General features: G+C 38.7%; 4 protein-coding genes across 4 annotated transcripts; all 4 read left to right on the top strand.

Annotated features, from left to right (window-relative positions):
• The first annotated feature begins 21,392 nt into the window (after positions 1-21,392).
• Positions 21,393-23,320, top strand: LOC104427247 (protein ACCELERATED CELL DEATH 6). The gene is made up of 3 exons (XM_039305076.1): positions 21,393-22,023; positions 22,246-22,793; positions 22,886-23,320. Exons 1-3 carry the CDS (start codon positions 21,393-21,395, stop codon positions 23,318-23,320), a joined length of 1,614 nt encoding a protein of 537 aa, XP_039161010.1.
• Positions 23,321-35,162: 11,842 nt separating this feature from the next.
• Positions 35,163-52,612, top strand: LOC120289739 (protein ACCELERATED CELL DEATH 6-like). The gene is made up of 3 exons (XM_039305075.1): positions 35,163-35,174; positions 35,252-35,383; positions 51,896-52,612. Exons 1-3 carry the CDS (start codon positions 35,163-35,165, stop codon positions 52,610-52,612), a joined length of 861 nt encoding a protein of 286 aa, XP_039161009.1.
• A 4,153-nt stretch (positions 52,613-56,765) lies between these two features.
• LOC120289738 (protein MAK16 homolog) lies at positions 56,766-57,811 on the top strand. The gene is made up of 4 exons (XM_039305074.1): positions 56,766-56,951; positions 57,038-57,111; positions 57,303-57,433; positions 57,588-57,811. Exons 1-4 carry the CDS (start codon positions 56,766-56,768, stop codon positions 57,809-57,811), a joined length of 615 nt encoding a protein of 204 aa, XP_039161008.1.
• Positions 57,812-69,187: 11,376 nt separating this feature from the next.
• Positions 69,188-70,852, top strand: LOC120289737 (ankyrin repeat-containing protein ITN1-like). Its single transcript, XM_039305073.1, has 5 exons — positions 69,188-69,269; positions 69,409-69,744; positions 69,847-69,878; positions 70,029-70,478; positions 70,568-70,852. Exons 1-5 carry the CDS (start codon positions 69,188-69,190, stop codon positions 70,850-70,852), a joined length of 1,185 nt encoding a protein of 394 aa, XP_039161007.1.
• Positions 70,853-72,089: the final 1,237 nt, after the last annotated feature.

Here is a 72,089-nt window from a genome sequence, read left to right as displayed (position 1 = left end):
GCTTGACCTCGCCCGAGGCGCAGGCACAATCGTCCAAAACAACGGCAAACCTACGCTCGCACTGGAAGAAGGTACATGCATACCGAATAGAGAAGCAGTAGAGCTCCCCGAAGAGGCAAACAACAGTGAAGGGGAACTCGACGCGAACGGTGGACAAAAGCTTGCGGCAGGCTGAACCATTCTGAAGGGTGATGATTCTCCTTACGCGGCTGATGACAGCGTGCGGAAGAGCGTCGGCGACTCCCCATGAGGTAACTCTATGATTTTCCACGGTAAAAGGACTCCTGACCAATTTGAAACATGGAGCCGAATCCATAGGAGAATGAAGGAGCAGAGGACGCCAACGAAGAGGAAGAGGTGGGAGCGAAGCCGACGGGAGCCAGGGAAGAGCCAGGGTTGGAGGCAGTGGCGAAAGCGGAGGGAGAAGCAGAGGAGGAGGGGACAACGAAGGAAAGGGGAGAAGGAGGAGCTAGGGCTTGCGCTGGAGGAAGAAGGGAAAAGACAAAAGAAAAAAATAATAGAAAAGGAAAAATAAAATATTAAAAATTTTAGAGGAGCAATTTTAAAAAGTGTTTACACATTCTTAGATTTAGGAATTCACTTTCTTAATTTTATTCATGAATATTTTCCTTAATTGGAAAGTATTTTCGATTGATTAATCATTTTTCCAAACCAAACGGGTGAAAGTCTAAAAACTAATTCAAAAAAAAAACACTTTCCTCATATGAGTGCACCCTAAATTAATTAAGAGTGGAGGTGACCAATAGATTTATTTAAGAGATCACATGAAGTGCGAGATCATCAAGGATGAGCAATATTAATTATAAAAAGCAATCCTCCAGTTTTCCGGGTTTTATAATTATTCTGATTTCTTTTTTGTTCAATGGCTTAATTCTTCTCAACCCGTGGATTCCTAATTTAGTGAGAAAGTTTCTTTCTATGATTGGCTCGACGTTATTTGAGATTAGTTAATGACTTTTTGAATTGATCAATAACGGAATGGAGAAAATCAATCTTAGGGTGGAAATTGTATTGAAATTTGTGTGCTTTGAACAGTGCGGTCTCACTATTTTTTGATCCGCGATTGACATTAAATAAAGTCTGCATAATTCAGTTTTGGGCCGATCCCCCTTGGACAATGTCTGATTTTAGACTTGACCATCAATTAGCAGCGAGACATCAACTGTTGATTTGACGTGACACCGGGATCTTTATGGGAGTCAATGCTCTCTATCCTCTTGCATTCTTTTTAATTGACTATTAAAGGAAGTCCACGCAACTTCTGGGGCTGATCACTAATTGATTGTTTCTATCGTAGGATGTGTTTTTATGATAATCTTCTGTGCGGCTAATTGAATTGGTGATATGGTGATTATAGTTGTGTCATTTAGAATTTGTTGTTGCTCAACTTTTAACTCTTAATGTTGTTGTGCAGATGTGAACAAAAAAGTGCTATTTATTCAAGTAAATGTTTTCGTGTCAGATTTGGCGATGTGACGAATCTCTTGTCCAACAATATTATCTTTGGCATCAAATATTTCTAGGTTCTCTATTACTAAAGTTTCTCCACAGCTCTCTTATGTCGATTCAGTTTTCTCCAGAATTTCTGTAATTTTATGTGTTGCCTTATGCTTATATCATGATTGTAATATCACAATTCACAAGGTCGTTGCATTTGGATTTGTGAAACCCCCTTGTTCAAGAACATGCAGTGGATATTGCTCTTACTGGTGTTTGGACTGGTCCTTTGGGGCATCTCCTCTGTTTCAGCTTTATGCTTCAACGTGCCTTTCTGTCCTAATAGGGAAAAGATTATGACGACACCGGAGAAAGAAAAGAAGAGAGAGGCTAGGCTAGAAGGGAGGAAAAAGCAGAAAATGCGACAGTTTGGAAAAGGTTGGCTGGGTTCACCTTTATAACCACGGATTGCTTCACCCATTATGTCCCCCGAGATTTGTAATTGTTGTTGGCTTTGCTGCAGAGTATTGAGAAAGAGCTATTAGAACGCCTGAGGAAAGGAGTGTATGGTGATATCTACAATTACCCTGTCGGAGAGTACGAAAGAGTCCTTGAGATGGATTCATTGCAGGCCGCCAATGAAGATGAAGCAGAGGTATACTTTCCTTTTTTTTCTGAACACATGCTACTTTTGTTGTTTAAGAAGGTACTCATGGCTCCTTTAAAACAGTATTTCTGTCTGAAATGTGCAGAAGTTTTGCGTCTTACATGAGTTTATGTCATTTAACGATCATGCACTCGATATTTCTGGAATGAGCAGGAACCTGAGATAGAGTATGTGGAAGGTTACAATGAACTTGAGGAAGAACTAGAAGATGATGTTGAAGATTTTGGTGGTCTTGCTATGAAGAGAGTTCGTGCAATTGGTGACAATGGCGAAGGTTCTTTCTATACCTAAATAAAATGCATTCACTTAGTGTTTCAATATTCATGTGATCATTTTTTTCAGGAGCTGTTTTCTTTTTTCCCGTCCTTTATGGTTTCTTGCTGCATTTTGCTTTACTTTATTCCCTTAAAAATCATGTGAGATGAGAAGTTCCTAGAGGACTTATCCTGGATCCAAGTAGTGGAGCTAATTATATTTTTGGTTCAGATGAAGACGATGACGAAGATGAAGATGATGATGCAGAAGCTGATCAGAAGAGGGGAAGAAAAGAATCCTCCTTGGCTTTAAGAAAGGTCGAGAAAGGTGATGGCGGTTGTAAGCCCAAGAAAAGCGCTAAGGTTCTTGTTGAGGTGAGAGCATCATTTTGAATTGTCAAATCTGCTGTCAATAAACCTTTGTTCATAATAAGCATGTTTTTCGTATTAGCAGTGACTTTCTGTTAGTAGTGACAAATTTGTAGTTCAGCTTTCTTGAATACATGGAAATCACTTTGTGCAGAAGTGTAAGCTAGTCTCCAATGCTTCTGAGTGGCAGCGTGCCATGACCAGCCTAAATCGTCTTCCAATATTTTCTCATCAAAGTCCTATACATCATGATTGCGGTTGAGTGTTTGTTCTTTTCTTGGGGGTTATTATCATGTTTAGCAGAAATGAAAGCTTTTTAAGTTAAGATTCCAGGTATTCTGATGACTTCCTCTTTCCTGAGGAGAAAAGTAGGAAACTCAATTCAACCTACTCCTTGGAGGTTGTCTTGATAGGATCATGCCATAAGCATGTGAATGGATAAGTAACTTTTTCTCCATGCTGATGTCCAGTTGTTCTGTCCAAAAGTTGCTTTAATAGTTTATGGTGCATGTCGCGACCAATTTTTCGAGTGTGAACCACCTAGGGTTTGGCTAATGGATTGTTAAGCCTAACTTAACTCAGGCTCTCCCAAGCCCATACCAATTCGCGACTTTCGGTTTAAGTTTTTAACATACAAATTTTTTAATTAGAAGTCGCCACTAATTTATTTTTGGTGAGTCGATTAGAAACCCAAGTAAAGTAAGAGAAGATTCACTTTACTCCTACGAACCAGATATTTATGAGTTCGGGGACTTGATTATGCTAGATTTCGCTAACGCCCTTTCGGTACCTTTCTTTTTATTTTGAAAAATATTTGGCAAGCAGTTTGGATTGATTTTAAATTTGTTTCCCTAACATGTGAGGTGTTCATGCAGGTGCGCAAATCACTAATTTAACAATCAAGTAAAGCCGAAAATAAATTGCAGGAATTACCTCAAATCAACGAAAGCATCTGCAATGTTAAATTAAAATCCACATCAACAACCCTAGATATGGCTTCTAATCAACACGCAATTTTTTTTTTTTTTGCTTAATTAATGAAAATCAAGCAATATGCAATGCATGCCACTAATTTAACATGAAATGATATGACATGGCAACATGACTTAGCTATATGACCTAAGTAATATGACATAAATAAGCATGTAATCTATCCTGAAGCATGAGATGGATTTATTCTAAAAATAATTTTTTGTATTTTCCATGAGATTCGAAATTAAAGAAATGCAACACTTAAATATGCAATCTAAATTAATCTAATGACCCAATTCTAATGACTGGCAATTTCTAATTAAATGCATATAACAAAAATCACTAAATGACGTGCATTGTATGAAACTAATTCTATATGACGTGCACATGATTTTTATTTTCCTAATAAGCATGCAATCTATTTAGGAGAAATTATCTAAACCTATAATATGCAATCTTAACATGCAATGACGTGCAAAGAATGCCCTAATTCTACATGACATATGCATAATGACTTTTTTTGTATTTTTCCTTTTTCCCTTTTTTTTAAATTTCGAAATTAATAATTGCCATATAATTAAACATGCAATCCAAGTTTTAAAAAAAAAAAAAAAACTAGCAACCTAAATTAATTGATTTGATTTTTTTTTTTTGAAAATTCGAAATAAAATACCTATTATGAACATGCAAACCCTAAAACTACATTTTTTTGATATTTTTTTTAAAGAAAGCTAATTTAAGTAACGATACAGCAAATCAAGCCATATTGATACTCAAATCGATGAACCATATCTCGAGCATGAGATCGGGTTGGCCAATTTCACATAAATCACGAATCGATCTCGAGCGGGAGATCGGATTAGCAATTTTTTTTAAGTAATTGCGAGTCGGATTTCGAGCTCGAAAATCGGACTGACAATCACTAATTTCAAGGCAATTTCATATCATGGAATTTCAATTTCACATTAAAGGGATAATTACACTAAAATGCAAATAATATGAAATATCAACAATAATAAAAAGAACTTTACCAAAAAAAACAATAATAAAAAAGAAAAGAAAAACAAAATTTACCTAAATTAATTTTTTGGGCTTTTTCTTTTTTCTAAAAAAAAAAAAAAGGAAGGAGGGGCTGGTGGCCGGTCCGGTGAGGAGGAATGTTGCCGGCGAGGATCCCGGCGGGGGCTCCGGCGAGGGCACGACGAGCAGCACGTCCGACGCGGGGCAGCGAGGGTTGACGGAGCCGGAGCGCGGATCGTGGATCACGGGTCGTCGGGTCACAGGCTTCGAACGGTGGGGCGGCGCAGGGACGGCAAGAGGCCTTGGGCAGCTGGTGCGGCGGCGTCGGGCTCGCGGGTCGCGGCGGCAATGGTGAACAGTGAGAGCTCGGTTGCTGCGGAACGGTAGTGGAGAGGAGCAGGCCTCGGGCTTCGAGGTGCGGCGTCGGGTGCGCAGGCGCGGCGTCCGGTGAGCGGAGACGGGCGGCGAAGGCACCGGGTGCTGGGCTGAGGCGAGCGGCGTAGTGGCGCGGCGAGGTCGGGAACGGCAGGACGAGCAGCGGTAGCGTGGGCGCGAGGCTGGCTGTCGGGCGTCCGGCGGAGGCGAGCAGCGACGGTGTGGGCTCCGGCGGCGTCGGGTCACGGCAGGGACAGCGGTGCAGCGGCGGCTGAGCGTCGGGTGGAGGCGAGCAGGGGTGGTGTGGTCTCCGATGGCGTCGGGCGAAGGAGAGCAGGAGCACCGAGACTTCTGCTGCTGCAGATCGGCGACGGCAGAGGTGGAGCTGGGGCGCTCGGGTTGGCGACGGACGGAAGCGCGGCGGCACAGGGATCAGCAGAGGTGGTCAGCAGTAACGTCGGTAGCTCTTCGAGGAAGATGAACAGCAACCTCTTTCTTTTTTTCGTTTCTTTTTTTTTTTTTTTTTTTTACCCTTCTCTCACGTCTCTTCCTACGTCTCCTCTCTCTGTCTCTTGTGTACTTTCTGCCCCTTTCAGCCAAAAGCAAAAACTTTTTTTTTTTTTTCTGACTTTGAAAAGACCAAAGGAAGAAAGAAAACTCTCTCCACAGCTTTCCTTTGCACGAACTTTCTCTCGCAGTTCTTTTTTCTAAATTTTCGAATTCGCTCCCTATCTCTTTCGCTTGAATTTTCTCACGAAAAGTTCTCTCTCAATTTTGCTCTCAATTTTTTCGACAAAAGCCCCCCTACGTACGGCCGTGCGTATCCATATGTGTGGCCTCCCCTTAAACCCTACATATGTTTACTTATTTATAGGGCACGGATTAGGGTTTTTAAATTTTCCAAATCCATATCCACGATGATTTCTTTTCGAAATACAATATTTATTTTTTCCAAACGTAATATTTACTTTTGAATTGAAATCTCACAAAGATAAATCCTTAAAATATCTCGAGGATACGGGCTTGGACCGATTTACTTTCTTCGTGGACTTAGCCTTACTTATCAACTTAAAGTTTCCGAACCATCAATTCGAATCCATCCGTCACTAGCCCAATGTAAATGCAAATAAAAAATAAATGCACCTAAAACTATATGCTATGTGATTAACTATTTTTTTAGGGGTAAAATTAACCCATAATTTTTTAATGCAATAAATGACTAAGTGGGTCGTCAAAATTTAGGTGTCAACAGTGCAGTAGCAAATTTACTGTTTGTGGTAACTTTCGTTAGACTGTAGTTACTTTCCTAGGCTATCAAGAGGTGCATGGTTCTATGTTCGATGCTGGGGTCTCCTTCGAGCTCACCTAGTGTTGGCACAATTCACACACCTTAGGGTCTTCCTGTTCTGTGGACCCTCGCGGATGCAGCTCTCCATTTGGAGTTTTGACGGGGAAGGGGAAAGAGGGGGGAAGAGGGTCTTCATTAGAGCTGAGGATGGGTTTAGTTACAGGATTAGTCAGACGTTGAGGACATGCCACGTAGTCAGGATAGTGAAATGAATAAAAGTATGTTTTTGGGTCGAGGGAAAATTCTATCTATGGCTTTTCTTTGGCCATCTATATATGGTCAATTTACTTGGACTTTCTTCAGTTTTTTCTGGAAATTGGCTCGTTCCTTACGTAGGTTGGCATTGAATCAGTGCTGTGTTAGCCCAGCATTATTAGCCCCTCCGTAAGCAGTAAATGCCCATGTAAAATTCAATTAGTTTGTCCTACTTTTCTTTGAGTTTTTTCTCTAACGTATCCAAATGACTATTTTCACGAATTATACTAATAATAACAACAAAATAATAATAAAATTGTAAAAGCTGATTATTATGTCTGCACTTATGCTTCTTATTATGTGCATACGATTTATAAAAAGATCTTATGCCAATATCAATTTCTAAAACCAATTCTTTTGATTGGCAGGTTGAGCATGAAAATGTTGAGGAAAGACAAGCTTGCAGTTCACTGAGGGCTTGCTCCGAACCGTTTTGTTTCTGTCTGGCCTGGTAACCCTGATGGGGGTGGCTGTCTCGGCTTCTAAAGTGTATGGCATGCTTTTCAGAATAGCACCCAAAAAAAAAAAAAAATGTTACCACAAAGTTTTGACAGTTAATGGCAATTCCAGGTAATATATTGTATCTATGTTCCGCTTCTCCCCAATGCTCTCACTATCTCTTTGAGGTGTTATCGATCATGATAAGGAATGGATGCATGTTGCAACAATAATTTCCTACTGACCTCTGTTTTTACCCTTGGCTTTAATAGATAGGTTGAGAATTGTGTTGTTTCCTAACCTCTTTATATGTATCCTAGTATTGATTTCTTTTCTTTTTTTTTCCTCCAGTGGAATTTTATTATATTGAATTAATGCATTCTAGCTGAGGCACTCTGTAGGTATTGAATATGGAATCATAAATTTGTCTAATCTTTTATTAACGGTTGAATGTTTGGAGTTTGCAAACATATACAGGTATGGAATATGGAATCGTAGATTTGTTTTTGTATTATGTTTTAGAAGAGTTGAAATGTACATGTATATCTCCATTTTTAAATCTGAGAGGAAAAGTTACAATATAGATAAAGTAGGAATTATAAAGCCGCACAACAAAAGGAGCATTGCTTTGGCCAAAATGGGAAAAGTACTGAAAACTTGCTAAATCTATTGCATTAATATAAACTCAATACTAAATTTTTACTTGGATTGATTTAATCCTAAAATTTTTAATATCGATATCAATTCAAGCCATCTGACCAATTTAGGCTAGAAATCACTAATGTGAATATTTTTTTATAATATATTAATAATTTTTTGAAATATTTTTTTGTTCTTCTCTTTTATCTTTCTTTCTTTTTTTCCCTTCATTTTTGTTGGTGAGGGCGTGGCTGCTAGTGAGGGTTGCTGCTCTCACCTAGGGCCTTTGGGCGACACTCTGCAGCCAAAATGAAGGTAAAAAGAAAAGAAAAGAAAAGAAAAGAAATTTTAAATTTTAAAAAAATCATTAAAACATTATTAAAAATGTACACGTTAGTGCTGGCCATGCCATATAAGATGATCGATGTCTATGTTAGTAATTTTCAGTTTAAATTGACTAGATGGACTAAGTTGGTACTAATGTGAAAATGTTTAAGATTGAATTAGTTTAATCGAAATGTTTAAGACTAAATTGATATCAATGTAATAAGTTTAGGACTTTTTTGGTACTTTTCCCATCCAAAGTTAAGCCTTTGAGGTGCTCTTTTTGATAGTGATAAACAAGCACGGATAATGTAGCATCAAGCTCTCTAGGCTCAAGAACAAAGTTGTGTATATTTTTTTTTGGCATTGGGTCAAGCTTATAAGGATCATGCTACGGGGTTTAGCATAAATGATTAATATCACAAAAAACCTTAAATTAGTATATTTGTGACAATAAATTTAATTTTTTGACTACAAAAAACCTCAAATTAAAACATTTGTGACAAATTTATCTTCCTTTAGTTTAATAGGAATAAACTATACACCATGAGTTCCACTTCTAGTTTCAGCGTTCGGGGAGGATACATTGGCTCTAAACCGGATGCGGAGGTCACCATACTGCTCAACATCTGTGGGATCTACAGCACAATTACCATGCTTAGCTTGATCACCGCACCCGTGATCCTCCTGTGGTCATGGATAAATGATCCCTACGAGTTGCAAAACGCTCGGCTGAAAGCGAGGCTCCCCTTGCTGATGGCTCTTGCGGCAAATTTGGTGGTATTCACATCAAGTGTCTATGTGACCGCGACTAAACTTGCTTGGCTTGCCATTGTCATTTTGGTCGTGGGAACCATTAACGTCCTTATCGTCTTGATTGTCTATCTCATGTTGTATGTCCCGCTCGGGTACGCTAATCCTCTCGTTCGTCGCTTCACCGACTTTATCATTGTCGCGGGTATTTCAATGTTGGGGATTATGGCTGCTGGGAGTGCGGTACCTGTGGTGCACGACCACATCTCCAGCGGTGCGAGGGATGATTATTTCCGTCTCCACCTGAACAGATAATTGAAAGGAAGCAAGAAATAGCAAGGAAAAGAAGACAGAACGTGATAGGAGATAGATAGTTTAGGGAAAATCGAATGTTTTCATTGTATTTCCCTAATGTACAAGCCTCTATAATTATAGTACAGAAAAAGCTACAAAAAATGGTAATGATCTATCCTATAAATCAATCTTAATCTTAATCTAATCCCTAGTTGATTTTGTGCATGATTATAATAAAAAATGGATTCTCCAGCATATCTTCAGAATCTCAAGCATATCTTCCAACACTTCCCCTCAAGCTGGTGGCTTGTAAATGTCCAAGACATCCAGCTTGCCCAATAGATGTGTGTGTTGTCTTTGGCACAGAGGTTTGGTGAAAATATCCACAGGTTGTTCAGTGGGTCCGATTCCTCTTGTCTCAATTATCCCTTTTTGATTTTTTTCTCGAGTGAAATGACAATCCACTTCTATATGCTTTGTTCTTTCATGCATTAGGATTTGCTGCAAGCTTGAGTGCCGCATCGTTGTCACAAAACAACTTTGTTCCTTTAGTTGTATTCCGAGGTCCTAAAGTAAGCCTCGTATCCATACAATCTCACATATAGTCTTTGTCATAGCTCGATATTCTGCTTTGGCTGAAGATAAAGATACGATCACCTACTTTTTGGTCTTCCATAAAAGAAGAGATTCTCCCAATTTAATATAGAAGCCAGTGATGGATTTCGGCTCACAGGGCAAGTTGCGTAGTCTACATCACAATATGCAGTCATTTCCATATTGCACTTCTTGGATAAGAGTATCCCAAGTCTTGGACACTTCTTTAAATACTTCACGACCTTCAAAGCAGCATTCATGTGGGATTGCTTCGGACTATACATAAATTGACTGAGTGTTTGCACCGCATATGATATATCGAGCTTGGTCATAGTCAAATATATGAGTTTCTGATAACTTGAAGGATTTTTTAGAATGGGATCATTATCTTCATATATTCCCGCATCGTAATCTGCTATGGTTAGTTTAATGTTTTGCTCAATTGGAATAACTGTTTGGTTTGACACTACCTTGATATAATTTCCAGTATAAACTTCCTTTGACTGAGAGAAATTTCTTGATTGGATCGGGCAATCTCAATCCCAATGAAGTATTTAGGTGCTCCCAGATCTTTTATATGGAAGGTGATATGCAAATATTTCTTAAAGCTTTCTATAGCATCTTTATTATTGCCCATGATGAGAATATTGTCAACATATATCATCAAGTAAATAGACGACATACCTTTAATCCATGTGAATAGGGCGTAATCATATCTAGACTATTTGAAGCCTGCAGTTGTGAGAGCATTGGCAAATTTGGCGTTCCATTGCCTAAAAGCTTGTTTCAAGCCATAAAGGGATTTGCGGAGACAATATACTCTATTCTCCCCCTGTCTTCGTAAACCCTAAGGAATATCCATGTAAATTTCCTCATCCAAATCTCCATGGAGGAAGGCATTATGTACGTCTATTTGATGTAATGGCCAATCATGGATAGCTATAATGGATAAAAAAAGATCAAACTGTGACATCTTTAGCCATTGGAGAAAAAGTCTTGTGATAATTGAAACCTTCTTGCTGAGTAAATCATTTAGCCACCAAATGAGCTTTGTATTGTTCAATGGAGCCATCAACTTAATATTTAATTTTATAAATCCACTTGCATCCAATTGGCTTTTTGTTTGAAGGTAGGGTGACCAGACCCCAGGTATGGTTGACGATTAGTGCCAGTAATTCTTCTACCATAGCCTCTTGCCATCACGGATTACTAGATGCCTCATCATAACTAGGCAATTCCCTATCTTCTAATATTGACTAATGCTGCATCTATGTTTCGGTGAAAGCTTATGGAAGGAAACATAAGAGGAGATTAGGTAATGAATACACGGTGAATTAAAAAGAGGCACAGACATAATCCTTTGTCCATGTTGGTGGGCATGTAGGATGGCCAGATCATCGGGGCGGATCCGCTCGTGGTGGAGGAGAAGAGGTGTCCTCAATGATAATATACTTAGGGTTGTCCTCCATGTCTAATAAATTCTCAGGCACTTGTTCCATAACGGTCTCTGTCAAGAGAAATTGGAGCCATTGCTGGAGGAATAACTCTTTTCGGAGGTGCTGTCAAAACATATTTAGGAGACAAATCTTCCTCGGGCAAGAAATGATGGATATTGTTTGTGATGTTCGGTCTTTCATTTGAGGATTCATTTTCACGAAATGGGAAGAAATCTTCATGAAAAATAACGTCTCTACTAACAAAGAATTCCCTCATCAATGTTTCAAGGACACAATATCCCTTTTGTAGATTGGGATAGCCTATGAATATACATCGCCAAGCACGGGGCCCCTTTTGTCTCGGGGGCCCAATATAGTTGCATAGCACAAACATACGAAAACCCTTAAATGATCCAATGCTGGTTTTTTTCTCGAAAAGTAGTTTGAAGAGAGTTTTTCTATCTAATGTCCGAGTAGGCATATGATTGATGAGATAAGCTGCAGTAACAATGCAGTCGCCCCAATAATTCTCTGGAATGGATGCCTGAAATTTCAATGCACGTGCAGCTTCTAGAAGATGGCGATGTTTATGCTCCACCATCCCATTTTGTTGTGAGGTATAAACATAAGAACTTTCATGGAGGATGCCATGAGATGAAAAAAAGGAAGTGCAATCATGGTTGAAGAACTCTTTCCTATTATCAGTGCAGATTGGCTAAATAGATCTTCCAAATTGATTTCTCGACAAGGTGATAAAAGTTTTCAAATGGAAGAAAACTTGACCTTTTGACTGCATCAGAAAAATCCATGTGACACGAGAATAATCGTCCACAATTGTTAGAAAATAACGTGACCCATCATGGTGTGATATGTGATAAGGTCCTCAAACATCCACATAAATTAAGGAAAAAAATGTCACATACACGAGTTTTGCTAGAGGGAAAAAGGATACGTGATTGTTTTGTGAGATGGCATATATGACACTTAGAGTAAGGAAATGAAGCAATGTGACCCAATCTTGAATGCATAAGAAATTCTTTATCATTGGCAATCATATTACACAATGATATTTTATTCAAGGAAATGGATGACAAGTCAAAATTACTTGGGAAATTGGTCCAAAAAAACAGTCATTCGGAAAGACTACCCAAGCCCATCAATTTGCCAGTTGAAAGGGCTTGAAAGAAGCAAGTGTTAGAATCAAAGAATACATGACATGAATTTTTCTTGCAAACTTTGGACACAAACATAAGGTTAAACCGAAATTCTGGAACATAGAGGACATTTTGGAGAGTAATTTGGGAACTAAGTTTAACTGTGTCCATTACTGTAACATGAGTAATATTTCCATTAGGCAATTGCACAGAAATAGGGGGATCCAAGTTCCTATGTATATTTGAAAATAATCCATTCTCACAAATAATATGATCACTTGTTCCTAAGTCAAATTATCCATGCCTTCCTTGAAATAGAATTGATCAGACACCGAGATATACTTGAAAAACTTCCTTGTTTGTTCAAAATGTCCAACTTCTACAATGTCTGCATCAATTGTTGATAATGTTCATATGTAATGGGTTGATTAGCATTAGGGCCAGTGACTTGGTATGCTGCAGAAAATTCCTTCATTTTTCCTTTTTCTCCGAACTTGTCATGTTATTTCCAACAATTATCTATTGTATGGTATAGACGTTTGCAATATTCACAATTAATTTACCTTTCCCTCTCAAATTTTGTCCATAATTTTTGGAAGATGTTGAAAAAATTTGGCCATCAATCCCTTTGCCATGAAATCATCCCCACCGTTCGATTCAATTAAGGGATCAGATCCTTTCGAGCTGTCCGATTGGCGTGGACGATCTAGCTTGCCCATTCCATCCCTTTAAGGGAACACATATCAGCCCCTCCAAGAAAACCTAGCGCCTCTCGTCGGTCTTTCTCCTGGCCTAGGGTTTTGAGCCCGAATCTTGTCGCTTGCTACAGGTTGCAAGCATGATACTACCGCCTCCTCTCGCAAACTCTGGTGACGTGAGCCACTGGCTCTCTTCCTGAATGGCTAGCTAGAAGAATCGCCCGAGAGGTGGCACCAGTTCCATCACCAGGATCCGTGAACGGAAAGTCAAGTATGATTCATGAGTTGTCTTTTCCCTTTCTTTCATAGATCTGTATTGCGCTAGTGTTTCTTCTGGTCCCTCAAGCTTTTCTTCATTAGCTTCAAGGTTGTTTCAAAGTGATGATAACTTGTTATAACAAGCCATGATTGTCATATTCCATTGCTTGAATTCACTGAGTTCTTGCATGAGGGAAAAAATTTAGGCTCAGTCTAATTTGTTGTACATTTGTTTAATGTTTTCCCACATGTCCTTCGAATCTTCCATTGGTGGGAGGTTGGCCGCTACTTCTAGAGATATGCAGTTGCCAATCCACATCCGAACGAGTTGATAGCATTTTCTCCAATGTTGGGCTAGTCACTCGTTAAGGGGAATCGGAACGGTTACGTTGAGAAAACCGTTTTTATCATTCATTACAAGAGCTCGCCGGAGATCCTGTGACCAATTGGAGTAGTTCTTTGGCTCGGTCGATTGTAGACTAACGAGTAGCAATTTTGGGCTGTTAGTAATTGACGCATACAAGGGGTCGCCGGGCTTTGGTCAACTGGTGACAACCGCGACTGGAAAGGGTAGAAAGCTGGGCAAAAAATTCAAGTAGGGATTTGTCCCTAAACTTGAATCGCTTGACCTGATTCCATAACCCGCAAAAAAAAAAACTCAGGAAGGGATTTGTTCCTATACCCGGTTCACTCAACCCGCTCATCTACTCCAATACGGTGGCTGGGCTTGCCCCACTTGTGGTTGGTGGGCTCCCATTGGGCTGGACGTAGCTCTGGTGACCCTAGTTTACAGGCAATGATGAATTTGGGCTTGGCCTAAAGTATCATGGATAGGATACCCACTTATAAGGATGGCTCAGAATGGGCTGCCCAAAATTAGACTAAGCCTGGATGGGCCACCACTACAGGGGTTGGGCTTGTAGCAATTGTTGTTGAGTCATGGGAATGACTACAGATGGCTCTTGATTCTGGGAGAATTGTGGTGTAACTTCTCCGATAGGCTGGTCGTCAGAAGTAGATGGCTAGTTCTATGGATTGGTCATGGTGGTAAGGAGAATTCACTTGCTTCTTCCCTTAAAAAAAAAAAAAAAATGATTCCTACGCCAAATGGTAACTCTATTTTGCAGGTCAGAATTCCTTTAGCAAACAATCGAAGCGGAAGCTAAATTAGGAGCTTGGTTGCTTTGATACCATGAAAGGAAGCAAGAAATAGCAAGGAAAAGAAGACATAATGTGATAGGAGAGAGATAGTTTAGGGAAAATCGTATGTTTTCATTGTACTTCTCTAATGTACAAGCCTCTGTAATTATAGTACAGAAAAAGGTACAAAAAATATCAATGATATGTCCTATAAATCAATCTTAATCTCAATCTAATCCCTAATTGATTTTGTGCATGATTATAATCAAAATGGATTTTCGAGCATATTTTCAGAATCTCAAGCATATCTTCCACCAATTATTAACGTGTATGGTCGCACCCGGTCTCCTCCTAGAATTTATGATCGTCTCACTTATCATTGACCAGGTCATTAGCTTAGTGCTGTCCGGTTTCGGGCAGTCAATATGTAGTAAGAATTGATGGTGCCTGCAATTTTTAGTTATCCAATTTGTTCTACCGCATTGGAGAGTCTGAATTTCTAGTGCGCCAACGATAAAGACCATTTCGTTTATTACTTTTGATCTCGTTGCAAGAGAAACCTCCAATCGAGTGGTCGTGAAGACGAGGATTGATAAATCGACCGAACCAAACTAATTAAGTTGGTGTTTTTGTAAGATTAGAATTGCCTCTTTAACAGATCTTTTGTTAAAGAATGGAATTGGTCTTGTGGATCGTGTTTGCCAAGCCAATTAATATCGAGGCAGCAGGATCAGCTTTGATCAAATCATTTGATTGTTAAGTGAAGATACTTTTGGGAGGATGACTGATTATCCAAGACCTGCATGATAACATTTCTCTTCCTTAATTTTTTTTTTTAATTCCTTAGAATAGAAATTTTTTTCTATTCATCATAATAGAAAAGTGGTTGGGAAATATATTTGGAATAAAAACAAGAAGTAGAAAAAAATAATTTCTTGCTTTCGAGAACAATTTTAAAAAATAAGTCATTTTTTTTTTTTAATTTCTACTTCTTTCTCTTCTAATGGAGACTTGCCGCCCACGGTCACCGATTTGCTGCCGCCGTTGGCTAGAGGAGAAGAAAGAAAAGAGGAAGAAAAGAAAAGAAAAGAAATATAAAAAATATTAAAAGAAATTTTATGGCACAAAAAAAATTGTGATTCGTATATAATGCATTTTTATTTTTTTTAATTCCGAAAATAGAAATTTTGTATAGTTATCAAATATATTATTTTACTTCAGAAATTTTTTCAAAGAATAGAAATAGAAAAAATTATTTTTTAAAAAATTATTATTAGAAATAGAAATGTTATCAAATGCATATCAAGAATCCTAATTTTATGAAAAAAAAGAATTTTTTTAAATGAAAATGCAAAATTCTAAACAAACAAGTCCTCACTAAAGTTGGGTGACAAGTTTTCCCCATGGTGGCTTAGGGGGCGTTTGGTAACATTTTTGTTCAAAAATTGTTCCAGAGCAGAAATAAAAAAAAACTATTTTTGCCTGGGAACAATTTTTTAACTGAAGAATGCGTTTAGTAAACTTGTTCCGGAATAAAAATGAACAGAAACATGTTTGGTAAATTTGTGTTCTTTTTTGTTTCTTTTAATTTTTTTTTTTTTTTTTATTTTTTTTTTCTTTTTTCTTCTTTTGGCCGATGCCTTTGCCTAGTCACGGCGAGCTTGAGCCTCACCGTGGCTGGGCGAGGCTCGACCGCCTGGCGGGCGAGCCGGGCTCGCCGTGATCCGGCGAGCTCAAACTCGCCCAGCCTTGCCCTCAGCGGCAAGGCTCGGCCTCGCCTTGGCCGGGCGAGCTCGAGCTCACCGGCCGGGCAAGCCTCCCTGGTGATCGGACGATCTCGGGCTCGCCGGATCTGGGCGAGCCCAAGTTCGCCCATCCAAGGCGAGGCTGAGCTCGCCCCAAGGGCCGGGCGACGCCTTCGGCCCGCCGGGGGGGCATGAAGGAGCTCGCGAGGTCGCCGGACCTCGCCATGTGTTTGTTGGCCATGGCCGAGGCCAACAACCAGCCAAAGAAAAAAGAAAAAGGAAAGAAGAAAAAAAAAGAGAAGAAAAAGAGAAGAGAGAGAACATTTGTTCTTAAAATTGTTCCAAAATAAGAAACATGTTTTTCTTATTTCTCGTTTTCTATTCCAAATTTGTTCCTAGGAACAAAAATAGATTTGGAACAAAAACGCAAACAAACGAGTTTTTGTTCTTTTTTATTCCCTGAAACAAGAAAAACAGAATTCATAAACTTAAAAAAAAAAAAAAAATGTTGACAAACAGGGCCTTAACTTACATTACACGTAAAGGACAAAAAAAGACAAAGAATAAATAATGTACGGACCACCGCTTTAAGCTTTTTCTTCTCCATAGTCTTGTGAGTCAATTGATTCTTTGGGTAAAGAAACTCTGGTCTTTTTCTTTCTTTTTTTGGTCGGAAAACTCTCACCTTTTCACTTTTCTATAATTTGCTGCTTTGATTTGGATTTTTGTTCGACGTGAAATATCTAAAACTTTTTAAAATACATTAAATTTGTAATTAATATTTAGAACTTTGACGAGGAAGTGTGTTTTTGCTATTTCTCTATTTTTTTTTCCCTTTTTGCTTTGTTATTTCTTCTTGTAGTAAAATTTGTGGCAAAAAAAAACAAATGTCCCCATTGAACTATAAGAGACCGACAAATAGAGAAAATCTCTCTCTGTGTGTAGGCGAATATGGACTACATCTAATTAAAGCCATGTGCATCAAGTGGGGGCAATCTTAGTCGGAGGGTAATAGATGTATAAATACCCATGACAGATAATGCAATCCTGTTTAAAAGATTGGAAGCATTATTTCTTAGACTGAATCGGAGACAATTACGATCTAAACACATGACATCATGTGCCAAGTTAGTAAGAAATCCATCCAATTCTTCATTTTTGTTTTGTTCTTATTTGAATTCATCAACTAATCATGTAATAACAATAAAAAAGAGATCTTGCTGGTTAACAGTGTCCTCACACTGACTAGTAAATATCTATATAAAGCATCGAAGTTGGCGTGCAAACACTACTTAATCAGGATGCTTTAGTCTTCTTCTTAACCTCAAGCAATCCTTATGTTGGAATCTCTTTTTACTGGACAAGTAAAAATCCAGGACAAAGTTCATATATTCTGCACCTTAAAACATGTGGAGAAAACTTTCTTTATGTTTAGGTGAATCGGGACTACATCTGGTTAAAGTCCATTGCTTCAAGAGGATGCAATCCTATTTAAAGGGTAACGGATGTATTAATACATGTGGTAGATAATGTAGTTCGGTTTGAGAAATTAGAATCATTATTTTTTAGACTGAATTTAAGCCAACTGCAATCTCAATGCGCAGAAAATAAGAATATGAATCCCGTGCTTAAAGCATATTGCTACAGAAAAAGGTGACTTCGACAAATTCATTTGAACCATGGAAAACTAGGTAATAACATTTCATAAAATTATTCAAAACCCGAATAATAAGGGAAAAAGTCACAAGTAAAATTATAACTAGATAACCCTCTCTACCTCTACAGGGCTGATGATTGGATGGATTACACATACGGTCCTCATAAGGTTAGAACAAGGACATCACATGTTAGGTTAGCCAGAAATCCATCCAATTCTTCACTTTTATTTTCCTCAGTTTTGAATTCATCAATTAATCATGTAATAATGGTAAAAGAAAGATCTTGTTCTTTATGAATCCACTTGGGAATTGGTCCAGTGTAATAATGATGGTGATTGGATGGATTACTGCATTCCTCATAAGGCCAAAGTAAGGACATCACGTGTCAATTTAGTAGAAAATCGATACAATCCATCATTTTTATTTTGTTTATCTTTGAATTCATCAAGTAGTCATGTAATAATGATACCGGAGAGATCTTGCTGGTCAATAGTGTCCTCACATTGACTAGGAAATATCTATGTAAAGCATTGAAATTGGCCTGCAAACATACATTTCTTAATTACGATGCTTTATTTTTCCTCTTAACCTCAAGCAATCATTATGCTGGAATCTCTTTCTACTAGACAAGTAAGAATCCAGGATAAAGTTCACTTATTCCGCACCTTGAACTTTTTCTTATTTGGTTGAAAATACAAGTGATATTAATAAGTTAACGAAAGTTGATGAAAATACATCAAGAGCTTTGGAACATAACAAATTGAAAAGAGTTTAACTCTAAGAAAGCAACATATAGAGAAAATCTTTCTATGTATAGGCGTATACAGATTACATCTAATTAAAGTTATTTGCTTTAAGTGGGGGCAACCCAAGTAAGAGGGTAATGGAAGTATAAATACATATCACAGATAATACAGTTTGGTTTGAGAGATTAGAACTATTATTTCTTAAATTGAATCTAAGCCAACTGCATTCTGAACCTAGAAAAGATAGGCGTATCAATCCCATGCTGAATGCATGTCATCACAGAAAAAAAAAAAAAAACTACGTAATGACATTTCATATACATATTATTCCCCCATTTAACTAATTAAGAAAAAAAGGCTTAGCAAGCCGAGAAAGCTATTACAATCATGGAGTTATAGTTAATTTTAAGAAATGTAAAATGAGTAATGCTACATGTGCTAAGAATTTATTATTATTATTATTATTATTATTATTATTATTATTATTATTATTATTATTATTATTATTATTATTATTATTATTATTATTATTATTTTGTAGATGATGCGGCAACTCATGTAGTGTATGCAATGTCATGAAGTATGTGTACAATAAACAATATTAATACATTAAAAAATAGTACAAATTTGGGCAAAAATAAGAAGGGTTAATACGCTGAAAAACCATGAACTGGCACACTTGTGACAAATTTGCCCCAAATTATTTTTTTTTTTTTTTTTGACCATGAAAAATTCCAAACCGGTACACCCGTAACAAATTTACCCCGACTGACCATAAAAAACTCTAAATTGGTACACTTATGAAAATTTACCTTAAACTAATTTATTTGACGCAAAACCCCAAACCGATAAATTTTTGACAAATATACTCTTCGCTAAATTGAATTAATACCACAAAAAAATCATAAAATTTGTAAATTTTGACAAATGAATCGTAAAATCCCAAATTGGTATACTAGTCAATTGTCACGTGTCATTTAATTTAATAATTTGATAATAAAATTTAACAAAAACTAACATAAGGTAAATTTGTCATAAGTGTACTAGTTTGGGGTAAATTTGTCAAAGGTATACCAATTTGGGGTTTTTTATGTTCAAAAAAATAGTTTGGGGTAAATTTGTCATAAGTGTACCGCTTGGGGTTTTTCAAGGTATTAACCCAAATAAGAAAGGTTTATTCCTTCCTTATTCTATTTCCTATTTCTGTCAACTATGAGGAAACAAAAATTTCTTTTTTCCAAGCTCACGCCGGATTCTATTGACCACCTCTTTAGTTGCTGCATCACGGCTAGTATGGCCTACTTTTGGGCGGCCAGGTGCAATCTCCCATGGAGAAATGGGACTTGGACAGAAAATCTTCAGTGGGCAATGAGATTCCTTACAGGTAAGGATTTCTATCACGCCATTGGTCGCTTCTCTTTTGGAGCTTTGTGCCATCTCATTTGGAGGTATAGAAACGACATCCTCTTTAGAGATCATCCGGTTGTGGTTGCGGCTATCAAGAAGCATCTCATTAAAGTTGTGAAGGATAAAGCCTTAACGTTCAAAAGCGTGGAAGATTGCCCAAGGAATAGGAGGTTACAAAGAAACTGGGGCCTTGACCCATCTATCTTCAACTCTCCTATGCCGATCGTCGAGGTCGCCTTAGCCTAGTTTTGCGAGTTGTTTCTCCTTGGCCCTTCGTGGCCTTTTGTTTAGTCTGTCTGTTTTTAGTTGTTGCTTCGACCCTGCGTCGCTGTTTTGGGCTTCCTGTTTCGGCCCTTGCTTGAGTTGACCGCCTTGCGGTGTTTTGTGTCCGGGCGCCCTTTCACTCGATTAGAGGCTTCGTCTTGTTGAGTGCAAGTTTTGTGGTGCCGGATCCTGTATATTTGCTGGTTATAGCTCAATATATCATTACCCTTTACCAAAAAAAAAAAAAAAAAAAAAAAAAAAAAATTCTTTTTCCCAAGCTTCACTTAAATCAAGATTTCTTCTTCTTTTTTGTTTTTTTTTCCGTTTTGAATTTCATTAAGAATATTGCTTCAAAATGAGGGCTGTCATGTAAATTCATAAAACATTTAATTGTGAATTTATTACACTCGCAAAATTTGGTAGACTAGTAATACAGCGCTCCTAACTCCAACAAGACTGGTGGAAGAAAAACGATATTTTGGGAAGATGGGACAAAATTATGTTGGCTGAGAATTAAGACCAACCAATAAATTTATTGAACGTAATTCATGAGAAGTTCGCCGTATGTAAGAAACATCGGCCCCATTGTGTGCGAGATCATTGATGATGAGAAGTATTCATTAGAAAAAAAAACCTTTATTTGAGGTTATATATTATTCCCAGTTCAAATTATTTTTTCTCAATGTTGATCACTAATTTAAGATAAAAAAATTTTACGGTTGTCTCAGCATTATTTGAGGTGAGTCCATGACATTCTTTGAATTGATCAAAACAGTAGTGAGGAGACTCGTTTTATTAATGATGGAACGAAGGGATTAAATAGTGTAGAAATAAAATTGAAAGTTATATTCTTTGAACAGCACGGGTCTCACTATTTTTGGACACCATAATTAACATAGTCTATTTGACTAGGACTCCACAACTACATATTGGGCCGAACACATATTGATTGTTGGCTCTGAAATCAATGACATTGGCCGAGGTGAGTCGTATTGGGTGTTGGGTTGATGTAAAAACTTGACCCTTTATAAAAGTCGAGTGCTCTCTCTGCGCTTGCATTCTTACTACATAAGGGGGGAAGAGATCAAGAAAGACTCCCGATGTCCGAAATGGCCACGCTATAAGCATGGATGATGGTGAACCGAGGGCAGCGCCAAACGAAAGGTTTGAAGCTCTGAAAAGAAGAGCCGTTCCACCAGATTACCAAAAAGAGCTCGGAGATGATGATCTGCACAAAATTATGGATAGTGATCTATATGAACCCACGGAAAAAGGGGACGTCGAGAAATTCATCCATGAGTTACAAAAGGTTATTGAGTCGAGGAAACTAGCTTTGTCGCTAATCCTCAACCATGTCACCCCCTCCGGGAATTCATTGCTTCATGTAGCAGCAAGCTCTGGGAACAATGATGTCATGGAGCTCATTCTCCTTCATTTTCCTAACACCATGGCCCAGAAAAACTACTCGGAGGATACTTCGCTCCATGTCGCCGTTCAAGATCAAAGGCTCAACGAAACAGAAAAGCTAATTGGCCGAACAAGAGACTGGGAAATTATATATTGGAAGAACAAGGATGGTAAATCTTCATTAAATCTGGCAATTGAAAAGTGCAAGTATTTGGATTGGGCAGATCGCCAGGGGGCGGGTTGGGAGATTTTTCAGCTTCTCTCGCAGGAATTTGCTCGAGATGAAGCTTACGCAGACAAGATACAGTGCACGTCACCAGTTTTGGCTGCACTTGAGGAATGGGGGGAAGGTAATGGATACTTTTATGTGTAGTTCTAGTCCATAAATACATAGATGTAAGTAAACTACACTGCTTTTTGCTCTTTTTCAAAATTCATATTCGTCCAATTTAGAGAAAAGCTTGATAATAGCATTTGGTCAAAAAGCATATAACTCTGTAGGAGGTAGCAGCAATAATTATTTAATGAGTTAATTGCTCCCAACCTAAAAAGTGCGATGACCTATAATTCAGGTATGTTGAAAGAAATTATAGATCGGCTTCCGAAGTTACTCCACGTGCGTGATGAAAAGGGAAGGACACCACTGCACGTTGTAGCATCGGGTAGATATTTTTCGGCAGTGAAGCTCCTGCTGGAGAAATGCCCTCATCTCGCCCTTCAAACGGACGAAAACGGCTCCTACCCGATTCACATCGCTTGCGAAGGGTGGAGCTACTCCGTGCTCTCCGAATCAATAAAAGTCACGTGGTCCGACCTGGCAGAGATCAAAAACAAAAACGGTCAGAATATTCTGCACGTTGCAGCCAAGGCCGGGAACGACCTCGTGGTCTACTGGATATTTAAATTATGCAGCGAGCCCGATATCACCAAGAAGCTAATGAATTCGAAAGATGTCGATGGAAACACGCCCCTCCATTTGGCATCGATGCACAACCATTGTGAAGTTATGCGCTTTTTGACGAAGGACAAAAGAATTGACTCGTGCCTTCGGAACAATGATGGGTTGACCGCGCTGGATGTGGCCATGGAATCCAGAAGCTTGTCGACGAGAAATCCAGCGGCAGTGTAATTTTGGTTGCAGACTGTATTTACTCTTAACTGAATTTAATGCGCTCAGGATTGATGACTAATTCTCTAATCTGACATTTGCAGTTGGTAGGATGTGCGATTTTGATTGTCGCTGGTGTGCCACGAAGCAAAGGTCAAGACGTTCTGTTGCCAAGAGAACAAGGTTCTGGATCGAGCAAATCATCTCCTGCCAAATGGATCAAGGACCAGGTCGATACATTAATGCTGGTGGCCACGCTTGTGGCCTCCATCACGTTCGCTGTGGGCTTAACCTTGCCCTGTGGATATAATGCTTCCGGTGATCCGCACCCGGGAACGACAACCATGCTTTACCATGGAGCATTTCAGGTTTTCGTAATTGCCAACATGTTCGCCACGTACAACTCCATTCTTGTAGTTGTAGTCCTCCTCTGGAGTCCCAGCAAGGATTTTTATGTTGCAGAATTGGCTTACCACTTAGCCGGGCCATTATTGTCAATGGCTTTCACTGGCATGTCAGTGGCTTTTTTGCAGCCATAACTGCAGGAGTGAGCAAAACTTACTTGGCTGGGAGCCTTGTTCTGTCCATGGGAGTCCTTTTCCTCGTGATGGTCATACTGTTTTTAGTAACCTTGATATTCCCATTCCTCAAGTCTACCATGCGCATTGTGTCCCTCTGCTATCAAGTGTTATTTGTAGTCGCTAAGTTTGTTGGACTCTATGTTAGGGTTTCGAGTTTATTATGATTTATTTTGTATGTCAATTGCTATTAGCGTTAAGACGCTGCTTTCGACCATTAGTTAGGAGTAGTTAGAGTCTGTAGGCATATATCCTGAATACGAGAGTCCTGATCTTCAATTCACTATGAATCTTCTATTATGTCTGATTAATGGTTCTTTTCATTCGAAACTCTTCACAATCTTCTATATTCCCTTTAATAAAATAGGAGCTCCCACTCTTTTTCTTTCTTCATTTCTTTCTTTTTTTCCTTCCTTTTCTCATCGGTTTCCCTATTAATACATCCATATATTTATATATCTTCTAATGCATTAACACGGGATATGAAGAGAGAAACCTGCAAGCATCTACCATAAGATGCCACGTGTCAATCGAGCCACCAGCTCTTCCTCCTCCAATTTTTATTGTTTATTTTTTTCATTTTCCCAAAGATGCTCTCACCCTTCATTTGCCGAACAAACATAAGATTTTTACCAATTTAGGCAAGATTGGTGTTTCCATATTTAACAAAAAGGGCCCGACAAGGATGCGCAAAAGGCATGCCAGAGCTACAAGCTGGTCTATTGAATCAGATTGTCTTCTACTCACACGGTTATACCAATAACATAAAGGGATAAATTATCTAAGCTAATGAATAAGAATAGATCATGTGAAGAGAGCAGTCAAGGTTATTTCTCGCCTAAACATCAGAAAATCTGGAGCGTGTTAGGATTAAAAGCTCTGCCCTTCACTCTGCTCTGCGGCATCTACAAGAAGTTGTGCTTATTCTTCGCCGGAGGCAACTAGTAAGCACTCAAGTTAACCAAGAGAAGAGAGAGTTAAATCAAATAAGAAAGAGAATGGAAAAGTCGCATCACTCAAGAGCGACGCCCTCGATTCAGCAGCTTTTCTCCCGGGGCTTCATGAACTCTCGCTTTCTCGGGGTCACCACCGTCCGGTGCGACTTTGGGAGGTGCCGCTGGCTTCTCTGCAGCCGGGTTCTCTCGCTGCACTGCCAGGAACATCACCAGATGTGGCAACTGCAGGAATTTTCCCACTCTTGCCGTCCTTGCTCCCTTCCTTTGAGTCCTCCTTCCCATCTTTCGTGGGTGGTGGGCCTGGTGGTGATGGGGAGGCATCGTGTGAGGCGGAGGGTGCTGTTTCAGCTCGAACAAAACTTGCCTCATTCACGGAAGATCGGTTGGCTTTCCTGGCTTCGGCCCCTGAATGACCGCCACTGAGGGCTTTTTCTCGGCGTCCCTCTTCCCTCTCTTCTCGATGTTTGGAACATTTCTAGGGATGACCTCAGCTATGGCTTTCCAGCAATGTTGGTAGGCCTCCTCCTGAAGCTTCTCTTGGTTGGCCATGTAAAACTGACGGAGAATAAAGTAATGCTCATGAGATAAACCTAACGAAGATTTTCTTATGGCATTTCGAAAAAAAATGAAGAGGTATGAAAAGAGTGACCACAACTACTTGAGAGAAGTTTTACCTCCTCTCTTTCTCTGTCATTGGCCTTGTTCGCTTCGCAGTTGAGCTTCCTTATCTCAAAGAAATCTTGTTCGAACTCTTCGGCTTCAGGGCGATGATCTGATTCCTCACCCCTCATCCTTTTGCTCAAGGTTTATCACATTTCGACTGCATTCGGGAAAGGGTTGTAGTTTCTCTCGCCAAGTCTAAATCTAGTCTCCACTAAATTCATGCAAAAATTGCTACCGTTGTAACAGGTACAACAAGCGCAATCTCTACCTAAGCAGAAAGATCAAATAATGCTTTCAGAAAACAAGAACAATGAAATTAAACACCCACAGAATTATCCAAAGTAAATGAAAAACCAAATCCTTCCTAGTTTATTATGAACTCTTAACTGCTAAATCGATGCATATGGAAATTAACACATATGGACAGAAACCAATGAATCTCGCAGATGCATCGATTCGGTTCGATTGTATAAGTGCAGCTTCCTATTCTGTTTGATCGCACAATGCTGAATATATTAGCGTTGGCCTTCTATGGTGATCGGTGAATATCTACAACCATCGAATCTTGCACATGCTTCGGCTCGGTGAGGTCGTAGCCCGATGAAGGCGTCTTCGTGGAAAGGGCTCGGGTGGTGGGCCTAGTGGTCGGGGTTGCCGCGGGGTCCCCGGGGGGGGGGGAGGTGTGGGGAGTGGATTGTGTTCTTCGGCATAGGTGTCCACCGCGTCGAATGACCCCATTTCTCAGCCCCATTTTGGGTCTGGGCATGGTCAGGACCATGGGCCTTAATGCCCTGATCAGGGCCAATTTTTTTAAATAGGCCGAATCCAACAGCCCGTCACATGGGCCCAACGTCATAGAAGTTTTGGGTCTCCGGAGGATCATTTGCACGATTTTAAATTTAAAAAAAAAAAAGTTAGAGAAAACCTACCAATACAAGTCCTTTTCTATTCGGCTGATGTTTGTGAAAGCATGGAGCTTTTAATTCACCGCGAGTGGCGGACCATATTTTATCCTTTCATTTCATGTGTCATCTTCTCTCTCTCTCTCTCTCTTTACCTTTTCTTTTTCAAAACGTGATCAGATAAATTTAATATAAAGCCATATATATATATATATATATATATATATATATTGGTAAGGTATATATAAATATATTTGGTAAGGGATAAAGCCATAATTTTTCGTCTTCTCTTTTTCTTGTTTTCCTTTCTCCAAAAGGCAGCCTTAAACAATTTTCTATTTTTCGTCTTTTTCCTTCTTTTCCTTACTTTTCCCTTTTCCATAGGGCCACCACATAAAATATAATATATAAGGCCACAATTTTCCACTCATTGATGTCACCATGGTGACGCAAAAGAATCTTTTGGGAGGAATTTTTCCACTGGCCAACATATTAAATCACCATCCACTCACTAAGGCTACATTGCATCCAAAACAATCAACTTAAGCCTAGCAATCATTTCATTGCAACTTAGACAATAGCAACAACATAGAGACTACTCTAGTGGCTAAACAATCTCTAGTGTTCACTGGACAATATCAACTTATGCTAGATGATAAAATTATATCAATTATATCAATCATCTCATCCTCTCTTAGCTTATTTTCTGTGAATCAAATGTTGGAAAATTCGGAAAGCTCTTTTTTTGGAAGTTGTTTTTCGTGAAACCAATGTAACCTAAGATATTTTTGGTCCTAGCATAACATTACTGGCTACAATTACCTCCCTAAATTAGAGAATCCCGATCTTTTTATTTTTATGTTGTTTTACAAGTTATTTCACATCCTCTTGCAACGTAGAATGTCACAAAATAAACTAAGAATAGCTTTCTAGATCATATTAACATTCCCTAATGAGACCCACTTCTTGTCCGCCATATCAAAACTTTATAGAATAACCCAAATTAGGGAGTGTTAACCCGTAATCCTCCTCAATAGTCCATAATTAACCCCATACAGAGGCTGTGTGTGGGCCCTAGTTGTATGAAGCGAGCCTACAACAAATATGCGGGACAAGCTATCATAATTGAGTTGGTACAAGTGGAAAAGTGTTTTAAATACAAAGGAGTTATGCGATGCAAAATACTGTTTAGAGACAAGTGTACCAAAGTACTAAAATTTATCATGAAAATACAATTGAGTCCAATAATTTTTACATAGTGCACTCAAGTTTTACAACTTGTCTAATATTTATGTAAAGCATTGAAGTTGGCCTGCAAACATTTCTTAATTACGATGCTTTATTTTTCCTCTTAACCTCAAGCAATCATTATGCTGGAATCTCTTTCTACTGGACAAGTAAGAATCCAGGATAAAGTTCACTTATGCCAGGAAGTTGGTGGGCTCATCATGAATTAGGTCGGGGTGGCCACCCCATCCTTTGGATGAGCACCATCATTTCCTTGGATTGGTTACCTGGGGATCAGCTTCACGAGGATCAAGCATGCTAGCCGTCTTCTCTTAAAGAGAAGTTTGTAGCTGGTCGAGCAATGGGGTTAGAATCTTTTTCAAGGCCTAACCCTGTATTTACGAAAGACAGACACGAAGGGACTCCCACCCCAGGGCGGGTCCCTTTGCCTGTTTCTTTCCTTGAGCAGTTTAAAGACCTACTCAGGTCTTATTGGACAAGTAAGAATCCAGGATAAAGTTCACTTATTCCGCACCTTGAACTCTTTCTTTTTTTTTTTGGTAAAAATACGAGTGATTTAAATTACTTAACGAAATTCGATGAAAATACATCAAGAGCTTTGAAACATAACAAATTGAAAAGAGTTGAACTTTAAGAGAGCAACATATGGAGAAAATCTTTCTAAGGCTCAGTTCGTTTCGCGGAAAATATCATGTTTCCGAAAATATTTTCCCGGAAGTCATTTTCCAGAAAATGACTCTATTTTCCAAAGTGTTCACCAAAATCTAAAATTTCAATGGAAAATATTTTCCACCGTTCGTTAGCTCATTTAATTATTTGGGAAAATTTATCAAAAATTGAATTGTAATATTTTAAATGACCAAAAAAATTATTTTATTTATTTATATTTTTTAAAATGATTTTTTAATTATTTATATTTTTAAAATCGAAATTTTTATTTTTTTTCTTTCTTTCCTTCCTCCTCCTCCTTCTTCCTCCTTCCTCTCGCCGTCGCCTCCTTCCTCCTCCCTCTTCCTCCTCCTTCCGCCACCGCCACCTCCTTCCCGCTCGACGATGGCCGGCCGCCAGTGGCCAACCAAGACCCTAAGTGACCAGCATTCGGCGAGCTCGAGGCTCGGCTGATCTCACCCAAGCTCGCCGGATCTGGTGATAGAGCTCGAGCTCGCCTGGATCAGCGAGCCGCGAGCTCCGCCACTAGATCCGTGACCTCATCGCATCACCCGAGCCGCGAGCTCCGCCGCCAGATCCGGAGAGCCGCGAGCCGCGAGCTCCGCCGCCACGGTGCTCCCTCTTGAGCCGGATCCTCCCGAGCTGCTTCGAACCGCCGGGGAAGCGGAGCGTCGCGGCGGCGGCGATGCTGCGACCGGAGCAGGCGGGTAGGAGCGGCCGGGGAGGGCGGAGAATGAGGGATGCTTCGCCCATCGTCGGCATCAAAGGAGGAGGAGGAGATCGAAACCCTAAGCGAGAGTGCAAAAATGAGAAGGAAAAGGAGCGCGAGGGCGAGAGTGAGAGGCCAGAAAATGTTTTCCTCTTTTCAAAAGAGGAAAACATTTTCCTCAAAGTCAAGAGAGAATTTTCCGTTGTCCGGAAAATGTTTTCCTTGACCATGAATTTTCCGTCCACCGAACACCGGAAACCAGGAAAATATTTTCCTGGAAGTTTTTTTCCGCGAAACGAACGGAGCATAAGTGTAGGCGTATACATATTACATCAGATTAAAGTCATTTGCTTTAAGTGGGGGCAACCAAAGTAAGAGGTTAATGGAAGTATAAATACATGTCACGGATAATACAATATGGTTTGAGAGATTAGAACTGTTATTTCTTAAATCAAATCTGAGCCAATTGCATTATGAACCTATAGAAAATAAGCGCATTAATCCCGTGCCGAATGCATGTCGTCACAGAAAAAGGTGATTTTGACAAATTCATTAAAGCCCAGAAAGATGAATCTAAAAACTACGTAATGACATTTCATGTACATATTATTCCCACCATTTAACTAATTAAGAAAAAAGGCTTAGCAAGCCGTAGAAAGCTATTACAATCATTGAGTTATAGTTAATTTTAGAAATGTAAATGAGTAATGCTACATGTGCTAAGAATTTATTTATTTATTTGTAGATGATGCGGCAACTCATGTAGTGTATGCAATGTCATGAAGTATGTGTACAATAAGCAATATTAATACATAAAAAAAAAGGAAAAATAGTACAAATTTGGGCAAAAATAAGAAAGGTTTTTTCCTTTCTTATTCTATTTCCTATTTTTGTCAACTATGAGGGAACAAAAATTTCTTTTTCCCAAGCTTCACTTATTCTACTAGAAGTAGAATTAAAGGGGACTTGAGTATGATTAACTTGCATTACATCAATGTCTCCCTCATACAAATCTAGTATAATTGGGATAAATTAGCCTACGACATATCGACATAGGGCTCCTACAGCATGAGGATATTTTTTGTGCATGGAAAGATCTCATGTAATTGGGACAAAAAAAGGCCAATAGGTATATAGCCTTGCCGATCAAGGGAATGGGGTAGGGCTAGAGAGTCTTAGGTTCGGAGTTTGATTCTCATTAGCATCGCACACACAAGTGCACATAGAAGAGAGGGGTGAGAGAAAAAAAATAAAAAATAAAAAAGAATATGTGGGGCCCCCACCCTATCAAAAGATGTTATTTTATTCATGAAAGGACCTAAGGCAACAAGCTTATGTCACGGGCCAATCGATTTGGAATTATGACCGTGCGGCGACGGGCTATTTTTGATCACCCAAGCCAAGCCTTGCTCGATCGAGCGCTCACTCGCTTGCTTACCCAGATCTTAGAGAGAGAAAGTTTCTAAAGAGAGGGGCTCTGGAAAGAAATGAGCTTTGTATTGCTTGAAAGGATTGGATGATTCCAAATGAGGGGAGGGCACCCTTTCTTATACTTGAGGCTCTCGGCTTACATCCGTTGATCTAGAATTTAACCGGCGGACGAGATCGCACCGCCTCAACTACTGACATAAATGTTAACTACCATCTACCAACATAAATAAAGATAGAGTCTTCTAGAATCAGATGTAATAACGGTGTCGCCTGCCCTTGGAGACTTCGGGGAGAAGACTTGATGGGAATCCAAGTGAAAGCAGGAGGTCCTCCACGGATGAGTCACGGCCGTCCCTTGGGAACCTCTTGGATCGGTCTTCTTTCGGGCTGTGACACTTACCTGATGCTAAGGCCTTGCTTTATCAGAGTCCCTACGCTAGTTCACTACCGTTCAATGCAAGAAAGAGGGAAAATAGGATGTGCGGTCTCACTAAAGGAAAAGGAGAGAAGTATGATTCTGCTAAGAGATATGACGTGAACCATGCCATGAGGAACCTGTCTAGACTTTTCTTAAATGTTATGATGCCCCCTTTCAAAAGTTATATTTACAACTTCATTGAAAGTTAAAATAGATATGAACCATAAGATTTGAGTCGGACCAGAGAACCTACTAATTTTAAGGATTCTAATTTAGTGTGTACTTAAACATACTTATACGTTTTGCTATTTGTTTGATCTAATCTTGCAAAGTATGTATTTAACTAATATTGAGAGTATGCCTCTCAAGATAAATATCTACGAAAGCCTTGCTTCTTTATACTCCGTTCACATTGTTAGCTTGCATACAGCATGATAGAGTTAGTAAAAGGCAGGTCTATGACAAAACTCGTAAGTTTTCTGACAATCAATGTTAGTGTTAGTTCAAAGTGAATTTCTTCTAAGCAGGGTAAAATGTTTTCGAAATTCAGGCCAAAACCTCCACTTAGCCTTCAAAGCACCAAGTTGCACACTAATGGACTCCTTGTCCCTCTATGGTTGGGAAAATAACAAACCAACGGGGAGGAGAATAAGCAAGGTGGCCCAATGTTCAATGTGAGATTGATCATTGAAGGAGAGTGGCCGTTCTCCGGCCAAAGGAGAAACTAAACATGATACTGAAGCCACCAATCAGTAGAAACCGGTATGGAAGTTTCGTGTCCACTGATCATCTCTGGTCTACAAGAAGTATCAAAATAGGTTTTGTTTAGCTGTTACTCTCTCAACTGTTTTGGGATGAGGTGTACTTTTATTTGTTGATTTCTTTCGGCAAATTTTATGGCACTCACACTTTAACTTCTATATAATGCAAAATTCTTATATCTTTCAATAAAATATTCAAAGAGAGATGTGTAAAATCGCATAAATTGTAATCATATTATTCAAAACTTGAATATTAAGGAAAAAGTCACAAGTAAAATCATGAATAGATAACCTTGTCACAAGTAAAATCATGAATAGATAACCTTCTCCACTCGTCCAACATGGGCCAATGATTGGATAGACTATACGCATGGTCCTCGCGAGGCCAGACCATGGGCATCTCATGCCAAGTTAGCAGGAAATCCATTCAATCCTTTATTTTTACTTTGTTCATATTTGAATTCATCAATCCATCATGTAATAATGGTAGAAAAGAGAACTTGCTGGTCACCAATGTCCTCACATTGATTAGCACATATCTACGTAAAGCATTAACATTGGCGGGCAAACACCACTTACTCAAAGTACTTTTATCCTTTTTCCAAACCTCAAACAATTGTTTTGCTGGAATTATTCTTTTTCCAAACCTCAAGTTCACGTGGTCTCCACTGCGTACTTTAAGGTACTAACATATAGAGAAAATCTCAGTGTGTATGGGAGAATACAAGCTACTGCTGATAAAGTCATTTGCCTCAAGTGGAGGCAACTCCAGGTTGAGGCTTATATAAGGAAGTAAAAATAAACGTGGTAGATAATGCAGTCCAGTTTGAGAGATTACAGCATGATTTTTTAGACCGAATCCGAGCCAACCGCAATTTGAACGCACAGAAGATAAGAGTATGGATTCTTTGCTCCATGCAGATCACTGCACGAAAAGGTGACGTCAACAAATTCATCGAAGCCCTAGAAGATGAATATGGACAGTTAGGTAATATGATTTTATAATCTTACATTTTTCCCACTCTTTCCCAGAAATGCATATTTAATACAAATCTGTAAAATAAAAAGAGTACTTAAATTAGTCATCTGACCACTTTCTTATTTTTTTCCCCAGTTGCTTCTGTGTAATAATAATTTGTTCATGACTTCAAAGACTAAGCCAGATAAGCAACCTATAGAGAGTAAGTTTGCTCTTGACCCAATTGTCAAGTGTAGTTTTTCTCAATTCTTCCAGAAGTATTAATGTCAATCGAGTGTAAGTTCTTTTTTTCTCTAGGTTAATCTATCAAATGCAACTTTGAGAACCAAAATTAACAGAATCTGAGATATTGAGGGGTTTACCTTACTTGTATTGAGACCAAACAAAAGGCCTAAACCATTTTAATTAGCTAAAATGTCTTTACCAATCTATCTATCGTTATATATATTTTAAAGGATTTCATATGCCATACTCTAAATTTTTACTTCGGAGGGGGGAGATGTCTCGCTATCTTCTAATGGAAAATCACCTTTTTCGATAAATCGATTGCAATGCAACAGGAAATATACATGAAAGTGGTAAATTTAAAAAAACACAAAAATAAAGGCTGCAATTGCTATAAATGAAATAACAAATCGTAATTAATTATTTAATAAAAGACTGAATTTTCTCATGTGAAATTTGATTTTAATTAAATCAAGATTTCATTCTTTTTCTCTTTTTTTTTTTTTTTTTATAAATTTTTTCCCGTTTTGAATTTTGTTAAGAATATTGCTTCAAAATGATACCTGTCATGTAAATTCATAAAACATTTAACTGTGAATTTATTAGAATAGTAAAATTTGTTAGCAAAGGTGATTTACTAATAAAAAGCGGGAAGAAGCGTGCCCCTAATAAAAAAAAAAAAAGCGAAGGAGAGTCGCGCAAGCTTGAGTTTGAGCTCAATTATGAGTTTTGCAAAGATTGAGTCAGGTTAATTCAAGCTTGCTAAATATATTTTCGTGTCAAGTGCAAGCACGGAAAGTGATATTTGAACTTGAGAGTATTGAGTTTATGAGTCGTGTTGCGATAGGGCGAGCGATCGAATAAAATATAAACAGAAGAAGAAAAATTAATTGAACACCGAATTTACGTGGTTCAGTGCAAAGACCTACGTCCACAGGGGAGAGTAGCAACGAATTTCACTATAGATCAAGCGATACAAGGAGATTACACACTCAAGTCACTCAAACACTCTCTCGGTGTTTCCCAAGCCTCAATTACACCCAATACACCAATCTATCTTGGATGTAAATCACGAATAAGTTTCGCAGCACGAACAACACGAAAACCCAAAGTCAAGCACCCAGCACCTACGAGTGTCTCTCACAAACAGAACGCTCACGGCACTCAAAGTAAAACGGTGCTCCAACGTGTGGCTTCCTTCGGCGGCGTGCGACTTCTGACGGCTCGTACGTTCGGCAGCCCTCGACCAACTACGATACTTCGTAAAAGAAATCCCACGAGCAAGCCTTTTTAAGGAAATCTTTAATCTACCGCCGGAATGCATGCATGAAGAAACCGAATCATCCAAGATTCGGTCAACAGGGAAGTAAAAGATTGACTTTCCCTTTTTTATTTCCTTCGTCCAACTCCATCAAGAAATCCACTGCCTCGGTCAAATACCTCCAACGTTTGTTGACCAGCTTTAGGAAGATTAATTCGTGTACTCATCTTCCTTTATTTCATCTTGTTGACTTCGGCCTAAAATATATTTACTTATATTAAAATAAATTCAAATCCAAGTTAACATTTAGACTTTCCTATTTTAGGCAAATTCTGAATATCTGCAAAATTTCCAATTGAAATATTTGGAATTTCGCATTGGGCTCAAACTCGAGATATATTTAACAAGTCGAGTCGAGTTCGAGCTTCCGATTTGTGTACTCAGCTTGATGGCACGTATGCATTCTTCTAAGCTATCATACTATGCTCTCTTTCGTCTTCATTTGTGTGTGTATGCGTGTTGCAGTTGAGTATATGAATCTAGTCGAGTTTGATTATCTGATTTTGTCCGCTCAACTCAGCTTGATTTCGACCTTATATCAAGGATGCCGTTATGATCTATTAATAGAAGGGCATATCTGCCCTTGCAGGTTTCTTGCCCTCCAACAACAAGGTGAGGTGCCAAGAGGTTAAGACTGAAGAACCTCAAACGCTAAATATCTAAAGCCATACAAGCAACTGAATAATTGGGTTGGAGAACGAATTATTAGTCAGAGATGCAGCACGATGAGGTTATCTGGCAAGTCATTCGGCACAACCATTGCAGTTATATGGCCAAGTGAGTTTGATTAAACCGAAATGATCTCACCTTCTTGTTCATAAGACCAAGCAAAGGTTGACCAAAATGACTCAAATGCGCATCCGAATGAGGAAGCTTGCTCTGAAAACTAGGTTCAAACCCCTTCCTGCATTCAGCTGCTCTATCCTAGGATGTGTTTTTATGATAAATTAAATCTCTGAATCTTCTGTGTAGCTATTTGATGGCACTTCTCAATTTAATTTGTAATATGGTGATTATAGTTGTGTGTCACCTATAGTTTGCCATTGCTCTCGACTTTTAACTCTACATGCCGTTGGCTCCAATGTGAACAAAAAGAACTATTGTTCAAGTGAATGTTTTAGTGTCAGATTTGGCGATATGATGAATCTCTTTGTCGAACATTTCTAGGTTTCTCTACAGTTCTCTTACTAAGTTTTCTCTACAGCTCTGTTATTTTGATTTGGTTTTCTCCAAAATTTCTCTGTCATGCATATCTTATGTGTTGCCTTATGCTTATATGATGATTGTAAAATCACAATTTACAAGGTCATTGCATTTGCATTTGTGATTCAAGAACATGCAGTGGACATGGCTATTACTGCTGTTTAAACTGTTCCTCTGGGGGCATCTCCTCTGTTTCAGCTTTATACTTCAACATGCCTTTCTTTCGTAATAGGGAAAAGATTATGACGACACCGAGGAAAGAAAAAAAGAGAGAGGCTAGAAGGGAGGAAAAAGCAGAAAAAGGCGGCAGTTTTGGAAATGGTTGGTTGGGTACACCTTTATAACCATAGAGGTGCTTCAGCCATTATATTACCCAAGATTCTTAATTATTGTTGGCTTTGCTGCAGAGTATAGAGAAAGAGCTATTAGAACGCCTAAGGAAAGGAGTCTATGGTGATATCTACAATTACCCTGTCAAAGAGTATGAAAAAGTCCTTGAGATGGATTCATTGCAGGCTGCCAATGAAGATGAAGAGGAGGTATACTACTTTTTTAGGAACATGTGTTACATTTGTTGTTTGAGATGGTACTTATGCTCCGTTAAAACAATATTTCTGTATGAAATGTGCAGAAGTTTTGCTTCTTGCTAGAGTTTATCATTTGATGATTGCCCAATCATCAATCTTTTTTTTATTTATTTATGTGATTCCAGCTACCTTCTCTATGTGTGATTGAAAGGTGTGAATGGTCTCAAATAACCAGGTGGAGGATCCAATATTTCTCCAATCTACCTCTATTACGACGAACAAATCGCAAGAAACAAGAAGCGACTGTTCAAAGTTAAAAACGAATACAAAACACAAAAGATCAAATTGCATTTGCACCAAACCCAACTAATATGACTGGAAAAAAGGAAGAAAGTAAATTGGAAAAAAAAAAGACAGCCGGCCCCCCGGGGGAGGAAGGGAGAGCGTTGGCGGGGAAGTCATCGGATGGGGCCAAGGGGGGTCGTAGCCCATGAAGGCGTCGTCGTGGAAAGGGCTTGAGTGGTGGTCCTGCGAGTCAGGATTGCGGGGGGATTCTTCGGCTTCGGTGTCCACGGGCATCGAATGACTCCATTTCGCAGATTTGCTCTCACTACAAACAACATAACAGTGCGAACGCGTGGTCTGTCGAGAGAAGGTGTTTCCGTTTATTTTTTCCTTCCTTTGATTTTATTCAATTTTGCTCTGGGTTCGTTTGATGTTCGGGTGTCTGCCGTATTGAAGAAACACCAAGCTCGGATCGAGAATGCGCGCGCGCGTTTAAAGCCAAAGCGAAAGTCATACCGTCTCTCTCTCTCTCTCTCTCTCGTTCTGTCCTGCTTTGAAGCGGCGACGCAACAGTGGAGTATGAATGGCTACATGTTGATTTTGTCAGACTAAATATAAAGAAAAATTGACGATTCCGATTTATCATTCATGGATAAATTTGTACAAAATTTGGAATCAATTTGTGAAAATGTAAAGATCGGTACATATTCCAGCCATTGATGAAATTTTACAAATGTGGAAATCGCAAACCTTGGATGGATACACGATGGGTATGCTTATCGATCTGCGAATATGGAATCACGAAATATGAACATCCTATTCCACTAGCTAATACCTCTCAAAACTCAATGGCGTGTTTTATGTACTAATAGAGTTTGTCTAGATGATTTGGCATTTTTATTCCGTTTTTACATTACCAATATATTCTATTAAGACCGTTATGGTAACAATTAAAATGGATAGTTAGCACGCAACTAACGTGAGTAACAATTAGACAATAAATCAAAATTAATTTGGGAAATACTTAATTGGGATCACATTTAATTGATAAATAATACAATATTCTCCTACTTGAAATATTAATCCAAATCCACAAAAACTTTATGCTAAAATAAAACATATGAATCATAGCGATGAGTCCTCTTAGATCTTTTGAATGTACATACACATATATGATAATATAAATGAATGAATAAACCTTATGTTCATTGCTGTTCTCAAAATAATTGAATGTATATAACTGTATTGAGAAAAACATCACAAATGAATAAAAATCTCATAAATTCTTCCATATAAAGAAAATTTTACATGATTGGACTAATAAACATTTCGACTACATTATCCTTATAACTCATTGTTGGAATCCCTTTAGTTAAAGAATCAATTATCATCAATTCAATACGTATGTGTTTTATGATTACTTTCTTCTCTTTAATATGTTCCATAATGGCTAAATATATAATGTCGATGTGCTTGCTTCAACTATCATTTTTGTGGTTTTCAACCATGAAAATTGTAGCTGAATTGTCGCAAAACATTATTAATGGCCTAGCAATGGAATCTATAGCTCTAAGCCCCGATATAAAACTTTTCAACTATACATCATATGAGGTGGCCTCAAAACAAGAAACGAACTCAATGAAAGTGGCAACCAAAGTTTGTTTTGCACTCCTTTAGGACATAGCTCTTTGGGCACTAGTTCAAATTAAACTCGTTACCCTTCATAATAGATTTTATACTTGGTAAACAATTTTTCATTCAAATTCTCTTTAATACCTTATTGATATAGGTTTCTTGAGATAGTCCTAATATATCTCGAGGTCTATCCCTATGAATCTTAATGCCAATAAGATGCATCACCGATATCTTTCATGTCAAAACTCTTATAGATAAATTGTTTCACCTCATGTAACAGCTCATTATCATATATTATAAGTAAAATGTCTTCCACATATAAGATAAGACAACAAATCATGTTCCCACTAATTTTTTGGTACATACATCGATCCATGATATTTTCTATAAAGCTGAATGAAGAGATGACATCATAAGACCTCAAGTACCATTGGCCGAATGATTGTTTCAAGCCATATGAGACTTCTTAAGCTTGCACATGCTCACTAATGCTAGAGAAAAATCCATTTGCTTGTTTCGTGTAGACCACTTCTTTTAGTTTTCCATTAAAGAACACCATTTTCACATCCATTTGATCTAAATGAGCAACCAATACCAAATAAGACAAAGAGAATTTTTTTAGATATAAGAGAAAATATCTCTGTGTAGTCAATTTCCTCATCTTGAGTGAATCCCTTGGCAACAAATCTAATTTTGTATTTCTCAATGTAGCCCAATGAATCATTCTAGCTTTGTATCTCTCAATGTAACCCAATGAATCATTCTTAGTTTTGAAGACCCATTTACAATCAAAACCTTAGCACCATCAGGCAACTCAGCTAAATCCTAAACCTCATTAAATGCTATAGAACTTATATCTTTCTTCATGGCATTGTACTACCAATTGGATTTATCACAACTCATGGCTTATGAAAACATTTCGAGATCATTTTCAACTCTAGCAATATAGTTAGATTCTTATAGATACGCAATATATTCGCTAGAGATTGCTTATTTCTTTATTCTAGTAGATCTTATTAATGTTGTATCAACATTCTCTTGAGGAGCCTGTTGTTCAACTAGATGCTCAACAGTCCATGGTATTTCTTGAATAGCTAGGTTTAGCAAGTCAATATTAGCATATTGTGGATCTTTAATGATTGGTTGTTTAACGGCCGGTTGAATTGAAGACACATTGTAAACAACAATCAATCTAGTACCTGAGGTGGAATGTTGAATATCTTAATGATCTTTTTTAGAACAAAATCCCACTCCCACTAATAAGGTCATTCTCAAGAAACTTAGCATTTCTCGACTTCACAAACCTAGTGGTATGAGATGAATAATAAAACATATATCTCTTGGACTTTTTAGCATTTCGAACGAAATATTCATTTGTAGTATTTGGGTCTAACTTCTTTTCCTGTAGATCGTAGACTTTTACTTCAAATGGGCATCCCCAAATGCATATATGTCGCAAACTTGGTTTCCAACCTTTGAATAACTCAAAAAGTGTCTTTAGGACAGCCTTGATCGAAACTTGGTATAATATGTACACTATCTTTTAAGAGCCTCAATCCATAATGACTTATGAAGTTTGGAGATGCTAAGCATACTTCATACCATGTTTAATAAAGTTCAATTTATTCTTTCTACTACACCATTTTGGTCTAGAGATCCAAGCATAGTATATTGGGCAACAATCCCATGTTTTTCAAAAACTTCGCAAATGGACTAGGTGATTATCCATCTTCAGTGTATTTATCATATTATTTTTCACATTTATTTAATCTCACAATCTTAATTTGATTACCACATTTTTTCTATACTTCGATTTTAAATACCTTAAAAGCATCCAACACTTCGTGCTTATTACGAAGTAAGTGGAGATATATAAATATAATCGTGAAAAAATAATCATTTTTATTTGAGAACCAAGATAAAAAGCAACTAGTAAGTGATTATTCCAACTGTATTTAGTATTTGAGTCCATTCTTAGATCTGGACTATATATATATATGTATGATTTCTTATATTTTCGTATTCCTCTTGACACATTTCTTTGACTTGTTGGTTTGCTTTCTCTTTATGCAGTCAGCACAAGTGTCATAATTAATAAAATCCACAATACCAAGTACTCCATCATTTACTAATAGCTTAATTATATCCATGGAAATATGTTACAATCTTCAATACCACAACATAGAGGAATCCTCATTTACAAGACATCGCTTTATCCCAGCGTTATCATAGACGTGCATCGCATTATAAATGGCATTGTCTCGTAAATTAATTTAAAAGAAACCGTTAAACAAAATATCATTCCCAACAATTTCATATTTATACAATAAACTGAATCTTGAATTTGAAAATTCAAAGGAGTATTCTAATGGTACAAGTCTTGAAAATGACATTAAATTCCTGGAAAAACTATGAATATAAAAACTCATTTTTAAATTCAAAACAAAGTCACTATTGATAATTAATCTACATATCGCAATAGCTTCCTCACGTGAGCACATTTTGTTTCCTCAATAGATGCTTTGTTTACTTTCCATTGGTTTCTGCTGGTTTTAAAAGCCTTGCAAGGAATTTGAAATAGGAATTGTAGAACCAGAATTAGTCCACCAAGGGTTGTGACCCACATCAACTATTTTAGATTCATAACAAACACATGAAAGTGGATTACCTTTCTTCTTAAGCCAGACCTTAAATTTGACGTAATCCTTCTTTATGTGCCATTTCTTTAAGCATTAATGTCAACTTGGGAAGGTATTTTACATTTTCCATTAGCTTGCCTTGACCTTTATACTTACTCTATGTTACCACATGAGCACTTTCTTCCTTTTCCATGAGCAGCCTCTCTTCCTATTGTACACACATACCATTAGTTCATTGATTGACCATTTAATATTATGTGTGTTGTAAGAGATATTGAAAGGGGCATATTCTTGTGGGAGAGTGTTCAGGATATAATATACTAGAAAGAATTCTGATATCTTAACTTCAAGATTCTTCAACTGAGTTATAATATCCCTCATCTTCATGAAGTGCTCCCATACACCTCTTACACTAGTAAACTTCAACGATGAGAATTTCATAATCAGGGTCATGGCATGGGCTTTCTCTGAAGATTCAAATTGCGCATCAATAGCCTCTAGTAATTTCTTGTTACTATTATGTTGAATGACTAAACTGTGAATGCTAGCAAAAAATCTTGTCTTTATGTACATTACGAAAAGGCAATTGGACCGCTCCTATTGTGCATAAAGACTAAGTTGAGCTAGAATGCTAGCCTTAGTAGTAGCAGATGGTTCATTTAACTATATAGCATAATCAATATCCATGCATTGGGAAAAATCAATTCCTTCAATTATCTATAGTTATCACCTTTCATAATCAGGGTCATGGAATGAATTTTCTCTGAATATTCAAATTGTGCATCAATAGCCTCTAGCAATTTCTTGATACTATTATACTAAATAACTGAACCACGAATACTAGCAAAACGTTTTATCTTTATGTACATTACACAAAGGTGATTAGACTGCTCCTATTGTGCATAAAGACTAAGTTGAGCCAGAATGCTAGCCTCAGTAGGAGCAAGTGGTTCATCTAACCGTATAATATAATCAATGTCCAAGCACCATAATTGGGGAAAAATCAATTCCCTCAATTATCTATAGTTATCATCTTTCAGTTTGGGAACAATTATACTAGAACTAATCGTAAGTGATAAAATTGCATCATAATCAAAGGGAAGCAAATAAACTTAAATCATATTTTACTAATGTAAAACATGTTTAAAAAAAATAACATAGCATCAAAAACTATTTGTAGGCTAAGTTTCTAATTTAAATAGATTCATTATTACTTCATGATAAAACTATCAAATTGTGTTCCCTTCCTTAATCCTTATGGGTAAATTAAAAAGATAAAATCATATTTCATCCTCATTAATCACATTAATAAATTGAAATTCATGTGGGATAAAATTTATAATATTAAGGTGACTAATCACAATTAAGGTCTTGACTATATGTGATCCAAAGACTTTAATGCATATAATTAACATAATGAAAGATGTTTTGGCTAATTTTCAAATAGTTAAATAAATATGGATCACTAAATGTCACGACCAAATTTTCGGGTGAACCACCTAGAATTTGGCTAATGAATTACTAAGCCTAGATTTAGCTCGAGCTCTCCCAAGCCTATACCAATTTGCGACTTAGGTTCAAGTTTTTAACATGCAATTGATTTTTAATTAAGAGTCGCCACTAATCTATTTTTGGTAGGTCGATTAGAAACTCAAATAAAGTAACGGGAGATTTACCTTACTCCTACGAACCAGAGATTGTGAGTTCGGGAACTTGATTATGCTAGATTTCTCTAACGCCATTTTGGTACATTTTTCTTTTATTTTGAAAAAAAATTTGGCAAGCAGCTTGAATTCATTTTAAATCACTTCCCTAACCTGCGAGGTGATCACACGGGTGCGCACACCACCAATTTAACAATCAAGAAAGCAAATATAAAAAATGCAAAACTTATCTCATAGCAACGAAAGCACCTGTAATGTTAGATCAGAATTCACATCAACGATCCTAAATATGATTTCTAATTAACATGCAATCACTCAATTCACATGTGCAATGCAATGCTTCTAATCTAACATGAAATGATATAACATGGCAGTATAACCTAAATTATATGACATGAGTAAAAAAATGCAATACTTAAATATGCAATCTAAATTAACCAAAATCACCTAATCTTAATGACGGGCAATTTCTAATTAAGTGCACATAGCAACAATCACTAAATGATATGCATTTCATGAACTTAATGCTATATGACATGCACATGATTTTTTATTTTCTTAATAAGCATGCAATCTATCATAATATGCAATGACGTGAAAGAATGCCCTAATTCTAATTTTTTTTCCTTTTCTTTTATGAAATTCTAAATTAAAATTGACAAATAATTAAATGTGCAATTTAGATTTTTTAAAAAAACTAATATCCTAACTGAATGCATTTTTTTTTGGATTTTTTTATTTAAAAATTCAAAATAAGATTACTATTCTAAATATGTAGGATAACCCTAAGATGAGGAATATTCTAAAACAAACCTAATCCTAATTCAAAAAGAGACGGAATCTCAAACAGAAACCAACAACCTATTGTCAAAATATATATAGCCACACATAGAAATATAATAAGCCAATAGGTTGGATACAAAATTAAAGTTTCCACAATATATATTCTTTTTTTTTCTAAATGACAACAGAGGAGCGTCCTATAGTAAGAGGAGTGGTTATGAACCCTGTAGACCATCCCCATGGGGGTGGTGAAGGGAGAGCCCCAATTGGTAGAAAAAAACCTAAATCCAGCATGAGGTGTAGAAGGTTTAGGGTCAATATCAGCAATGCAGTTCATCCAACAATAAACCTAATAAAAATTATAGAGCTATGACACAATCAAATCTGAATGAACAAAATGTTGAATTGAATCGTACTGGTCCCTACTGGGGGATATTACTCATTTTTGTACTTGCTGTTTTATTTTCCAATTATTTCTTCAATTAAGAGAAGAAAAAGAATAGCATAATACTAAATCATAATAAGAATTATCTTAACCCATTCGGAAGGATCACATCTCATAATTATCTATGGCTGTTTATGTCTTTAGCATGACAACTTTGATGAAAGAAATGGTGGAGGGAAGCGGGATAAATGGCCGATACATATATATAATGTACATCTTCAAATAACAACTAAACCTAGCAAGCTCATCTTAATCATATATAGCTCAGAAATGTATAATTAAGTTTATACCCAAAAATCCCCCTATCAAATTGCCCTTGTGAAAATATAAACATTCTCATCCTACTTATGACTACCTGAAAAATCTGAAAAATAAGTAAGACAAATGGATGAATAACCATAACTCAGTGAATAGTACAAATCTCTTCTAAGCAAATGGACGGTGCACTATGCATGTTTAATACACAAAAATGTAAATCATTTACATCAAATCCAAAACGTAACAAATTTGAAGATGAAAGAGAGTTATATATTACTTCAACACAATTATATCCATAGTAGACATACCTATTTCATCAATAATATCAAAAAAGTATAATGGTTCATTTCACTTATCAATTTTATTAAATCACACATCAATAGTCCATTTCGTCGACCATCCCGTGCTCAAATATCTAACCATGATCACGCTTAATACCCATGAAAGGCGATTGAGATTTCGTTTCTTAACTAGGTCTCCATCTATATTATCCATGGTCACTCACAAGGATATCCAAAAACTAGTATGCATACACATAAATCCATCAATGGGCTCAAAATGACACTGAGTATCAACACAAACCCATAACATCATCCTCCAAAATCCACAAAGCCAATCTAGAATCTATATTATAAATCAATTTTACAAACCAAAGCATATAATCTTTCACAACTCAGTTTATTGGCTAGAACATCCTTTCATAAAGTATTCCTAAAATCTTTTCATAAGTTAGCTCATAAATCATATCGCAATGTGGTACACTTAACCTTTTTCAAGAAAGGTTTATCACACTATCTCACAATAACAATAAAAGTAATAAACGTTCCATTTGGCTTTATGCAACAAATATGCTTGCTATATATATATATATATATATATATCCATTCACTATTACTTCATGCTAACACCTAAATTTTGCCTTTTTATCAAAGGCCTAATCGCGTAAAAAATTAGGAATTAATTTCTAATCCCATACAACAAATGATTTCATTAAATTGCATTGCACATAGACATTAGGAACATTCGCATTACGAGTATAAATTATTATAGTTTTTAAAAAAAAAAATTTAAAAATTAATTTTAAAAAAATGAAAGAACAAAACACAGCAGGGCCAGGTTAGGGACCTGCTTAGCCCGGCCCCTTTTTCTTTTCCTTTCTCCTTTCTTCCCCATTTCTTCTTCCCTCTTTCCCCAGCCCAGCTCTCTTCCCTTTCTCCTTCCCTTCTCTCGTTTTGGACTTTGGCTGAACGACAACCGACGAGAGGACGACCCATGACGAAGGACGGAAGGACAGTGAGGGAATGTAGCACGGTCTGGGCAGGCTGGCGGCAGCTGACATCATGTTGGGGGGAGAGAGAGAGAGGGAGGGAGGAGTTTAAAGGGGAGCCGAGGGGAATTATTTTGGGGTCTTCGGCCGAGAAACGATAGGGAGAGGGAAAGAGCGAATCCGAGAGAGAGATTGGGAGAGAGAGCGACTGACAGAGTAAAACCCGAGGGCGAGGAGTTCTGGGGCAGCTTGGCAATGCTTGAGCCCCGTCTGAGGACTCTCGGCCGACGCCCTCGAGTCTGCATCTCCGTTTTAACCCCGCACCAAACCTCCGGTGAGTTTCTTTTTGGTTCGAGCCACCTTTCCTGAGGATCTCGGCTCGGAGACATCGCGAAGCCGTCGGCCATACTTGTCTGGAGCTCGCCCTATAACCACCGTCTCCGAGTCGGGTAGAGATTTCCGCGGTCGAAACTCATTCCCATGTACTCCTTTTTGTCTTGTTCTGTTTTGAGAAAGAACCAACTTGGTGTCTCTAGTTCTTGAGCGCTTTGCTTTCAACTGAATTGGTGCTTGATGTCGAGCATTCCCTGGTGATTTTTTCTGGTCTAGACCTGAGTTCGAGTTCTAAAAATGTTCAATATCTTCCGTGCTCACCATATGTTCAAGGGAACGCCCGAACTAAAACCGTTCATTTTAGTCCCGCATTCCAACTTGTTCCCAGGAATTGTAGATGTGTTTTGTTTGGTACAATGTTTTTACTGATTGCCTAATACATTTCTTTAGTCAGATTTCATCTCAACCAAGTCTGGACAGCCCTGGATTTTCGGTCGTCGTTTTGTCCCGTGCTTTGTTATATCCTGTGATTGTTCCTGGGGTTAATTGTGTGGCTGCGAGCGGGAGCATCAAGTGCTCATGGATAGAGGCTGATAGCTGCCCGGGGTTTGGAAGTCGTTCGTTATGGAGATCCGGTGAACGTTGGGTCGGTCATTGGCGGGAAGGATGTTTCACGATTTCGTTCGGGAAGTCTCGGTCCCGGACGCTAGATGGTGGAATCTGTACATGCGACATGCTGATGCATTAGTCGGACGAGCTTTGACTGCTGAAGTCCTCGTGCGGTCGTCTTGCATTTTGGTGTGTTCTGCGTTTGTCTTGGGGGTAGCCAAGTGGGAAGAAGACGTGGGAAGGCTTTAGGAAATAGAGAAGGGAACTAAAAAATATAAGAGGGGGAAATGGGCTCATTTTGACTGAGACAGTCAAGAAGACGTGAGGGTATTTTGAGTAGGGCTGGGCTTAGTTCAGTTATAGGATTAGTAAGCTTTGGGTTTGAGTTCAAGCGGGAAGAGCGGGTCGCAACTCTGGTGATGGTCCGTTTGGGCTTATTCTGTTCCGATACAAACTGGTGGGGTATTGGTGATTTGGGCTTAGCTTTCTTCTAGATCGGGCTTGAGTTATTTTGAAAATAGATTTAGTATCAAAGCCCAACCACGCCAAAGGCCCGGCCTGAGTCCCTATTTTCTGAATAATTTTTTAGTAAAAATTAAAATTAAAATTCCGATTTTAAAAAAAATTGGAAATAGTTTAGAAATTAAATTTGAACTAGTTTTGTTAGATTTTTCTTTTAAAATGTTAATTCTGGTTTAGCATAAATCTATATATTATGTATAAAAAGTGAAAAAATTTTGATCTAAAGAATTGTGCTCACAATTGAACAAACTTTTATGGCTTACAATAGGGTTTGAATTTTTTTGAGATGAATGCTCTTAACTGTGCACTTTCAATGTGTTGATTGTTGTCTACCTCTTGCCTAGTTATGAATGGCATTTTTCTTATTCTTTAGCGTTAGATTCTTTGCTTTTTCTTTCAATTTATTTAATACTTCCTTCATTGCTAGTTGCTATCTTAATGATTGTTCACTGGCATAGTCATTTCACATGTTAGTGGATAGGTTTAAAATTAATATGACTTCGAAAGACGTTAATGGGAACACACCCCTCCATTGGGCATCGATGCATAACCATTGCCCAGTTTTGCTCTCTTTGACAAGGGACAACAGAGATGCCTTGAAGCTTCTGAACAATGACAAGTTGACCGCCCTGGATGTGGCCATGGAATCCGAAAGCTTGTCAACAAAATACTCACCGGTAATGCAATTTTTGGTTGCAGGCTGTATTTACTGCTAACTCAATCAACTGTGCTCATGATTGATGACTAATTCTCTGATTTGAGGTTTGCAGTTACAAGGACGTACAATTTTGATTGCTGCTGGCATACCGCGAACCAAAGGTCGAGACATTTGGTCACCAAGAAAACAAAGTTCTGTAGTAAGCAAGTCACCTCGCACCAAAAGGGACTAGTGACGATATTAACACTCGATTGGTAGTGGCCACGCTTGTGGCCTCTGTCACGTTCACTGCCGGCATCACCTTGCCTGGTGGATATAATTCTTCCAATGATCGACACCTAGAAACAGCGATCCTGCTGCACAAAAAAGTGTTTCAACTTTTCATGATTTCTGACATGTTAGCCATGTACAGCTCCATCCTTGAGGTCACATTCCTCCTCTGGTGTCACGCTACAAATTCGTACATAGCAGAACAAGCTTACGTCGCAGCAGGGCTATCGTTGTTTGTGGCTCTCACCAGCATGTCAGTGGCATTTTTGGCTGCCGCAATTGTAGCAGTGAGCAAACTCACTTGGCTCTGGATCCTCGTTCTGTGCATCGTAGTTGTTTAACCTCACGATGCTCATAATGGTTTTCATAGCCTTAATGTTCCCATTCTCCAGGGCTGCTATGCGTGCCATGTCCCTTTACTATCTGGTTCCGGCCCTACTGGGATATGTAGTCCCGCAAATAGTCAAGATGCACTGCCAAACTTATCGAAATAGGGTGGTTCCGTTTCTGTTTCCGTTTCCGGCCCCTTTTTTGTGGTCGATAGATGACCTGATACTTCGTTTAATTTTTGATTCCTAGCTTGGGAGGATTGGAAGATTGTACCCTTTCATTTGCTGTCAAGCAACACCTTGTATGTATTTTTGCAGTGTGTGATGAGTACACAAGGAAATTACGAATCCTCCCACTTACAAATCCAAATCTTAATCAAGGCATCGTAAAGTTAGAAAGTCTTTGTCTAAAGTTAGAAAGTCTTTGTCCATTTTGATTTTCTTAGGTTGATTATAAAGGGTTAATATTACCAAAAAAAAAAAAAAAAAACCTAAACTAAATTCACTGTGACGTAAATATTCTGACTTTTGAATTTTGAATTTGATCATTGTAATACAAATGCCCTAATTTTTTTTTCATATTATAAAAGACCTCGAACTTATATCAATATGACAAAAATATAATAGATGGAATTAAAATAGAGTATAATGTCACACATGTATAAGTCAGAAAGCCATTGTTTACTTATTAGAGTTAACTTGTTATATGGCTTTCTCAAATTTATTATTTTTGATCGGAACAAACAAACTGTGTCGTGTTGCGAATATTTTTCCAACACATACAATTGATTCTAAAGGTCAATCGGAATGGAAACAGCCTGGTAGGAGCGGTGGCGATACCGGCGGCAAGGCAGAAGCGTGACCGGTGGTGCTGCAGCGTGGTAGTGGAGGCAGCTGCCTTCCATTTCGGAGAAACTCCGCTCTCGCTCAGTCACTAGTCCAAAGCTTGAGGTCGCCACCGCCGAGTCAGAGATGATCTCCATCTTGAACAGGTACTTCTTGAAACAGAGTCCAACTTCGTTGTTCCATTGAACACCTTCCTTGCAAACTTGATTCCAACCTCCCCCCAAAAAAAAAAAAAAAAAAAGCAAAATGCAAAATGGCGTTGGAAGACAGCGAGAGGATGGAAGAAATTAAAACGAAACAAAGATAAAAGAAAAAGGGCAAATCAGGAAGGAATCGAAAGGTCATACTTAGATTTAATAGGATACGAAACGACCAGGTAGGTGTGGCTCTTGGTCGATGGATTTCATAATCATCTAGTTCATTCCGTTGCCGTTCTTGACCGATGGAAATCCGTCGACCTCAATTTCTTCGTCATATCGAGTCACCATCTCCGACTGGGCTTTCTATTCCATATGGGCCTAATTTTATTTTTTCATGGGCTGAGGTGATTGCTTGCGAATTGGATTGAGCTGAACTGGAGTAGTAGGCCTGGCCCAATTTTAATGGGCTTCCTTTTGGTCCAACGGGCTGAAGCCTTTTCATCATAAAATGTATATGGGATATATTGGCAAAAATTCGGAGTGTCAACAAGTAATATCAAGAAAATAATTTCAAACATTTTCTACCTTGAACTTTAAGGGACTGCATATATAGAAAGCCTTTCTTTCTATGTTGGAGAATATAAACTAAATTTGATTTAAAGTCATTTATTTCAAGTAGGAGTTGATACCAATTTAAGCCAACTACGATTTGAATGTGTGTAAGATAAAGTATGACACTGTAGAAAAAGCTAACGTTAACAAATTTATTGAAACCCTAGAAGATGAATGTGGAAAGCATGGAGTAACTTTATTGACCATCTCTGACTTAGGTTGTCAAGGAACTTGTTGCTTATTGCAATGACCATAGAGAAGGATGGCATTATGAGAGTAATCATCAATCGCCATCTTGAGAATCTAGTCACTAGGAAAAGTTTAAGACAAGAGGAGAAAATAATAGGTAATCCCTTTCTACCACATCAGTATAGTCTCAAGCCACTTATCAAAATAATATTATCAAGAAAATCCATTTTTGAATTTTAAATTTCAGTTTGTATAGATAGAGCCAGATACATGATAATTCTCAGGAGTGAAGCAAATGTCACTAATTATTTCCATGCACAGCATCTAGCACAAGGTCACATGGTGAATTGCCTTGATCTGGCAGATTCCGTAAAGGCTTGGCCATGTTCAATGGGAAACATGCATTTCTGTCATCCTTTTCACACCTCCTTGACAAGCTCATCGAAGTCATATGTACTCCTGTATAGTCTAACAAAACACTGCACAGACCTCGACGTCTACGATAGTCCGACCATTCAAAAGTACTTGGCCAATAGCATTAATCTGCGAGTTGAGACATCTTGGATAAATGATCACCATGTAATCAATTCAAGCATAACCTACAAAGACAAATGAAATCAACAATTTCTTTGTTAAAGCATAACAAGAAGAAGAAGGATATCACAAGGCGGTGAATAGCAGATGCTTCTCAGTTCTCGGTCCTTAACATTGCCAGGAAGCGCTTGAAAGGGGGCGATCCCCACCGGAAGGTATGACTGTTTTTCTTTTCGTAGGCGATGTATAATAGCTTGTAACAGCTTGTCCCAAATATCTCTTGAATTTAGTCGTTCCTAAAGTAAGTGATACAGAGATAGGGTGTGCACCGACATGAAGATGATCAAGACTTAAGCCTCTAGACTTGTGGTAGCTACGCTTCATGCGAAATACAATTTTTCGGAGCAATGTCTACTTTCCTCAAAGTGATAATTGCTCAGCTATATAGTAAAGCCTTTAGCACAATGAGATATCTAAAGGGACATTAGGCTATTAGGGACAGGCGTAGAATCAAATTTGAGAAGTATAATGATCGAAAAAACAATAATTTTTTCTTAAAATTTTCTTTATGTAATCCAACTCCTTTTTTCCTTTTCTCCCTTTCGGTCAGGGAGTTCATTTGTTGCCTTTTACTGCCCACATGGCAGTGATATCATGTCTATTTTTAAAAAATTAAGCGAAGTCAGCTAGTAAAGAGCCAGAAGACTAACGAACATTTATTATACAAGTTTGACGTTAGGTAAAAAAAAAAAAAAAATCTTTTAACCACCATCAATGTCTAACGAATTAATATTCACATATTTGTAAAAGACTTGTTAGTGAGTACCTCTAAAGTATTTGTTAGCGATTCTTAATAAGAAAATATTTTGGCTTCCAATATATAGGGTATACAATACCCCAAAACATCCTACGTAATCCTATCTGCCCAAGAACATATTGATCTAATAATCTGCACCTTTCTCGTGAAGCTAAGTTATAGTTAGCAATTTATGAGCACCCGATCTAAGAGAGGAATATGTTTAGAACATTTGAGATTAAAAGAATAAAAAACGATTGGAGGGGAGCGCCCCAAGAAATGGACGATGAAAGAGTCGGTGAATAGCAGGCAATAGGGACATGGAAAATTAATTACATTAGTTAATATATTTAAGAATTGGCTTATCGATTCATTCATCGGCACACTAGTTGATGATCATCCGACGAGCCCCACTCTCATTGTTTTCTTTTGAGTTCAATGTCTCTCTCTCTCTCTCTCCTTCCACCCCCTGCGCCCGACCTTAGCACCAACGCATCACCACCTCTCGGCCACCCCATGGTACACGACCTCAAGATGGTCGAACTTCCACCCCTATGAAAGTTCTGAGGGGCAAAAGATGGTGCGGCTGTCACGTAGGGAGCTAACATGGAATGATTTCCAAATGGGCCAAGTTGGGCCAGTGTGAAACCCTGAGCCTAAGGCCTCTACTTCTTTTCTTTTAATCAGCAAAGCGATGAGTAAATATTTTCGGTCTGTTGCCTGTGGGTCGCTTAGTCCGGCAACGAAGAGGGCGTGAAAATGAAATTTTCTGAATCCCCTTCCCGAAATCGCCAGTTTTATTAGCAACGTCATTGTTTCGGATATTCCTGCCGCCAGGGCTATGTAGCAGACATTTGTGGCGTTGCACACCGAAACCAACAGAAATGGGGCAATCACAAGGGCATCTTTTCCAGCTAAAGGACGGAATCTCAAATAGAGCCCAACAACCTATTGTCAAAATATATATCTCCATATATACAGATATATAAAAGCCAGTAGGTTGGATACAATATTAAAGTTTCCATAATATATTAAAAAAAAAATTGTACATCTTCAACTAATAACTAAACCTAGCAAACTCATCTTAATCATATATAGCTCAGAAATGCACAACTAAGTTTATATCCAAAGATCACCCTATCAAAATGCCCTTGTGAAATATTAATGCACTCGTCTTACTTACGGCTACTTGAAAAATCTGAAAAACAAGTATGACGTATGAATGAGTAATCAAAACCCAGTGAGCAATACAAATCTCTTCTATACAAATCAATCATGCACTATGCATGTTTAATACACAAAAACGTAACTCATTTACGCCAAATCCAAAACGTAACAAATTTCAAGATAAAAGAGAGTCATATATTACTTCAGCACAATTAGATTCATAGAAGAAATACCTATTTCATCAATAATATCAAAAAAGTACAATCGTTCATTTCACTGATCAATTTCATTAAATCACACATCAATAGTCTATTATGTCGACTATCCTATGCTCAAATATCTAACCATGATTATGCTTAATACTCATGAAAAATGTGATTAAGATTTCCCGTCTTGACTAAGTCTCCATCTATATTGTTGATAGTCACTCACAAGGATATCCTAAAATTAGTATGCATACGAGCTCTCAGCCAGATCTGTAATTTAGTTGCCAAAATCATAATATTTGTTTTCTTTGTTTATTCTTGGACTCATTGCTTGCAGAGAATAACGCGGATAATTTTGGCATCTGCTGGAACACCGAGAAGCGGTGAATTAGCTATCCGTAGGGGAATCCGCCAGAGCCTAGGGAAAGAAATGCAACCACCGGAATTGGATAGACTCAAGGAGGAGGCAAACACTCACATGGTCGTGGCGGCACTGGTAGCTGCTATGACTTTCGCATCTGGTTTTTCCGTTCCCGGAGGATACAATGGTTCTGACCCAGATGCTGGAATTGCCGTATTACTCCACAAAGCCATGTACAATGTCTTTGTGATTTGCAACTCCATCGCCATGTATAGCTCGATCATTGCACTCGTGATCCTCCTCTGGACACAGATTAATGATCCTTACGTGGTGGAAAATGCCCTTTCGAAATCAAGACTCCCGGTGTTGGTAGCTCTTGCTGCGATGCCTCTGGCATTCATGGCGGGCGTCTACGTGAGCATAAACAAACTCGCTTGGCTCGCCATTGTGGTCTTGGTCTTGGGATCCGTCGCCCTCTGCATTATCTTGATTTTCTATTTTTTGTTGTATATCCCGCTTGGGCACAAGCATCCTCTCGTTCGTCGCTTCAACGACTTAATTATCGTTCTGGGCATCTCAATGTCGGGGAGGGTGACTGCAGGCGGTGGGACTGCGGGACGAGCAACGACAACTCTCGGTGCCCATCGTGGTGCTGACCATCGCCTCCACCGGAGAAGCGAGATCCCTGATTGAATCTGTTATCTCCCCGCTAATTATGTAACCATGTCCGTACCTTGAGCTCCCTCTCAGTTTCATTTGCTGCTGCTGTTTCGGTGTGGCTAGCCTACCTGTCTGTTGTACGAATTAGTGATGTCTGCAATTTTAGTCATCCAAAACACTTCGTGATTACTTATTCAACGATATCTATACGTGACAAGTTCGGTTGAATGGAGTTTTGGGATCGAGCTCCATCATCACAATCTCCATTCCCCCTCACTTCCCTCAACATTATTTAGACATGATTTACATTAATTAGATAAAAGTTCATATGATATATTAGTCAATATATCTAAACTCACCAAACTAAGAAACACATTTTGTTTGTCTCTTATATATCATTGACGTATAATATTTCTATGAATAATTAAATAAGGGCTATGAGAATTCCGTAGGGTAACATCTACTTTTATTTTCAAGTTATCAATTTGCAAATAAATTTATTTTTTCACATCAAAATAGGTTTCATTTATTTGTTATTCGTCACTGGTTGGAAATGCCGTTTACTTTTTACTACCAATTTCTTTTGATAAATTTTATCGCACTCATATTTTAACTTCTATTTAACACGAATCTCTTAAATTCTTTAAAAATAATTCAAATTTAGACCTGTAGAATCGCATATTATTAACTGTATTATTTAAAATTTGAAATTTTCTTTTATATATTTGCAAAAAGTCACAAGTCAATATTAACTAGATAACCCCTCTCCACTCCTCTATCGGGGCCGATGATTGGATGGATTACGCGCATGATCCTCGTAAGGTCACAACAACGACATTGCATGTTAAATTAGTAGGAATTCCATCCAATCCTTTCAAATTTTTATATTTGATTTCATTAATTAACCATGAAATAATTGCAAACGAGAGATTTGTTCGTTGTCGGTGTCCTCACTTTGATTAGCACATAACACCATGATAGGGACATCGCATCTCAAGTTACTAGAAAATCCATCCAATCCTTCAATGTTATTTTGCAATTATTTAATTTTATTAATTAATCACTTGAATGACATTGACAATTTATCTTGCTAAAAAATCCACCGTCAGCCTTGCTTAGATCTGGCCAAGGGCCTCCGCAGGTCCATTGGTCGAGGGCAAGGTGGCCTCACCCAGATTTGGCAAGGGCCTTCATGCCCAAGGCCATGGCGCCCATGGTCGGCAAGGCTACCATGGCCTTGGGCAAAGCCATTGCAACTTTGCCAATTACGGGCGAGGCCATCGCAAAATTTCCAACCGCGAGTGAGGCGGCCTTGCCTAGGGCCTTCATTTCCATGTCAGTCGAGGGTGAAGCCTTTGTGGCCAGCGTACAGAAAAAAAAAAAAAAAAAAAGAAAGAGGAAGATAAGGAAAAAAATAAATACAAAAAATAAAAATAAAGAAATCAATTTTTTAAAAAATGCAAAAAAATCCACATGGGACAATTTGCTGGAAGTGATACTTAAATGATTGATTTTACTTCAATATGATACTTAAGTAAGTGAAGAAAAGTGATGGTCCTCAAGTGAGCACTATACTCTAGTTATATTGTCTCACATATGAGTTGAAAGGGCAAAATGAGAAACCTGCCATCTACATTTGTTAGCATAACATATTATGTTTGATACAAATGGGATAAACTAATTTGTATTTAATAATATAAATGTCCTCTCACTATAAAAAGCGCTAATATTGGTATTTTAGATCACGAATCATTTTCACAATACGGTTTTCCTAGTCTCGAACGAGAGACCTTAGCTTTCTTTACCTTTGTTTTTTTTTTTCTTTTTTAGTTTTATCAGGAGGACATGAGAGGCATGTGCTTACCAAGATTTTTTTTTAATCTTCTTCCGTATTTAATTTTATCAAGAATATTGCCTCAAAATAAGAGCTGTCATGTAAATTGGCAAATAGTGAATTTATTGGAATGGCAAAAGCTGGTAGACTAGAAGATGGAGAGTGCAGTGCTCTTCCCTTCATCAAACTGGAGAAAAAGATTCTGACAAAAACAAAATTAAAGAGAAAGACAAAACTATGTTAGCTGAGTGTTGAGACAGAATCAAAATCTTGAGAAAGAGGGAACAGACCGTGGGAAGAAAAAGAAGCGAACAGAACCAAAAACCTTTTTAGATGTTTAAATTCACTTGGAGAATTTTTTAAATACTTTTTTTTTATTTTATTTTATTCTTTTTTATTTTTTTTGGTAAGGTTATTTTATTTTATTCTTTTCTTTCTTTCTTTTTCCTTCTCTCCCACCCGCCTCTCCACCTCACTCACCACTACCTCTTCTCCACCGCCGCCGCCGCCGCCATCTCCAACGACCTCGCTTCCCTCTGCGCCAACTCCGTCCACCGAAGCTTGGTCGATCTCTTGAAGCTCGGCCTAGCTCGAAGCACAGGCAAAGGACAGCAAGCTTGATCTCGCCCGAGGCGCAGGCACAGGCGTCTGAAACGAGGATGAACCTACGCTCGCACTGGAAGAAGGTGCAGGCGTACGAATAGAGAAGCAGCATAGCTCCCCGACGAGGCAAACAATGGTGAAGGGGAACTCGACGCGAACGGCGGATAAAAGCTGGCGGCAGTCTGAACCATTTTGAAGGGCGACGATTCTACGGATGCGGCAGATGATGGCGTACGGAAGAGCATCGGCAACTCCCCACGAGGTAACTCTATGATTTTCCAAGGTAAAAGAACCCTGACCAATATGAAACATGGAGCAGAATCCATAGGAAAATGAAGGAGCAGAGGACGCCAACAAAGAGGAAGAGGAGAGAGCCAAGCCAACGGGAGCAGGGGAAGAGGTAGGGTTGGAGGCGGTGGCGAAGGGGAGGGAGAAGAGGAGGAGGAGGAGGAGTGGACAAAGAAGAAGGAGAGAGGGGAGGGGGAGCAGCTAGGGCTTGCGGCGGCGGAGGGAAGGTGGAGGAAGAAGGCAAAAGAGAAAAGGAAAAAAAAAAAGAATAGAAATGGAAAAATGAAATTTTAAAAATTTTTGGAGAAGCAATTTCGCAAAGTGTTTACACTTTTTAGCTTTAGGAATTTACTTTCTTAATTTTATTCATGAATATTTTACTTGATTAGAAAGTGTTTTTGGTTGACTAATAATTTTCAGCAAACTAAGGTGAACATCCGGAAAAGTAAATCCGAAAAAATACTTTCCCTCAGACGAAGCATCCTAAATTAATTAAGAGCGGAGGTTGATCAATAGATTTGTCTAAGTGATCACATGAAGTGCGAGATCATCGAGGACTAGCAATATCGATTAGAAAAAGCAATCCTTCAGTTTTCCAAGTTTTGTCATTATTCTGATTTCATTTTGTTCAATGGATTAATTTTTCCCAACTTGTAGATTTCTAATTTAGCGAGAAAGTTCCTTTTTATGATTGGCTCGACATTATTTGAGATTAGTAAACGACTCTTTGAATTGATCGGTAATGGAATGGATAAAATCAATTTTGTATTGAAAGTTGTGTGCTTTGAACAGGGAGGTCTCACAATTTTTTGATACGTAGCTGACATAGGGTCAAGTCTACATAATTAATTTTTGGGCTAATCGCTAATTGACAGATGGTCTAAAATCAATAACATTGTCCAAGGTGAGTGGCATCTAGTGTTGATTTGATGTGACAACAGGATCATTATGGGAGTTAGTGCTCTCTCTTCTTTTGCATTCTTTTTAATTGACCATCGAAGGAAGTCTACGCAACTTCTGGGGCTGATCACTAATTGATTGTTTCTATCGCAGGATTTGTTTTTATGATAATCTCCGCCCGGCTATTTGATGGAAATTCTCAATTTAATTGGTAATATGGTGATTATAGTTGTGTGTTATTTAGAATTTATTGTCGCTCTTGACTTTTAATTCTTAATGTTGTTGGCTCATATGTGAACCAAAAAGAACTATTTGTTCAAGTGAACGTTTTGGTGCCATATTTGGCAGTACGACAAATCTCTTTATCAAACAATATTATCTTTAGCATAAAAAATTTCGAGGTTCTCTATTACTAAGGTTTTTCCACGGCTCTCTTATGTCTATTTCGGTTTTCTCCAAAATTTCTGTAATCTTATGTGTTGCCTTATGCTTATACCATGATTGTAATATCACAATTCACATGGTCGTTGCATTTGGATCTGTGAAACCCCCTTCAAGACCATGCAGTCGACATTGCTCTCACTGATGTTTGGACTGGTCTTTTGGGGCATCTCCTCTGTTTCAGCTTTATGCTTCAACGTGCCTGTCTTTCCTAAGAGGGAAAAGATTATGACGACACCGAGGAAAGAAAAGAAGAGACAGGCTAGAAGCGAGGAAAAAGCAGAAAAGGCGGCAGTTTTGGAAAAGGTTGGTTGGGTTCACCTTTGTAACCATGGAGGTGCTTCACCCATTCCGTCCCCCAAGATTTTTAGTTATTGACGACTTTGCTGCAGAGTATTGAGAAAAAGCTATTAGAACGCCTAAGGAAAGGAGTGCATGGTGATATCTACAATTACCCTGTCAAAAAGTATGAAAAAGTCCTTGAGACGGATTCATTGCAGGCTGCCAATGAAAATGAAGAGGAGGTATACTATTTTTTTTAGGGAGTTTGAGAAGGTACTTATGGCCCCGTTGAAACGGTATTTCTGTGTGAAATGTGTAAAAGTTTTGCTTCTTGCTAGAGTTTATGATGTGATGATTACGCAATCGATATTTCAGGAATGAGAAGGAACCTGAGATAGAGTATGTGGAAGATTATGATGAACTTGAGGAAGAACTAGAAGATGATATTGAAGATTTTGGTGGTCTTGCTATAAATAGAGTTCGTGCAATTGGTGACAATGGCGAAGGTTCTTTCTATACCTAAATAAAACGTGTTCACCTAGTATTTGAGTGTTCATGTGATCATTTTTATCAAGAGCTATAACCTTTTTTTCCCGTCCTTTATGGTTTCTTGCTGCATTTACGTTTTGCTTTACTTCATTCCCTTAAAAATCATGTGAGATGAGAAGTTCCAAGAGGATTTATCCTGGATCCAAGTAGTGGAGCTAATTATACTTTTGGTTCAGATGAAGGCAGTGACGAAGATGAAGATGATGATGCAGAAGCTGATAGGAAGAGGGGAAGAAGAATCCTCCTTGGCTTTAAGAAAGTTTAAGAAAGTTGATGCTGGTTCTAAGCCCAAGAAAAGCGCTAAGGTTCTTGTTGAGTTGAGAGCAGCCTTTTGAATTGTTAAATCTGCTGTCCATATAAACCTTTGTTTATGATAAGCATGTATTTTGCATTAGTCGTGACAAATTTAAGTTCAGTTGCCAACGAATGAGAATTTTCTATTAGTAGTGACAAATTTATATTTCAGCTTTCTTGTATACATGGAAATCACTTTGTGCAATAGTGTTAGCTAGTCTCTAATGTTTTTGAGTGGCATCGTTGCCATGACCAACCTACATCGTCTTCCAATAATTTCGTATCAAAGTCCTATACATCATGATTGTGGTTGAGTGTTCTTTCTTTTCATGGGGGTTATTATCTTCTTTAGCAGAAATGAAAGCTTTTTAGGTTAAGATTCCAAGTATTCTGATGACATCCCCTATCCTGAGGAGAAAAGTAGGAAAGGTAATTCAACCCACTCCTTGGAGGCTGTCTTGATAGGATCATGCCATATGCATGTGATTAAATAAGTAACTTTCTCTATGCTGATGTCTAGTGAAGGATGCAAGGGATGGTGCTTACTCCTGCTCCGGCCAAAATTTGCTTTGATAGTTTATGGTGCAGTATATTTACCGTTCATGGGAACTTTGATTAGCCTGTAGTTACTTAGGCTATCAAGAGGTGCATGCTTCTACGTTTTATACTACTACTACTACTGCTGCTGCTGCTGCTGCTGCTGCTAATAATAATAATAATAATGTTAATGAGAATTGTAAAAGCTGATTATTATGTCTGCGCTTTTTGCTTCTTATTATGTGGTGTCCGATCTCAAAAAGGTCTCATGCCAATATCAGTGTCTGAAATCAATTCTTTTGATTGGCAGGCTGAGCATGAAAATGCTGATGAAAGATAAGCTGCAGGTCATTGAGGGCTTGCTCCGAACCTGTCTTGTTTTTGCCTGGCCTGGTAACCCAAATGGGGGCGGCTGCCTTGGCTTCGAAAGTAAATGGCATGCTTTTCAATGTAGCAAAAAAAGAGTTAACCACAAAGTTTCGACAGAAGTTAATGGCAGTTCCGGGTAATGCATTGTATCTATGTTCCGCTTCTCCCGACACTCCCGTTATCTTTTTGAGGTATTATCAGTCATGAAAAAGATTGAAACTCATGAGTAGAGAACGGACATCTAATGGATGCATGTTGCACCAAATAGTTTCCTACTGACCTATGTTTTTAACCCTTGGCTTTAATAGATAGGCTGAGAACTCTGTTTGTTCCTCACCTTCGCTTCCATTTTTCTGATGTACCCTAGAATTATTGAATCAATGCATTCAGGCTGAGGCACTGTGTAGGTATCAGATATGGAATCGGAGAGTTGTTTAATCCTTTAGCCTTTTGTTTATGGTGCAATGTTTGGATTTTATGAACATATATGTGCATTGAATATCGAATCATAGATTTGCTTATGTATTATGTTTTAAAAGACTAAAGACGTATGTATATCTCCATTTCTAAATCAGAGAGGAAAAGGTAAAATATAAAGGTTCGCGCATTTTCCACTCCAATAGTTCAAACACTCCATTTTTTTTGTGGGGCCCACTACTTATAATATAATTCTACGAAAGTGATACTTTTTTTTTTATTTGATCGACTCTTTTTATTTTGTTACTTCTTTTTTTTCCATGCTAGTCTCACTTTGGTTCCTATTTCTTTCTTTCCATGCCCTTTTGACACCTTCCGCTTTTGTAATTGTCTCTCTTTTTTCTCTCGTGCAAGCCATTCTCTCCTTTCTACGCCTTCCGCTCCTTCTTGTTCTTCTCCAAACCCGTTGTCTTCTGTTTTCTATCTATAATGCCAATCCCATCGTCTTCTACACTTTTGCTCGCACAGGCATTGGGATCACTGGTGAGCTCCCCCACAAGCCCTCCTTCTCCGCCACATGCAGGCAGCTGAACATTAGACCACATTGTTGTTAATTCCGGTACAACAGACCACATCTGTACTTAAATCAAAAGACACTCACTGCAGGAGGAACAATCAGCTCCACCTCATGACTATAGCCTACTTTTAGGTACAAGAGGCATCCTTTAGCCTCCGCTCTAGATTTAAACCCAACACCTACAATCTTGAGAAAGCGAAAGAACGTCAAAGAAAATAAATTACTCAATTCCCTTTGAGGTCAAACAACCAGATTAAGCATATGCTGCATCATTATTTCCAACAAATCAATAATGAAAAGCAATGATGGCATCTCAAAACTAATGATGAAGAACTTATGGAAACCATAGTAAGAAATTGAACCTAGAGGGAGCAAAAGTTTATAGGATGCGAGTATGCTACAAATTACAAAGCAGCTACACAATTAATTTACAAACACTATTTTGATGCATACTATGCCTTAAATGCAGGATTGAAACACAAGATTAAACATTTCCACGACCCAAAAATCAAATCCATTTTCAAGAAAATATATCAAGAAATACTCGATAGTGAGTAGAATGAGCATGATTTGAGACCAAGAAAACTTAAAAGGTAAAAAACAAGCTTTCATTAGAATTGTACCTCCCATAGCGAATGAGGAGGACGTGGATTTTGAAGTAAGTAGTTCTTTTGGGATGGTAGATGCATAAGAGATTTGTGTAGAAGAAGAAGGAGGAGGAATGTGAGGCGTAGAAAGAAGAGAATGGCTGCAAGAGAGAAAACAGAGAGACTATTTATAAGCAGTGGAACCCACAAGGAAAAAAAGAAGAAACAAAATTAAAAGAGTTTTCAAATAATAAAAAAAAGATCACTTTTGTAGAGTTTTATTAGAAGTGGTGGACCTCAAATAAAAGAAGTGTCTAGGTCAAAGGAGGAGTGGAAAAGGGCGGTCCTATGAATAAAGTGATAATTATTAAGCTGCATAGGAAAAGGAGCATTGCCTTGGCCAATTTGAGCCTTTGATATTCTTTCTTGACGGCGTCGAACGATCACCAAATACTATAAACGTCATGTTCTGCATGCCAGCCTCGGTGTTGACGTGGTGGATTGCTCCGTTGTCCTCTTGATGCTGGCATTGTCATCTATAAAATGACAAGGTGTTGGCTCCGCCTATGGAGTTCGGACAAGAGGAGAAGAAACAAGGTGCAATGGTCCGTCATATGAAAATAATTCACGGAACGATCCTTCAAATTTCATGTGTTTGGCTGACTAAAAAGTAGATAATAACGGAAGAGACTTAACGGTCAAGGACAAAATCATCCTTAACATCAAGAAATACTCATTTTAATGAAGAAAATATCGTTTTTCCAAGCTCCTTTTCATATGCACACTTATACAAAATTTCACTTGGCTATCTGAGTCAAAATTTCTTCTCTTCGATACATTATGTACCTTTTCTTCTCTTCATAGCATACTCAGGCTTTTTCATTTAACGTTAGCTTCAATCACGTATCACCACTCAATTTGGCGTAGTCTTTTGGACTAGATCATCACTTGGTTTAATGATATTTCTATTGGAACCAAAAGGACTTGGAGGGAGAGAGTACACACACAAAGAGAGATTATATTACACAATATGCCTTTGTAAAGGCTTTAGAGAGTACACACACTAACTTTGCTAAGCTTAAAACTCTCTCTAAAATCTCACTCTCTCACGGTCTCTCTCCCTACTCTAAATAAACTAACGTAACCCTATATTTATAAGCATCTTCACCACATGGACTTCAAACTTGCAAGAGTTAAAGTTGAACTTTTCTTCTTGGCAGTCAAAAATTGTGGGCTGCGTTTCCTTCACGTGCAAGTACTAGCAAAGTTAAACTTTGCTTCTTGCTCCTTGAAGGCTCCAGTAACAATTATACTATTATTTTAATATGTGCCCATTCATTCCTTCATGGGAACACTTGCTGCCCACGTCCAGACTTCATGCATAATGGACTTCTTGTTTTTATATTAGGTGTTGACTCCAACACTCTCCCTCAACACCTAATACTCTTCTTCTATAGCATTTGATATTCATCTTCTTCAGTTGCCTCGGCAACTGTGACTTCCAACTGAGCTTTGCGAAGCTCAGATTTCATCAATGCTATTTCACTTTGCGTATCAGTCTCTTTTTCCTTCCCATGGAGCTTTTTTTTTCTACAATCTTCCATTTGTTTTTGCCCCTGGGAATCTTTTTCTCTAGGCAACATTTCTTGAGCATTTGCAATTTCTTGAGCTCGTACCGGAGCTTCTCGTGCTCCATTTCTTTGAGCTTGAGCTCCTTGTTCTTTTGCTTCAGCATTTCATCCTTCTCTTTCAACATCTCCCGCATCTCTTGCAATTCCTTCTCACGACCGCTTGTTGAAGCTGCTTCTTGCTTCTTCGAGCTTGCCCATGGCTTGTTCTTCTTTGGGGATGTCTCAATGGCTATCACATCATCTGCCTTGATGATACCGGTGGCTACAGGCTCTTCTTGCTCCTCTACTGCAACAATCGCTTGGAGACTCCATTCTTTATGGTTCTTCTTCTTGGTAAAAGTTGTAGCACCTTGTTTTACCTGCTTGAACCAACAGACTCTAGCAAAGTGGCCTACTTTGCCACAAATGTAGCACCGCTTGCTATGCCTTTTGTTGTCTTTGTCACAGTCTCGGTGCTCTCCCTGGTTGAGTGCTCCTCGCTATTGGTCGCCTTTGCCATTCACTATGACTTTTCCACCGTTTGCCATTCCTAATGCCGACATCATTTCTCCATTGGCTCTTAAAACCTCTATTATTTCTAGAGAGAATACGCACATCATCTACGGTACATGCTAGCACCACATCTTCATCATCATTGACGATATGTGCATGTTCCGTCACCTCTGCTTGACATTCGGATTTGTAATGTCCGAATTTATTGCACTTGAAACACTTGACTTTTGATTTGTCACGTGTTTTATATCTTCTGGTAAAATTTGAATTTTCACCCCTACCTCGGGTACCTCCACGACCTTGTCCACCTTGATAATCTTCTTGATTTGACTGAACAACCCGACTCTGCAATATTTGCTCGGGATATGAACCAATGGACTTTTGATTCATTCTTTGCTCATGCGAGCATAATGAATAGGGTGATCGGTTCCGGTTCGGTCCGGTTCCGTTCCAAGGTGGAACCGGGAACCGGACGGGAGAATCGGTTCCCAATTTTGGGAACCGTAGACCGGACGGTTGGTCTTAGGACCGAGAACTGGACCGGACCATCGGTTCGGTCCGGTCCAAAAGAATTGGCACTTTATTTTTCACTAAAGAATAACCATTCACTAAAGAATAATTATGCTCCGGACCGATCAATCAAATTCGGTTTCCGAGCAATCTAATAAAACTACTCACACATGTTTCCACGTGCAAAATATTTAAACTTCATTTGTGTGAATATCAATAATAATTTATGTGTTTCATGCTTAATTTTAAGCAGAAAACCCATGAACAATGTGATTAAAGGTTGTGCTTGGCTTAGGTTTTATAGACAATCTCTCTTCTATACTTTGAATGTTTAGTCAATATGAGACTTTTTAAGACTTGAAGTGCCTTGTCGTTTGCAAGTGAGGGGAGCAAGAGAGAGAGTGTGAGCATGAGGAGAGTTTTTCTATAAATAAAGAGTAACAACAAGAGTTTTGGTGGTCTCTTGGTTGTTACCTAAATTGCAATTCCGATTGCAATAAGTTTCATATATAATATTAATATATTATATGTCTTTATATATTATATGAATATAAATTATATATAAAAAATTCGGTCGGTCCGGTCGGTCCGGTCAGTCCGGTTCCCACCTTGGAACCGGGGGACCAACCGGCCGTCGGTTCCAAGATTAGGAACCGGGAACCGGACCGCCGACCATGGGAACCGCCCAAAACCGGCCGGTCCGGTCCGGTCAGTCCGGTTCCGGTTCGGGCGGTTTCCGTTGCACACCCCTAATAATGAACCCATCAACCGCTCCAACGTCATGGTTGATATATCTTGGCCTTCTTCGATCGCCGCAACCACGTAGTCAAATCTTTCAGTCAAAGACCTCAAGATTTTTTCTACAACTCGTACATCTTGGAGCTCTTCACCATTAACCCTCAATTGGTTAACGATGGTTTGTACATGATCAAAGTAAGCCGAGATAGATTCTGAGTCATTCATGCATAAAGACTCAAAATCTCCTCGAAGTGTTTGGAGCCGCACCCGCCTGACACGATCATCGCCTTTGTAGGATTTTTGCAATATATCCCACGCTTCTTTCGCAGTCTCCGCACTCGATATTTTCTCAAATATCGTCTCCTCCACGGCTTGAAAGATCGCATATGATGCTTTCTGATCTTTCTTTCGAGATTCCACCAATAAATCTTTCTCCTTCTTTCTTAAAGCATTGAATGCTTCGGCATCGGCCACTTCGATGTAGCCGTTCTCCACCAGGTTCCACAAATCTTGAGATTTGAAAAGAACCTTCACCTGGACGGACCAGTTTTTGAAATTCTTTCCATTCAACTTTGGGAGTAGCAGTTGAATAGAGTTGGTGGAAGCCATTGCTAGCTTTGAGTTCACAATCCTTGATCGACTGCTCTAGGTTCTCGGTCTCAGGCCACTGGTTTTGATACTCCGGTTCCTGACCTCCTAGGCTCTGACACTCCAACCCTTGGCCTGCTCTGGATTCACGATCCCTGACCGCTAGCTTTAACACGGTCCTTGGCCGACTAGCTCTGATACCAATTGTTGGAACCAAAAGGACTTGGAGGGAGAGAGTACACACACAAAGAGAGATTATATTACACAATATGCCTTTGTAAAGGCTTTAGAGAGTACATACACTAACTTTGCTAAGCTTAAAACTCTCTCTAAAATCTCACTCTCTCACTGTCTCTCTCCCTACTCTAAATAAACTAACGTAACCCTATATTTATAAGCATCTTCACCACATGGACTTCAAACTTGCAAGAGTTAAAGTTGAACTTTCTTCTTGGCAGTCAAAAATTGTGGGCTGCGTTTCCTTCACGTGCAAGTACTAGCAAAGTTAAACTTTGCTTCTTGCTCCTTGAAGGCTCCAGTAACAATTATACTATTATTTTAATATGTGCCCATTCATTCCTTCATGGGAACACTTGCTGCCCACGTCCAGACTTCATGCATAATGGACTTCTTGTTTTTATATTAGGTGTTGACTCCAACAATTTCACTTGACTATGTGACTCATACTTTTGGAGGATTTTATAGAAGATGTTTGTGGAAATGCCAATTTAGAATTTCTTATCTTCAATTCCATGATGCCGTTTCTTTTTCTCCTCCTTTTTTCTTCCAGTTTGCATGCTTACTGTGGTTTCATGAATTGAAACCAAGGATCTTTATGGAGTGAGCTTCCTTGGTAGATTTTTAGTCTATGCATTGACATGTAAGTTTTGTGTAAATATACATAGTCGCGTGTATATCCTTAGAAAAAATCCGAGTATAGGACTGCTTGCCTTTCAGCTGTTTTCTCTCGATGTGGAGTTAAGTATGGTGATCTACGGAAATGAAGTTTGTAGACTTTGTGATTCCGAAAGACGTCAACGTCTGGCTCCTGATCTCACTTTTGCATCGGGATCTGGCCAACTGGGCAACGGTGCCCGCGATTTCCATCCATAGAGGTTTGCGAATGGCATTCCTTCGGCCTGCAAGCTTCCAGATCTGTCTATGCCTTTTGGGACAGGGATATGAAATTGCGTTGGCCAGAGTTCTGTCTCTTGTGCTAAGTTCACTCTCTCTTTATCCCCCGAGTACAAACACTCGGTGAGGTATGGTCTGTACTTTAAGCCTGAACATGGGGTACAACTCAATATGGAGAAGATCTGAGATTGTCCATCTTGTGCATGAATGTTTCGTCTGTCACATTGGAAGCTGTTCCGCGAAAAAATTGTAGTTGACGAAATTGACTCATTATGTCCTCTTCCGGGTGGTCAGTCCACCTTACTCTGTGTAAAGCCTAAGCTTAGTAACGGAAAAACTCCTGGCTTATAGGGGATGCCAATAAATTTGACGGGTGGCAATTCTTTGAAAGCATTCGGCAATTCTCATAGAGAGAAGTCATGCACAAGGAAGTCCTTGTTTAATGCAATTTAATTAGTACTGCATATCTTTTTTGGCTGATTCATGTTCGACATTTTTGACTAGGAACGTTAGGCATCCTATGACCTTGAACTTCGCAAGTCTTATGTCTGTTCATTATAAATGTGATGGACAAAGCCACGTACAAAGTCGCCGAGATCACCTGATAAGTGAGAACTTTTTATATGTGCAGATTTACCTTATACAGTAATTACACACCTGATTATTCATTAAGCTTTTTGAGTCTCTTGATGTTGCAGTTGCGTCTCGGGAAAAAAAAATAAAGAAACTGAAGTGCAGATTTCCAGTACCCGCCTTCCCTGCCTCCACAATTCTCTGCTTCCACAATGCAGTAAAAAAAAATAAAAATAAAAGATTCTTAGCTTGCATGCAGCCCAATTGAGTCAGTAAAAGGCAAGTCATGTGATAAAATTCAGTAAGATCCACGTGAAATTACTTCCATGCTATCAGTATTAATTTTGTTTAAAGTATTAAATTGCTTCTTGGGATAGTAAAATTTTTACAAAATTCAATCCAAAAATCTCCACTTTTAGCCTGGAAGGCAACCGAGTTATACACTAGCAGACTCCTTGCCCCCTATGGTTCGGAAAATAACAAAGCAAGGGGGAGGAGAAAACACCAAAAAGTGGTCCAATGATCAACGTGAGATTGACCATTGGAGAAAGTGGCCATTCTGGGGACAAAAGGCAAACAAACACGAGATCGACACAGCGATAAGAGTAGACAAGACAGAGAGCATGAGAGCCGGCCAACGAGTCAAGCAGCAACGACAGAGAAGGTGTGGCTGCAACGGCAAGGCGGCGGATCTGGTTTGCTCCATGTGTAATGTTTACCCCTAGTTGAATGAAGCATACCTGCAAATAAGTCTTTGGCCCTTACATTAGTGAGTGCACGCCCTCTTTCTGTACCACAAGCTTTAGGAAAGATTAAATTCTAGAAATATTCGGGCCAAACTGTGAATGAAGCTAGCATAGGTGACAAAGTGAAACGAAAAATAAATACAAAGGAGTAAACCAATGCAAGATACAATTTTTCGGAGCAGTGCATACTTTTTCCCAAAGTGATAATTCTTCAGCTGTAGTTAACAGTTAAACATAAAAGTCCAAACATTATCCCAAAGTTCAAAGACGAACCCAAAAATTTAAACATTGTCAGATAATTAAAAGTTTAGAACATCACCAGGCCATAATTTAAAGACGAACGCTAAAAAAATCGTTTTTAGCGCAACGAGATATCCAAACAGACCTGTGGCTATTAGGGAGTCAAAACCAAGAATAACATTTTCTTAGTATTTTCTTTATTACCTTGAGGTAAATCATAAGTTTGTTTTTCCCCCTTTTTCGGTCCAAGGAGCTAATTCATCATGTTCACTGTCCATATAAAAGCGGGTCATTTCTATTTTTTATAAATTGAGAAAAGTCAGCTACAAGATAGCTGAAAGATAAACAAACACCGAGCTACTAGATAGCTGAAAGACAAATAAATACCAAGTCCAACGTTGGGTACTGAGAATCTCTTAATCAGTGTCCACGACCCTGAAAAATGAATGTTCGCATATTTATAAAGGGTTTGTTAACGAAGATCCATGAGACATTTGTTAACAATGTTTGATAGGAAAATATTTCGATTTTTCAATGTTCTGATTCCAGGTAATACAAAATATCATACACAAATGCATATGTCCGATACATTTTTATCTTATAGTCTGCATCTTCCTCGTGATGCTAAGTTATGGTTTAGCATCTTATGAGCACACAATCTAAGAATACTCACTTGTTTAGAGCTGTAGAAATAAAGGAATAAAAGTCGGTTGGATGAGTGCCCCGAGAAATGGAAAATGAAAGAGTCGGTAAATAAAAGGCAATAGGGAAATGGAAAATTAATTACATTAGTCAATTTATTTAAGAATTTGCTTATCAATCCATTCATTGGCCCACTTGTTGTTGATCATCCGAGGAGTAAAATAACCAATGAAAAAAATAAGTAAAGAAGGGCAAAAAACACGAAATACCTTCTTTCTTTTATTTTTACTTTTGACCCCAATACTAATTTCCCCCTTTCGTTTTCCCCCCTCAAAATACTACTTAGTTTTCTAACATTATAGGATCTCATAGACAGAAGGACCTACCCTCCCCTCGAAAAACACCACGCTCCACCTCTCCATATCCTATACTCGCCCACCCACCATCACCGGTCGCGGAAGGGGACCGCCCCCCATCTTCAGCCATTCTGAGCTCTTTTGCCCTACTCTCCCTCCCTCCCTACCTCCCTCCCTCCCTCCATGCCACCCACAGCGGACGACCTCAGCACCAATGCATCACCACGTCTGCCACCCGATGACTCACGGCGTCAGGATGGTAGAAAGATGGCGTCACTGCAAACATGGAAATAATCTCCAAATGGGGCCAAGTTGGGCCAGTGTAGAACCCTGTGCCAGAGGCCTGCATTTCTCTTCTTTTTTAATCAACAAAGTGATAAGCAAAACACTTTCATTTGTTGCCTGTTGGGTGAGGGTGTGAAAATGAAATTTCCTGAATCCACTTTCTAGACATCCCCACTTTGATGAGGCACTTCATCGATTCGGATATTCCTGCCGTTAGGGCTGTGTGTCAGACATTTGTGGACTTCATGAAATAATATTATTACCCTGCGGCAAATAATGCAGTCCAATTTTAAAAATTAGAAGCATTATTTTTTAGACTGAATCTGAAATCACAGAAGATAAGAGTATGAATCCCACGCTGAATGCATATCGCCACAGAAAAAGGTGACTTCGATGAATTCATGGAAGCTGTGGAAGATGAACCTAGAATTCTAGATAACAACATTTCATAAAATTATCCAAAACTTAAATATGAAGGTAAAAAGTCACAAGTAAAATTATAACTAAATAGCCCCTCCACTCCTCTAACGGGGGAAGATGATTGGATGGATTAGACGTGTGCTCCTCATAAGGCCGGAACAAAGACATCGCATGTCAAGTTAGTAGGAATTCCATCCAATCTTTCAATTTTATTTGTTCATATTTGAATTCATCAATCAATCATGTAATAATGGTAAAATAGAGATCTTGCCGGTCAATAGTGTCCTCACACTGCCTAGCAAATAGGCCACATGTGTAATCCATCCAATCATTCATTTTTATTTGTTCTGTTTGAATTCATTAATCAATCATGCAATAACAGAGATCTTGCTGGTCTACGGTGTCCTCACATTGACTAGTAAATATTTATGCAAAGCATCAAAGTTGGCGTGCAAACACTACTTGGGTGCTTTATTCTTCCTCTTGACCTTTTGCATTCTCATTACATAAGGCGGGAAGTGATACGAAAAAAAAAAGAAAAACTCCTGCAGCCTGAGAGGGATTACGTGGTAAGCATGAGGGCGACGCCAAAAGCTAGGCTTGAAGCTTTGAAGACGAGATACGTCTCGACTCCAGATAACCAACAGCTCGGAGATGGTGATCTGAACAAAATAATGGATCCTGACCTATATGAAGCCACAAAAACTGAGGATGTGACAAATTCATGGATGCATTAGAAGCGGTTTCTCAGTCGAGGAAACCTTTGTCACTAATATTCAATCATTGCTTCATGTAGCAGCAAGTTCTGGGAAAGAAGACGTCATGAATCTAATTCTCTCTCATCTCCCTGACCTCGTGACCCAGAAAAACTCCTCGGAGGATACTCCACTCCATGTGGCCATTCGAGATGAAAGGTTAAATGCGACCAGAATGCTGATTCCCCTGAGAACAGACTTGGACATTATGTACTGGAAGAACAAGGATGGTAAATCCCGAGTGTTTTTGGCAGCCGAAACCGAGCACTGGGAGATTCTTCAGCTTCTCTTGTTAGCCTCCGCTCGAGATGAAGCTTACGCAGTTAATACACAGGGCATGTCACCAGTTTTGGCTGCACTTGAGAAGGGGAAATCGGGTAATGGATTCTTTTATGTATAGTTCTAGTCCATAAATGCATAGAGATAAGCAAATTGCACTGCTTTTTGCTCTTTTTAAAAATTCATATCCTTCCAATTAGGAGAAAACTTGATAATAGCTGTTGGTCAAAAGGCAAATAACTCTGCTGGAGCAAACAGCAACAGTTATTTAACAAATAAATTGCACTCGATCTAAAAAAATGCTGTGGCCTATAATATCAGGTATATTGAAAGAAAATATAGATAGGCTCTCAACGTTGCTTCACGTGAAAGGTGAAGACAGGGCGACGCCACTGCACCTGCTACATCAGTTGGAAATGTTGAGGCAGTACAGCTCCTGCTGAGCAAGTGCAGTTATCTCGCCCTTCAAACTGACAAAAACGGTTACTACTTGATCCACATCGCTTGCGAAGGTGGTAGCATTGACATAATCCACGAGTTAATGAAAATGTGGCCCGACGTGGCAGAGATGAAAAACAGAAAGGGTCAGAAGAACAATGCGGTCCACCACATACTCAAGGAATGCAGCGAGCCCGTCATCAAGAAGCTGGTCAATTCGAAAGATGTCGATGGAAACACACCACTTCATTTGGCATCGATGAACAACCATTGCCAAGTCATGCTCTCTTTGGTGAGGAACAAAAGAAGTGACGTCAAGCTTCTGAACAATAACAAAATGACCGCCCTGGATGTGGCCCTGAATCCCCAAAGCTGGTCATCGCATAAGTCACCGGTAGTGTAATAGGCTGCAGGTTGTGTTTACTGTTAACTGAATCACTATGCACTTGACTGATGACTAATTCTCTAATTTGACATTTGCAGTTACTAGCACGTGCAATTTTAGTTAAAGCTGGTGCATGGCAAAAGGAAGGTGCAAACGTTCTGTTACCAAGAAAAAGTTCTGGAGCAAGCAAGTCACCTCGTGCCGAATGGATCAAGGACCAGGTTGACACTCTATTGCTCGTGGCCACACTGGTGGCCACAGTCACGCTCACTGCCGGCTTCACCTTGCCAGGAGGATATAATGATTCCAGTGATCGACACCCAGGAACGGCAACCATGCTGCACGACCGAGTGTTTCAGGTTTTCGTAATTTCCGACATGTAAGCTATGTACAGCTCCATCCTTGCGGCCGTAGGCCTCTCCTGGGGTCACAGCAATGATTCCAAACTAGCAGAAGAAGCTTACCTCTCTGCAGGGCTACTACTGTTGTTGGCTCTCGTCTTCATGATGGTGGCATTTTGTGCAGCCGTAACTGTAGCGGTGAGCAAACTTATATGACTCACGAGCGTTGTTGTGTACATGACATGCGCTTACCTCGCGATGTGCCTACTGGTTTTAGCAGCCATTATATTACCACGCTCCCCACCTGCTAAGCTTCTATTTTTCATTTACTATTGAGCTATGAAAAACCAGGATCGGAGGTCAGGTGATTAGTCAAGATCCACTGGCTACTTTTCCAGCTTGAGTTATAGATTTGGAGCCAGCTTTTCGTTCTCTAAGTTTTTCCAGCAAGTCCATTCCTAGCCGAGGCATCGTAGATGGGCGGTACGAATTGCCCGTGATGAAAAAGTTAGGAAGCCATTGCCGTTTCAGCTTTTCTTTATCTGCTTACAAATCCTGTAGTCGCACTTGCAGGGGCGGTGGTCAAGGGATCTTCAGTTGATTCGCCAGCATATATTGTGTCGGGCCGACTTTTATTTAATTAGAATGCACATGAAAATGTGGTTATTTTCTCTTGAAAATATCGAATGCTTGCTTGTCAGATTTTAGAGATAATTGTTAGATAATATGGATAATTTTCATATTTTTCTTGATTCTATATATTTATTGGGTTTGTGTATTATATCCCTTTAATTGTGTATATTCTTGATCAATCATAATTGATTACAAAATTATATTGTAATATAATGTACCTTAGATAGTTATCTAATAAGGTTATACGTAGGCTTAGTACTCATCATTATAAAACTTACATTAATTATGCAATTCTCTTTCTGGCATACTGTTATCTCGTTATTAGAGCTGTTGTTATCTAAGGAATAGCAATGTCAGCCACCCCGGTATTCAATTCCCACTTACCCCTCCACTCTTAGGTGTTGCTTCAATATCTTTTGTTACTCCTTTCAAATGACCAACACCACCATTCGACTCACCACTCACTGCGCTCTTATAAGCCAGATCATAATATTTCATTGTATCATGCTGTCGCTCGTGCCCTCATATGCCATTATGTATCACTACAATTGGGATATATGCGCCAAAAGTTTTGCACGCATATCCCTAACATCTTTAAGGCATCAATGAGCTCGAGCCATCTTTGTCAGTCAGCCACGACCTCATC

Source organism: Eucalyptus grandis, chromosome 11, assembly GCF_016545825.1.
Source record: "Eucalyptus grandis isolate ANBG69807.140 chromosome 11, ASM1654582v1, whole genome shotgun sequence".
Classification (NCBI taxonomy): Eukaryota; Viridiplantae; Streptophyta; class Magnoliopsida; order Myrtales; family Myrtaceae; genus Eucalyptus; species Eucalyptus grandis.
Note: the sequence above shows the minus strand (reverse complement) of the source record. Positions and strands in the feature narration are given on the sequence as shown.

What these genes read in the sequence shown, in the direction of transcription:
- LOC104427247 (XM_039305076.1), top strand. Translation starts at nt 21,393, where the DNA reads ATGGATGATGGTGAACCGAGGGCAGCGCCAAACGAAAGGTTTGAAGCT. An exon ending in ACTTGAGGAATGGGGGGAAG is followed by an intron (nt 22,024 to 22,245) that starts GTAATGGATACT and finishes CCTATAATTCAG; the next exon opens with GTATGTTGAAAGAAATTATA. An exon ending in TGTCGACGAGAAATCCAGCG is followed by an intron (nt 22,794 to 22,885) that starts GCAGTGTAATTT and finishes TGACATTTGCAG; the next exon opens with TTGGTAGGATGTGCGATTTT.
- LOC120289739 (XM_039305075.1), top strand. An exon ending in CCAATGAAGATGAAGAGGAG is followed by an intron (nt 35,384 to 51,895) that starts GTATACTACTTT and finishes CATTGCTTGCAG; the next exon opens with AGAATAACGCGGATAATTTT.
- LOC120289738 (XM_039305074.1), top strand. Translation starts at nt 56,766, where the DNA reads ATGCAGTCGACATTGCTCTCACTGATGTTTGGACTGGTCTTTTGGGGC. An exon ending in TACAATTACCCTGTCAAAAA is followed by an intron (nt 57,112 to 57,302) that starts GTATGAAAAAGT and finishes TCGATATTTCAG; the next exon opens with GAATGAGAAGGAACCTGAGA. An exon ending in AATTGGTGACAATGGCGAAG is followed by an intron (nt 57,434 to 57,587) that starts GTTCTTTCTATA and finishes AAATCATGTGAG; the next exon opens with ATGAGAAGTTCCAAGAGGAT.
- LOC120289737 (XM_039305073.1), top strand. Translation starts at nt 69,188, where the DNA reads ATGAGGGCGACGCCAAAAGCTAGGCTTGAAGCTTTGAAGACGAGATAC. An exon ending in TAATAGCTGTTGGTCAAAAG is followed by an intron (nt 69,879 to 70,028) that starts GCAAATAACTCT and finishes AGGTGAAGACAG; the next exon opens with GGCGACGCCACTGCACCTGC. An exon ending in GGTCATCGCATAAGTCACCG is followed by an intron (nt 70,479 to 70,567) that starts GTAGTGTAATAG and finishes TGACATTTGCAG; the next exon opens with TTACTAGCACGTGCAATTTT.